This window comes from Silene latifolia, chromosome Y (genome assembly GCF_048544455.1).
Source record: "Silene latifolia isolate original U9 population chromosome Y, ASM4854445v1, whole genome shotgun sequence".
NCBI classification, from domain to species: domain Eukaryota; kingdom Viridiplantae; phylum Streptophyta; class Magnoliopsida; order Caryophyllales; family Caryophyllaceae; genus Silene; species Silene latifolia.
The window spans coordinates 387,701,410-387,756,324 of record NC_133538.1 but is presented as its reverse complement, the minus strand read 5'-3'; the positions used below and the strand labels follow the sequence as shown (position 1 = coordinate 387,756,324).

At 36.3% G+C, this 54,915-nt stretch overlaps 3 protein-coding genes and 2 long non-coding RNA genes across 5 annotated transcripts; 3 read left to right on the top strand and 2 right to left on the bottom strand.

The window, feature by feature from the left end:
* Positions 1–12,662: 12,662 nt before the first annotated feature.
* Positions 12,663–13,829, bottom strand: LOC141632038 (protein FAR1-RELATED SEQUENCE 5-like). Its single transcript, XM_074444627.1, has one exon. The coding sequence runs from the start codon at positions 13,827–13,829 to the stop codon at positions 12,663–12,665; it is 1,167 nt and encodes a 388-aa protein (XP_074300728.1).
* A 1,107-nt stretch (positions 13,830–14,936) lies between these two features.
* LOC141627330 (uncharacterized) lies at positions 14,937–16,066 on the bottom strand. The gene is made up of 3 exons (XR_012536898.1): positions 15,937–16,066; positions 15,662–15,707; positions 14,937–15,014 (listed from the first exon to the last, which is right to left on the bottom strand). It is a non-coding gene; the product is annotated as an uncharacterized LOC141627330 (long non-coding RNA).
* Positions 16,067–29,862: 13,796 nt separating this feature from the next.
* On the top strand, positions 29,863–30,867 carry LOC141632036 (protein FAR1-RELATED SEQUENCE 5-like). The gene is made up of 3 exons (XM_074444626.1): positions 29,863–29,881; positions 30,018–30,103; positions 30,427–30,867. The coding sequence occupies exons 1-3, from the start codon at positions 29,863–29,865 to the stop codon at positions 30,865–30,867; spliced, it is 546 nt and encodes a 181-aa protein (XP_074300727.1).
* A 3-nt stretch (positions 30,868–30,870) lies between these two features.
* LOC141632035 (protein FAR-RED IMPAIRED RESPONSE 1-like) lies at positions 30,871–35,565 on the top strand. Its single transcript, XM_074444625.1, has 3 exons — positions 30,871–31,576; positions 32,309–32,555; positions 35,406–35,565. Exons 1-3 carry the CDS (start codon positions 30,871–30,873, stop codon positions 35,563–35,565), a joined length of 1,113 nt encoding a protein of 370 aa, XP_074300726.1.
* A 114-nt stretch (positions 35,566–35,679) lies between these two features.
* On the top strand, positions 35,680–36,669 carry LOC141634310 (uncharacterized). The gene is made up of 4 exons (XR_012539036.1): positions 35,680–35,760; positions 35,886–35,958; positions 36,063–36,161; positions 36,374–36,669. It is a non-coding gene; the product is annotated as an uncharacterized LOC141634310 (long non-coding RNA).
* Positions 36,670–54,915: the final 18,246 nt, after the last annotated feature.

The window sequence follows — 54,915 nt, the reverse complement described above, 5'->3', positions numbered from 1 at the left end:
GGTAGGTCCATTAGCCAGGATTAAGATTCCAAATTATCTATTTAGGTAAGATTTATATTAATGGGGCCCTCCACCATCAGCCAAAGCTTGTTCTTCAAATTCATCCGTAACTACCTCTTTAAGTGGCTCCCATTGCATCCGAATCTAGAGAAAACAACATTCCAGGCCGTCGAAGACGGTTAGACATAGACCAACTGGAGTATTGCCATCATATTGAGTCGATTCATGCAATCGAAACGCCACAATTCAAGCTCAAACTCCATAATCGACACATTGGGAACCGAGCTCGCGTCGATCAAACAACGAGTCTGGTTTGTTGTTAATGTTAGTAATTGGCGTGGATAGATACTCGTTCTCACCGTTCTCACCGAGTGGTCGTTCTCACCGGATCCTACCTATATATATATATATAGAAATAGGATCCTGTGCAAGTTCGGTGCGAACTAAAAATCCCAACCCCTTACTCAATCAGATTTAGACACTCCCGTCATTTTCCTTTCTCCCACTAAAACTCACTCTCACTCTCTCTCATAACTAACGACGACGACGACGACGGATCTTCGTCTTCTCTGCGACGGTGACGGCTCTACGTCTGCTCTGCGACGGTGACGACATATCTTTCTTCGATCCTTACTGTATGTTTCCCCCTTTTGCAACCCTAATTTTTCCCGATTTTAATGTTCAACTGCAGTTGTGATTATTTTTCCCTTTTTTATTACTATAATAATGTTAAATTTTCATTTTCACAAGCTATTAGTTGGTACAACTGTTCAATCCTTTATTGCTGTGCATTTGTCGATACAATTTTAGTTCCGATTATTTTTCGAAATCTGATTGTCTGGAACCTAGGTAGTGAAAGCCTGAGTTTATCTTGTCAAGCTACATAGAATCCTTTATGTTGTCATATACACTCATTCGTTATGCTAGATACATCCTATTAACTTGTATATTTCCTCAGATTTCATCTCATTCTCTGTATTTTTGTCTTGGGGTACGTAGATACAGTTTGAAATGCTTTTAGAAACACACCTTCAGCTGGCTATATACACTTTACTTTGTCATTGTTAGACATTTGTTTACAATGTTGATTTTTGCCTTACTTTTCTTTTTTCATTTGTTTTTTGTATTCCTATCTGTTGTGAGAAAATATTGGCCAACATGGACAATGTAATTTACCTTTGACTCAATGAACCAAAACCAAAAGCGTCGTCTATATACAAACCCTGCATTTTATTTGCTCAACCTAGATACAATCCTTCACATAGGTATATACACTCAATTCTCAAGCTAGATACACCCCTGTTAACTTTTGTTTGGGTAGCTAGATACAATTTGAAATGCTTCTAGAAACACACATTTAGGTGGCTATATACACTTTTTAGTCCTTTTTTTTATATTCGTCGCTTACACACATTTTCGTAATTTTTTGTGTCACTAATAGTTCTATTTTCAGTTGTCTCATATCCAAGTATGCCAACTTGGTGCAATGGTTGTGTTGTCAATCTTCTTGATGAGGATCAACAGTCGTTTCGTGTCCTTTATGTCAGTGAGAAACAATCAGCTATGGGTTTCTGTTTTTCTCCGTTAAAGGACGTTATAGTGACTGGCCGTCACTATCAAGCATATGATTCTGTGTTTAATAATCAAGATCTTATGCATAAAATCTTCTCTAAAATTGATCTTCATGAAGATAAAGCACATATGGCGCTCGTATGTCAAAATTGGGCTCAACTGTTTCTGATACACCCAAGTGCACCTGGTGTTTGCATGGCTTATTGGCTTACTGTAGACATAAATGATGTGAATGGTGTTCGCATTATTCGTAGGGGTCCTAGAATAGTCTTCCAAACATGCAAATGTTTCTTAACGGAGGATATGATTGCCAAATTCTTAGTGCATTTTCAACAAGCAAAAAATCCATCTCAGAGTACTCATCTTAATGTTCTTGATGATGTTGCACGCGCCAAAGTGAATGAGTCGTTGCATGATTTAGCTGCTTCTAGTGAGGAACGAGATAGAGCCATTGGCATTGCTGCGGACTTACTAGTCACTCGTGACAACATATCCTTTCTTGATTTACCTTTGATGTTGTATATATAGCTCATGTGTTCCCACTTTTTGTAATTAGGGTTTTGCATGTTAAGGTTTTAACGTGGCCCTTTAGGTAGCTGTCTAGTTGTTTATTAATTATAATCTGATGTACTGTCAACCTTCTTAGTTTAACATTTTGGATAATATTAAATTTCATGTAAACCCTGTACTTTATTTTCAATATGGAATGGTTCACTTTTTCTATGAATATGTTATGTATTTCCAAATGCAATGTTCTTTACTTATGAGTTTTCATTGACGTTTACATCTGTTATACTTCCTTCTGTTGTTACAATTTTATTTTGTTACTTTTTTTAGGATACCCTGCCCCCTACTTTTCTTTTTGTATTATGCCGCTCTTAACTAGATACACTTTTTTGATGTTGCTAGACACACACCTTCACCTAGCTAGATACACTTTCTCCCCTCTCCATTACTAACGAGTTCCGCTTTAGTTAATAACTAGGTACACATCTTTAATCGATTGCATTGCTTTGTTTTAGATCCGCGAGATACACACCCATAAGATAAAGTTGGCTAGATAACCTTTTATCTATTGATTTGTTTTAAGATACATACACTTTGTGAAGTCACTAGTTACACATCTTGGGCCGCTACATACACTTTGTTTTGCCACTAGATAGACTTACCTTAGTTCCGAGATACATGACTTTTGGCGGTACATACACTTTTCTAAACTGCTAGACACACATATTTAATCAGCTACATACACTGTTTGAATGTGCTAGCTACACAACTACAAGATAACGCAATATAATCTGGAGATAGAAGATAACCTTGGCTAGATAGCCTTTACTCTGTTTATTTTTTTCAAGATATATACACTGTTTTGAGCTGCTAGTTACACGACTTTGGGCATTTACATACACTGTTTTTTATCTAATAGATATAGACCTTCAAGACAAAGTTGGCTAGATATCCTTTACCCTGTTGATCTGTTTTAAGATACATACACTTTGTGGAGTCACTAGTTACACATCTTCAGTCTGCTACATACACTGTTCTTAGTTCTGAGATACACGACTTTTGGCAGTTACATACACTTTTCTAAACTGCTAGACACACATATTTGATCAGCTACATACATTGTCTTAATACAACTACAAGATAAAGCAATATAATATGGAGATAGAAGATAAACTTGGTTATTTAGCTTTTACCTTGTTTTATCTGTTTGAAGGTATATACATTGTTTTGAGCTGCTAGTTACACATCTTAGGGAAGCTACATACAAGGTAAAGAAAGTAGTTGTCGGGTTCACGACTTTGGGCATTCCCATACACTTTCCTACAACACTAATCTCTTGTTTTACATATACAGAAATGATGGATTTAACGATCAGCAATCATGGTGCGAGTACAAGCAAAGAACAAGCTATTACTGAGGTAAAACTATGTAAGAGAACTACTAAAAGGAAGAGAAATGATGATGATGGTGGTGGCCTTTGTTTTCTACGTACTCGTATGTCTCCTAAAATGCTGATGTCATTTATCAACAGTGATTTAAGTGAGAAACAAGTATCTGATATTAAAGACATGGGATTTGGTGGCCTTCTCACTCTCAAGACAGATATGGCGCCGGGTGCTCTTGGTCATTGGCTTGTTACCCGTTTTAATTCTGCGTCTTGCTCTTATATGAAAGGTCAGTTTCATATAACAGATGAAGATATTCATTTGACGACCGGTATTCCAATCAGTGGAAATGAAGTCCAAATAGCTTCATTAAATGATAAAGATAAGGATTTTCTTGAGTTGAAGAGTAGTTGGATGAAACAATTTGATAAAGAACCGGGCACAATGGAGACTAAGGACATCCTTAGTCTGCTTATCACGCAAAAGGAGGGCGGGGAGCAGTTTAAAAGAAACTTCATTGTATTTGTTGTTTCTACTTTTCTTATGGGTGTAAAGGGGACCCTTGCAAGTCTTCGAGTCCTGAAATGTCTTAAGGATGTTTCATCTGTTCAAACGTTAAACCGGGAGTGGGTTTACCGTAAAAACAGTTTATTGAAAGTGTTGACTCGTGGAGAAGTTCGAAGAATGATTGGTTTGGAGGTCCCATCATGGTTTTTGTCTTTTATTATTTAGATAGGGTGTGCTACAAGTTTTTCTCAGTTCCTCGTGTCTTCCCCACGCTAGCAAATTGGACAAAAGTTAAAATTTCAGAGAGGCTTAAGAATGAGATGCAAGATGGGTTTGGAACAGGAGCTGTTCTTCCTCGGATTGTCAAGGGTGTAGTTAAGGAGATAAGTTTCATTGTTCCATCAGCAGTGCCTGAGTATTCTAATCAAAGCAAAAACAGAGTCCGGTGATGAATCAAGGCTTCCTCAAAGGCTGGTCAGACTGATACTAAGCAGATAAATGCTATCAAGGTTCTGGCAGAATATGCAACTATTCTTGCAAATTCTTATGCAATGTTCACAAATTCTTTGGAAGCATCCAAAGTTGTTCACCCTGACTCTAAACTTTTACAACATCTAGCTTTAATGGATGAAGCTCTTGGTGCATGCTGTCCTTCATCACAACCAACAGATGACACTGAAAAAGATAAAGAAAAGGAAGCAGTTTCTAATTCAGATGAACATGACAGTCAGAAATCTAATCCATGGTCTAAGCTAAATGGCAAGTCATTTGAATCTGAAGATGAATTGTGGGCAGTTGTTGTAAAATTAGAAACTGCCTTGGGAAAACGGTCGGTTAATGTTCAAAGTAATGTTAACAAGAAAGGGAAATCTACTATCGGTTTCTGCCAGTCACAAGAGGAGTTGTGTGAACCGTTGAATATTGATAAAACAGCTAAAGCTTCAACTTTGTTCCGTCGATCACCAAGGTTTACACACCAGTCCCCTTCATGTAAACTTCAAAGTTCAGAACCACAACAAGTTGTTGAGAAAAAGTTACACGAGGATGGTTTACACATTGCAGACGAACATATGGAGACTAATGTTCTGAAGAAATCAAAATCAGTTAACCTTTTCGATTCCAAGACTCCAGCTCCAGACTTGCCAAAGTCAACTTCTCCTATCCTTCTGGACTCTCAGTCACAAAAGGACTTGTTTGAACCGCTGAATTTTGAGAAAAGAGCAGAAGCTTCAACCTCAATCCGTCGATCACCAAGGTTTACACACCACTCCCCATCAGCTTTTACACCACCTTCATTCAAACTACTAAGCTCAGAATCAGAAGAAGATGTTAAAAATATGTGTTATGGTTTACACGTTGGAGATGAAAACGTTGTAAAGAAAGCAAAATCTGATAACCTTGTGGATTCCATCATGGTGCGTCTGAAGAAAGCAGAATCTGTTCCATCCGAGAAATTGTCTAAGTCAACTTCTCTTATCCTTGTGGAATCTGAGTCACAAAAGGAGGAGTCTGAACCGTTGAATGTTGAGAAAACAGCACAAGCGGGAACCTCATTTCGTTGATCGCCAAGGCTTATACACGACTCCCCACCAGTGTTTACTCCTCCTGTGTGTCCATCACCTGATCCCTTGACCCCAACTGAATTCCCACTAGTTATTAGCTCAGAATCACAAGAAGATGTTTTGCAAAAGATCGTTGATGATGCTTTAAATATAAATGTAAATGTGGAGCCACTTGAAGTTGTACCACTTTTTCTTTGCCCCGGATGAACCAACAAGGGCTAAGAGGGTTAGAGTTCAGACAAGAGCTTTTCGATCTCCTTTTCTTCAAAGAAGTATCAGACTTGACGGCAAGGTGAATAAAAATGAGAGAGAAGCACTGGACTATGTATTTTCAGAATTTTATGATGACAGGTTTGTACGGTGTTCAAATTTCTTGCTAGATACATTCCAAACAATTCTTCATTTCATATTTATAGTTAGGTAGATACAGTCATTACTTTTCTTAATTTATTTTCTCATTTCATTTTGATTGAACAATTATGTATGCGGTGAGATCTGTTCAAAATTGGTACAGACATTTTGATTACTCGAGCAAATTTGAAGATGCTAGTATCAGGTGATATAGTGCCTAAACAAGTGATACATGCCTGGTGTTGCGTTTTGAATAAATGTGAAACAATTAGAGCACATACTTCACCTTCTAGGTTGTATCTCCCACTGTCTAGTGAAGTAAGTTGTCAAATTGATGACAATTTTACGGGGGCATCTTTGGTAAGTATTTACATTTGCTAACCTTCTTGTATGGTTTTATGATATAGACATTTTTTAAGAACAAATATTATACAATTGCAGATCTTTGTACCTATAGTTTCTGAGAAGCCATTTGCAATGTGTTTCAACTTCCTAACAAAGAAGTTGGAAATCTTGCATTTGATGAGGCCGGAGATGGTAAATTTTGCACCAAGTATTGAGCCTACGGTATCCACATTTCAGCCTACTTGTTTTGTTGATGCTATCATACGATATTAATATTATTTGCATTTTTGAGAAATGTTTGAATTTATATGTCCTATGCAGAAAGACTTTGTTATTAAATGCTTGCTCAAGAAAATGCCGTCTATAGTAGCTGTCCGTGACATGAAGCCAGAGGAGATTATTCTGAGGTCAAATCTTGGTAATGGAAGTGATTCAGGAATTTACCTCATGCGGTTGTTGGAGAAATACAAAGGAGAAAGAAGGACTTGTGTGTTGGGACTCCAAGATGTAAGCTGCTTTACAATGTTTTTCCCTATTTATTTACTTGTATGTATATGAGTAGTATAAATCAATGTTCCTTGTTTTGTAGAACAACCAAGTTAAGGTTTTTGGTACAAGGGCATGCTATGAGTTGTTGTCTTTTTTTGGTAATCAAGACTTCCAAAATCTAAGAAAGAGTCCCGAGGTGCCACCAAGGATACCCGTCAATGTCGGTTGTTAGACACGAAATATTGGCTCGGGTAATCAATGCCCGAGGATAAGGATGACAAGTAATTTCTAAACTTTTATTACATATTTGTTTGATTTTTGTTTTAGAAGTTGTGCTAATTGTATTGGTTTGTAGGTATTTGGATGAAATTATCGTGGCCCTTTGAATGGATGAATGTCTGAAAAGCAATGAAAAGTTTGCAAAATCGTCATCCTTTGGATAAGGGATACGGTTAGTATATAAACATTTTTCATTTAATCGACGGATAGGTGATCAAAATTTTGTAACAATATTTACATTTGTAGGTGATTGACATGTTTGGTGTGATGTGTACATATAATCGACGGATATTCGTACTTGCCTTCAATCGTGAGGGTATGTATCTAAGTAGTACATTTTGAATTTACTTTTTACTTTTCCCTTTTTTACTTCCTTTTTGTGAGGAATAATATGTCATCTCAACTATGTTCGAAAAGAAAAAACAGATGTCATATATTTGTTAGTATAGTTTATTAACTTATTTTTTTTAATTTGTCAGTATGCTAAGCCACAATTAAAGGTTAACGAGGTAAACTTTATTTGGTGCCCTCATCTTAAGATGCACTACACGCCAAAAGATGGAGCTACTATTGAGAAGGTAAAGTTACTAATGTCCAAACTGTGATAATATATGCATAAAATACTAATTACCATGCATATCCTAGTTACTTACCTATGTAAGTCATTTTGCTTTTATGTAGGTTTTTTTCACAATCGGCAAAGATGATAACCATTGGTTAGCTTGTGTGTCTGATCTCAAGGAGGAGAAGAACTACATTTTGGACTCTCTCAAGAAATATAAGAAAAATGATAAGAAAGCTGTGGAGGAATATAATACTTATGTGGAGGATATTGTATGGTCGCCATTTTTTATTTTGATTGATCTAGAAGTCATAATCTAAGATATTCATACAAGTATTTTTGTTGATTGTTTGTTGTTCACAGATAGTCAATGTTGCAAATCGGATCCGAGCACCAATGGTTACAAGCGCGTCCAAGGCCATCAGTTTGTTTCCTCTTTGAAGTGAAGGATGTCCCTCAAAGCAAACAAACACGTTAGTTTGTTATATATTTTTGTGTTATTTTTTGCTTAATGTTAATTATTTTAATATCATTTTCAATATCATATGTTGCTTGAATAGTTTTGACTGCGGAGTATATGTCATGAAGTTTCTGGAAGGTGCAATGTTCAATACAGATTTGTGGACGGACAAGAAACATTACAAAGTGAGTTTAATGGACTTGATAATTCATATATGTTTTATCTTAAATTTTCTGCCATTTTATCTTAAATTTCTGTCATTTCTGTCCCATGTTTTAAGAGATTCGACCAGCTTTACATTACCTGTTGTAGACCAATTTGTAATGATACCCTAAATGCACCCATGCTAAACCGTTATGTGGGAAATGCACCCTGTCTTTAAGAAAAGCACATTAGCGTTAATACACTCGGGGAAGAATTATGGGAACAACTTGAATATCCCTAGTCCGTCAAACAGAATCACTAACAATGAAGACTGCTTGGACCCTGGTGGAGGATATGTACTTCTTTCGGGCTGCCATTTTATCTTAATTTTCTGCCTTTTTTTTGTTTTGCAGGACTTGATTGCTTATCGTCGACAAATTATGTTGCGGTGATAAAATGGGAGAAAAACACTTCTCAGGTATCCTTTTTCTGTATTTTTATATGTTTGATTTGTCATCTTAGGAGTCGTTCAGGTTGGTACAGTTTTTTTAATTGCTAGATACACTCCTTCAGGTTGCTACATACACTTTTTTAAATTGTTAGATACACTTTTTAAACTAAAAAAAAGTCAAAAACTTGAACAAGGGGTAGTTTAGTCATATTAGGTGCGATGAGAGAATTAGGATTTCGTAGTCAATATTTTTCATTGTTCAGGGAGATGATCTCCCATGATAGTCTCTCGTTTCGCGTTATGCTGCTTGTAAGTTATAAGTCTTAATTCCATTAGTCTACTAAAGACGTATCACGTTTGAATTATTGTGTCGGAATGCTGTAATTAATTTAATGGTCAACTGAAAGGAAGAAACAGTAGGAAGGAAAAGACTAAAACTTCAATCATGAGGTGATGAGAAAAAGAGGGAAGAGTGTGAACCTTGCGGTTTTCTGAGATGCCTACTGTCAGCCAGCAATTGCGATTACGTTTTTTGAGTTGTAATCTTTATAAATTAAATATGAAGTTCCGTTAGTCTACTGAAAGACGTATCACTTTTTTCAGGTTGGCTACATTATTTTTTTTGAACCGCTAGATACACTCGTTAAGATGGCTACATACACTATAGTCTGTCACTACATACACCTTAAACTTCCATATGTTGCTTTAAAATAATTCAACCTCATGTCATTCTTTTTTAAATCTCCAGGCGATTTTTCACAATGGTTGATGATGAAGATTATTGGATCATTTTTTTTAATCAAGCCTCATTTCAAAGGATTCGGCATCAGTTCACATTTTTATTTTTCTTGCAAGAGTGGTTGTACTTTGAAGAGGTTGATTAAGTCGGGGTGACTTTTGTCTAGTATTTCACATTTTTTAGTTTCCTTGTCTTTGTTTGTATCCTTTCAAAGGAAATAACTTGGAACATCGTGGGCAACTAGATACACTTGTTTGACCGCTAGCTACACTTGTTAAATCTTGCTAGATACACTCCTTCATTATTTTTAGAAAAGGATGTTCGATACAAACGCCATCTTTGTAGGAGAATTCAGAACTTTTTGTCCATTTTTTCATCTAAGAATATGAAAAATTTAAGACTAAATTTATATAAAAGAGATGATGTGTTTTCCTAGTTTATATAAATAAGTATACAATGACGCATTGTGACCATACACTTTTCCGGACTGATAGTTACATTCCACGAGTCCATAATAAAGAAAAAAAATGATCCCATGGCTGTGTGGATACACACCTGCATCTGTGTAGATACGCATTGTCGGCTGTCTGCATACACATCCCTGGCGAATACTTAACCAACCGGCAAGGTACATTGCCTCGCACTATTCATTACTGCAATTAACAGAAAATGGTAACACCTTAGAGAAACTATGATTCTGTATGTATGGACACCGTGACTCAAGTGTTTAATGGTTACGTCTACTGAGTCGTTGAGTAGAGAACAGCAACGCGTATGATCTGAAGGCTTGTTATAAACTACGAACAGTCAATAATCCATACTGAACGGAGAACAATTCAAGACCAGGAAAACACCACAAGAGATCATTTAGTACGATTTCAGGCCTATAATTCTGTTAGTAGCAGTGTAGGACAATCATTTCCGAACTAATATTCAAAATTAAGACGGAATAAAGTCAGTACGATTGCTGTACTAATATAGATAAATCACAGTAACACACGCACCACTGCTAGGCCGATATTAGATTCAACAATCTAAGCAATCAAACTACTAAAATCATATAAATCTCTGTGTGTGTTTTTATATCAAAAATTCTGAAAGTAATTGCGGAAAGGACTAAAATGAAGCATATCGTGACAAATAAGGGCAAATAAACGTGATATGACACATCTTGCATCTAGTCAAAGGATCTAATACAGAAATTAATAATATATGATTAAACTCCATATCACTGAAAACAAACAGTCTTTTGATCATTTGTTCTTCAGTAAAGGACTAAAATGAAGCATATCAACAGTACAAATTAATAATCCGGAAAGTAATTGCGGATTTCAAAACGAATATCACTGAAAACATCATTATCACCTTCAACCCAATCCACCGGGTCGTTTTCCCATGCAACCGGAATTGTCCCGAACTCAAAGGAAGGCCCCCGAGCATACAAATATGCGACCAGTCCCAAATCATCTCTATTAGCAACCCATAAATATGGTTCTGACGGAGGTTTAACATTTTCAAACCACCACCTCGAAGCTTCATTATTATAAAAAGCGCGCTCCAGTTTGCGAGCTTGACGGAATCATTCGCGCCCATCTCCCGCTCCAAACTCAATCATTGCATGTCCCTTGAACGACCCATTGGAAGAAATAGCCGGGTGGATAGCTTGAACTAAATTTAATCCAGAACCCCGAATAAGTTCTACTAATCTGTCAAGATCATATGAGAGAGTTTCCTTTCCAAACCCATCTCGTGTGCTTGGCAAATTATAAAGAATACACATCACAGGTTTGACGTACAATATTTCGGAATGGCGTCCGAAACTTTCTACTGAATCAAAGGATGCATCAGATTCATAGGATGCATCAGATTCATCATATGCATCAGACATAATTAGTTTATAGTATAAGAATGGTTGAGAGGGAATTCAGTATAGATTAAGTTTGAAGTTTTTTGAAACAAACACATGAAAACCTATTTATTTAGAAATAATTAAGGGAGATGCAATGCATCCGATGAATTTGATGCATAGAAACGTTTGGTGCATCCTATGAATCTGATGCACAGAAATAATCTGATGCATAGAAACAATTAAGTTTGAATTTTTTTGAACGAATGAATGTTTGGTTTGAAACCAAGAGGAATGTGTAAATGTGTGGTAAATAGAAACGTTGTAAATAGTCAATGTTTTTATAAAGATCAACCAAAAAGAATCCAAAAAGAATTGACACAAATTCTTACTTAAGACGGGCACTATCCGTCTTAAGTTGTAGAAGGAAACCATTTTGTGAGACAAAATGCCCAAATAGACGATAGTGGGAGGCACATGGGGGTGCCCCCACTTGTCCCCCATATTCGTTTTGTGAGTGTAACTACCCGTCTTAAGATTCGACTCGTCTTAAGCAAGACCTACTCAAGAATTGAAACTACACCAATTCACTATTCCCATGGTTTCATCAATTGTTAGATACACTTTTTAAACTAAAAAAAAAAGTCAAAAACTTGAACAAGGGGTATTTTAGTCATATTAGGTGCAGTAGCAGAATTAGGATTTCGTAGTCAATATTTTTTCATTGTTCAGGGAGATGATCTCCCATGATAGTCTCTCGTTTCGCGTTATGCTGCTTGTAAGTTATAAGTCTTAATTCCGTTAGTCTACTGAAAGACGTATCACGTTTGAATTATTGTGTCGGAATGCTGTAATTAATTTAATGGTCAACTGAAAGGAAGAAACAGTAGGAAGGAAAAGACTAAAACTTCAATCATGATGTGATGAGAAAAAGAGGGAAGAGTGTGAACCTTGCGGTTTTCTGAGATGCCTACTGTCAGCCAGCAATATGAAGTTCCATAATAAAGAAAAAAATGATTTGGTTGGAGTAATTTGATGTTCAAGAGTTCATTGAAATGATGTTGCATCTTAAATTTTGGTCGGAATCCTATTTTTTTTAACTGCTAGTTTCACTTGTTCAGTTGGCTACATACACTTTGTTTGCCTCCTAGTTACACTCCTTCCGCAGCTACATACACTCTAGTCAGGCCACCTCCCTATTCGAATACAATGTATACACTAACCCCGTCTATACTCCGTCAATCCATAGTCAGTATAAAAACACTAAAAAAACAACATCGTAAAAACGTAAATAAAAAAAAAGTTGGAAGTTTATACAAAACCAGTCTTTCCAAAAACTACATAAACCAAAAACCCATTGAAATTGGTTTTTTAAGTGAGTACATAACATTACAAAACATAACAGACTTTTTTGAGTGACATCTACAAATGCCACATAAACCAAAAACCCACTGAATTCAGTTTCAAGGGAGTCGACTCGGGCAATTTCTACTATCATGGTTACTCATTTCACCGCAAGCACGACATTTTCTCAGAGGCTTTGCATTTTCCAAGACTGCCTTTTCCTTGTTTGATGTTATCCTCTTTCCCGATCCCTTATTCTTGCACTTCTCTGGTGGTAAAACAGTAACTTCAGTTGGAATTTTTGACCCAAGAAGCATCTCAATCTCAGCTTTCTTATCTTTTGACTTTCCTGACTTAATTGAAATAATCAACTTTTCATTGAAACTCCGGAGCAATTGAAATAGCGCATCAGAATGTTCCTCACTATCCTCAACAAGTGAGACTGCACTAAATACCTCCGACCATAATTCACTTATATTGTTCTGGCGACTTTCGATTGACACACAATCAGCTAGTACAGGTTTTCCAACAACAGTAGAAAGAGGGTGGGAGGTTGCAGATTTGCTCCATCTCAGTGCTAAATACTCTTTAGGTATATGATCAAACCCCCTATCTTTCAACACCCATAAAATGTGCCTACAGAGTATCCCAATTCTTTCAAACATCTTACAAGAACAAGAGAACTTATTATCACTTAAATCAACTTTGTATTCCTTGTCTTTCTCACGATCAATTATTGAAATATTATCATTCGCACCACTTGCATTTGGTGATGGTAAATGGCCACAAGTATAACATGCTGCTTGGACTTCTACTTGGAAAATATAAAATATAATGATTGTGTAAAACTCAGAAGCTTGCTTTTCTAAAAGGAGAGGTGTTGTCAATTTTGGATAACAATTCTTATCATCAGCCATTACCTTAGAATATTTCCATCTCTGAGCATCCATTGCTGTTTGGAAACGCATCCAAAACTTGACAAGTGTGACATGTGGGTTGGTAAAGTTTCCAAAGAAGCTATTTTCAGACTCTGATCTTGATGTTGTGCGCAAAATCCCACCCAAATATGTGTCTCTAATGTAAGCATGAATCCAAAGAGCACGGTGCTTAAACATTTTCTTCAACCACTTGTTATCACAAAGCTCATATGAGGAAATTATCGAATTCCATTTCGATTCAAAATCTTCTGGAGTGATTTCTGCATCCCAAACAACTGAGTTAATTTCCTTCAAAAAAGTTGTGTCTTGGGAAATCGATGGACCAACCTTGTCGTGCAACTTCTTCATTATATGCCACATACACAATCGGTGGCGTGTTTTGTCACCAAACACACCCTTAATGACTTTTTTTGATGCCTCTACATTGATCAGTTATTATAGTAATAGGATAGCGATCACCCATAGCCGTTACAAAATTTTGAAACAACCACGAAAATGATTCTGCATTTTCGTTTCGTATCAAACCCGCATTTGCAAAAAAGTAACGCAACCCTTATGGTTATCAACACCCGTGAAAGGGACAAACACCATTTTATATTGGTTGAAGTTATAAGTGGCATCAACAGAAACAACATCACCAAAAAGGGCATAATTTTTAAGTGATATTGGATCCCGAGAAAAGCTTAGTTATTCTCGCTTTGATTGTCCACATCAAAGTCAAAATAGAAAGATGGAGACATAGCCTTTTTCTGCATGAAGTTCTCTATTAACATCTGGGCATCATATTCTTTGATGTATTTCTTTACATCCCTTGAAAAAATTTTGAAATCTTGTAAAGAAGCACCCACATTTTTGTATCCCTTCACATACTGTTTGAACATCCTAAATGTTTGCACAGGACCATGGTTTACATGAGCATTATCCATTATCATTTTTTTGTGAACCAAGTTTAAATCCCTACATGGTTTCAAATGTATCATAGTTGTTGGCGTATTCATAGCATGTGAGTGAACCTCAACGAAATCATAAATCTCGTATTCACCCGTTTGAATTCTTCTAAAACTAACCTTAGCCTGACAACCAATTCGCGTAAGGGTCCTCTTCCTTTTTGTACCCCTGTGATTACTTTTGCCTTGTTTATTACACACGCACCACTTGTGTGTAACTATCCCGTCAACTAATTTTGTTGAGTCTAATCTAGTAAGGAACCCACAAACCTTGGCATATTCCTCATAAAAATGTATGCCTTCTTCCAAAGTTGCAAATTTCATCCACAATCTTTGGTTTTAATTCACTTTGAGCATCTTGGCAATCCCACTATTTGATTATCGAAATCAAACGGGGTGGCTACAACATCAAAAAAAAACAAAAGGAAATGATTTTAATTTTATCTGTTACCACCTACACAAGCTTCTTAGACAATACATTACTTAATTAGAAGCTACAATTTAATACCTGGTACATTAGTGACAAGCAATTGATTTTCTTTTGAATTACTTGAAGACGCTTGCACATTAGTAACTTCTACAATGTCTGCACAGAAAATCAAAGAAAAGAACTGAATTCTGGAATCAAACATAATCCCAAAATCCTAGGTAGTGGAACACGTAATTTTAATTTGTCAAGTTACATACAATCGTCTACGTAGTTATATACACTCATTTGTGAAGCTATATACACTTTGCTACCTTTTGTTTATTGCACTATTTTTATCCCATTCCCTCTATGCTATCTAAGGGTAGCTAGATACAGTTTTAAGTGCTTCTACAAACACACCTTCAGGTGGCTGTATACACTTTTTAGACCATAATTGATAGCCGTTGCTTACCAACAGAAACCCAGGATCCTGAAATCATCAACTACGACAGTTTATCCAAACAGAATCTCAAAATCCAAACAGGGCCTTAATATCTAAGTCGATCAAAGTAATACTCCCTGCAAATTTACAATCATACATTTTTTAATATTGACAGAAACACATCCTCAACTACCTAGATACACACAGCCAATGAAAGCAACTTATTTTGGGTCACAATTAGCAGCAATAATAAAATAATGTATCACGATAATTCCCTTCTTTAAATTATATGTAAACAACAAGATTTGAAGACACATTCATACATCTACATACATACACATCTTTAACTTGCTGGATACAAAGAACATGCAACAGTAGTTACCTATGACTTCTGCCATTACCGAATCTTCTTCTTCAATTATTACCATCTGAAATAAAAATTCGTTCTTGTTAGATTATTACCCAAATTAGATGGTTCTATCATCAAAGAAACTCTAATTTTTCGATCACAATAATTTTAATCAACTAATGAACCAACAAATCTAGAATCAAAACCACAAAATACCATCTTAAACCAAAAAACTAATCAAGTTAAATTTTTAAGCAAACCCTAAGTTTTTAAATTGGATTTGTTTCAAAATCTGAATTAAAACTTACCTTGAATTTGTATTCCGAGGTGCAATAATGGAGTTTGTTTGATGCGCAGCAATGGTGTCGGAAAGAGAAACGAAGAAATAAAGATGAGAATTTGTTATCGCATTAATGGTGTTCGAAAGAGGAACGAAGAACTGAGAATTTCGTCAGTTATATAGGGGGGTCAGTTCGTACGGTTCGCACCGAACTTTAGTTCGTACCTGACCCCGACCCTATATATATATATATATAGAAGAAGGATTAAGTGAGTCCACCAAAAATCCTTGAGTCCATAAGTCCTCTTAGGACCCTTAAAAAGATAGGATGGAGGGCTGAGATTGAAAGGGAAAAGGGAGGGATTAGTGCTAAAATCAGGGAATCAATCCTAATTAATCACTTTCTCTCACTACTATCACTAATCAAGCCCTAATTTCACTATAAAACCCTTCTTTTTCCACTCACTTCTCTCTCATCTCACAATTATCCCCCCCTCATCTCTCTAAAAACCAAAAAAATTCAATTCCTCTCAAAAATCCAACAAAATTCAAAAACCAAATAATTCAAAAAATATTCCCCCCCACTTCCTCACCTACCCGACCCCACGACCACCTCCACCGCCACATAACCCCAGCCGCAACAACAACCCATCCCCCAAAAAAACACCCTTCTCTTCCTCACTCACCCACCACCGCCCAAACCCGACTACTGCCGCCACCATCAACTCGCAGCCCCACCAACACCCGACCACCTCGGCCACCACTCAACCACCAGCCACACCCCACGTCTTCTCCAACACCGTCGTCAACAAGAACCACCAGATCCGCCTGCCGCCATCCGTTGCTCACCTGCCACCACCCGAAAACAACATCACCACCACCCGACAACCCTTCTCACCACCACAAACCACCCAAAAACACCACACGCGACCTACTCCCAAAAAAAACTCTCATCTCACGCACCTCCGGCCACCCTCACACACCTCCGACATCCACCACGCAGATCTGAGCCACACACTCCCACCGCCACCCTCACACACCTCCGACACTACCCCACCAGAACCAACCCGACACCACGCACAACCATCACCTTCCCCTGCTTTTCCAACACACCACCACCGCCTCCTTCAACCACCACCCACAACAACACCAACAGCCGCACATTCCAGATCGGAATTTAGAAAATTCATGGTGGTGTTGTCAATCTGAATTTAGAAAGATGGGTTTTGTTTGGTTATGCCTATGCTGTTGGTTGAGTGGTGTGCTTTTGTGTTTGGTTTTTGTGTTTGGTTAGAAGAAAATACGGGTGTTTTGTTCTTTTTTTTTTCTTTTCTATTTCTTTTTTTTTTCTTTTCTAAAATAGTTTGGTCTTGTTGTTGTTGTTCTTACTTTTTTTTTTTCTTATTTTCATTTGTTATTGTGGGTGATTTCAGATCTATTTTTTTTTTTGAGTTATTTTACAGTTACACTAGTTTTTCTTTAAATTTACACTTATTTCTTTACATTTACACTCATATTTTTTAACATTTACATGCATTTTTCATATTTACACTTACAATTCTTTACATTTACACTCATATTTCTTCACATTTACATGCATTATTCAGATTTACACTGAATTCATGGTGGTGTTGTCAATCTGAATTTAGAAAGATGGGTTTTGTTTGGTTATGCCTATGCTGTTGGTTGAGTGGTGTGCTTTTGTGTTTGGTTTTTGTGTTTGGTTAGAAGAAAATACGGGTGTTTTGTTCTTGTTTTTCTTTTCCAAAATAGTTTGGTCTTGTTGTTGTTATTCTTACTTTTTTTTTTCTTATTTTCATTTGTTATTGTGGGTGATTTCAGATCTATTTTTTTTTTTAGTTATTTTACAGTTACATTAGTTTTTCTTTAAATTTACACTTATTTCTTTACATTTACACTCATATTTTTTAACATTTACATGCATTTTTCAGATTTACACTTACAATTCTTTACATTTACACTCATATTTCTTCACATTTACACTCATATTTCTTCACATTTACATGCATTATTCAGATTTACACTCGTATTTCTTTACATTTACACTCATAATTTTTTACATTTACACTCATATTTTTTACATTTACACTCATATTTCTTTACATTTACACTTGTATATCTGTACATTTACACTTGTTAAAATTATATAGATTTGCACTCATATTTTGTGTGGATATTAGTTGGTGGTGGAGGACGACGGTGGTGGTGTTTTTTGGTAGTCGGACTAAAGTTTTACTCGTAAAGGACAAAAGTTACACTTATAAAGGACCAAAGCCACAATTAAAAGACCAAAGTTACACTCTTAAACCTTCAAATTTACACTTAAAATACAACATTTACACTCGTAAAATATCACATTTACACTTGGTAACATGTTAAGATTATATAAATTCAAATTTGGATATAGAAAATTGCCTAAAAAATTAAATGTACACTCTTAAAATATTAACATTTACACTCGTAAAACATCAAATTTACACTTGTAAAATGTTAAAATTATATAAATTCAAAATTTCCGTCACAAAAAATCAAATTTACACTCTTAAAATGTTACATTTACACTCGTAAAACATCACATTTACACTTGTAAAATGTTAAAATTATATAAATTCAAAATTTCCGTCACAAAAAATCAAATTTACACTCTTAAAATGTTACATTTACACTCGTAAAACATCACATTTACACTTGTAAAATGCTAAAATTATATAAATTCAAAATTTCCGTCACAAAAAAATCAAATTTACACTCTTAAAATGTTACATTTACACTCGTAAAACATCACATTTACACTTGTATAATGCTAAAATTATATAAATTCAAAATTTCCGTCACAAAAAATCAAATTTACACTCTTAAAATGTTACATTTATACTTGTAAAACATCACATTTACACTTGTAAAATGTTAAAATTATATAAATTCAAAATTTACGTCATAAAAAATCAAATTTACACTCTTAAAATGTTACATTTACACTCGTAAAACATCACATTTACACTTGTAAAACTCATACAACATTACATTTACACTTCTGAAATCTTAAACTCAAAACTGATTAATTAGGGGCTAGAGAGAGAAAGAAAAATTAATTAGTGTATAGAAATTTGATTAGTGGTAATTTTTTTTGGTAATTTTCAATCTCAACCATCCATCTCAATCCAACCATCCACATTATTTTCCTTTTCTTTTTAATAGCACTTAATCAAATGCATCTCAACCATTCATTGAGTCCATCCAAAGGCCCTTAGAGGGACTTATGGACTCAATGGGAGAGGAGGACTCATTAGAACTCCCCTCTCTCTCTCTCTCTCTCTCTCTATATATATATATATATATATATATATATATATATATATATATATATATATATATATATATATATAGGAGATCTAATGAGTTATTTACCTCATTTGATTCCTTAAGTTCTTATAAGGACCTTTAGATGGACAACATCTAAGGTGGAGATTATTTACAAAATATAGGCCAAAAAAAGGGAAAAGCTTGGGTAGGAAAGAGGAGAACAAAACCCTGCAAGTTGTCCTTCCCAATGATCAAAACTGACGGACAAAAGGATATATCCTTTGTACTATGTTTACACTCCCACATTCTTCCTTCCTTAACACACTTATTTCCAACTGGGTTCTTTCTTTCTTCACTCTAAAACTGGGGTTTTCCTTTTGAAAATGAACTTTTCAGCTAAAATTCTCTCTAAATCTTGCAAATCAGCGTAAACATTGATGAGGAGTGTCGTTGGGGCTCTCAATCAAACACAATTTATAATACTCAACAAACAACTAGTTAGCGGTAAGTCGAGGTCGATCCATGGGACGGTGTGCTTTGGGTTCTAAGTCTATCTATCTCAATTTATGCTAGTGTCACAATTTGGTTGGGTTTGTAGTTGTGTCTAAACTAATGAAAGTAACAACGTAGAGCAAACAATGAACTAAGAAATGTAAACAATTGATTAAAAGTGCTAGGATGTCATGGGTTCATAGGGGATTCATGGTATTGATCATACAAACATGTTTACAATTATATGCAAGCAATTAGTGTTGTGGAGGAACCTAGTTGGGTTATGTCTTACGGTTCATAGGAAGGGTTGGGTCCCGGAGCCGAATCGATTAGATTGTACAACACCTACAAGTCGACTTACTTTCCTCCTATTCAACTTCTATGCATGATCTAACAAGACTCGAGTTGGGTTATATCTTACAAGTCAAGTTGAGTAGATAAGAGATGGTTGTAAATGCAAGGATTCATAGGCTTAGCATTTCATCAAACATAACATGTGCATAAAGTTGGCATCACAACAAGCAAGCAATTTAATCATGTGAACATATTAGATTAAGCATGAACCAATCCCATGTTGGTTTCCCCTAATTACCCACTAATCCTAGCTAAGTAACTACTCACTCATCATCATGGGAAACATGTCATTAATGGTGTCAATCATCACAACAAGTATAAACATGATAATAGAATGAAGAAATGAACAATAAAGAGTAAAGAGTAAAGGAATTATACCAACTTGAGATGATCCAAATAATAATGCAAAGAATAATAGAAGAAACTTGATTGATTGATGGAAGGTTGTCAATCTCCCAATAATAACCCAATAATCTTCAATTACCCAATAATAAACTTGAATAATAAACTTGAACAATAATTAAAGAGAGATTAATGTGTAATTTGTGGAAAGATTAAAGAGTAATCCATTCTAATCTACTCCTAATATAATCTAAAGGAGGATTTTCTAGCTAAAAAAAACATGCTTGATTAATTACAAAGATGGGGTATTTATAGTGCAATTTAGGTGGATGCAATTAGGGTTAACTAAGGGCTAAACTAGTAATTACACTTTTGAGATTTGAGCAGGGAGACTCCGGTATTTCTTGAAGGAAGGGAGTCTTTCTTTGAAGCTTGGAGAAGACGAAATCATGCTGTGAAGGAATCCGTGCGTATTGGGGTCGGGACGGGCGAAATCTGGTAGTGGAATCCGAGCGGATTTAGGAGAATCTGGACGGATTCTAGTGGGGCAATCCGAGCGGATTAGAGAGCAGGACGCTCGGATTGTTTAGTGGAGACGGGCGGATTTGAGACAATCCGCTCGGATTGTTCTTCAGCCGTGGTTCTTCTTCTTTTCTTCCCTTTTTGCTCATTTCCATTTTATTCTTGCGGGATTGGTCTTTAGTCCTTGCTTCCTCTTCATACTAGTCCATCCATTATCGTCAATAAGCTTCCAAATATGCACGAAAAGACAGGAATTTCCGCCTTATTATCTCCTTTTCTACAAAACATATGAAATGCGATAGAAAAGCAAATAGGAAGGTTTTGACGGATAAAATGGCCAAAGAATGCTATAATAGTATGCAAAATAGGCTCAATTAGGGGACTAAATGTGCGCAAATAATGTTCACATCAAATATCCCCAAACCGAACCTTTACTCGTCCCGAGTAAAGAGGTGACTAAAACTAGACCTTTATTTAAACTAACCTAATAACATAACCGATATGAGACAATTAGCGGGTCTCACTCCGCCCCTTCAACTCACAACAAGACAACCATGAGGTAGGATGCCTTCTTGCAAGGCAAGGTGGGGCTTGCCAAAATGGCGACACATCCAAGCATTAAGCACACAAAATCAAGTAATGGATGCATCTACAAAAGGAATAGCCACTTTCCTCATCTAAGTGGCGGAAATTATCTACAAGGGAAGCAATTCAAGGGTACACAATCCTTCATAGATGCAATTTGTTTAAACTACTAAGCCTAGAAGGATACCAATAAATCACCTCCAAGTTGTGTCAAGCTAGGGTACCTTTGTCCTCAATCGTTAAATGCTTTTGTCAAGAGTAGACTCCCTATGGTGTTAGAAACACTGGAGGATCGCGGAATTCCCCTTCTTGCCTAAACAAGAAGAAGGGTCGTCCCCTCTCTACCATGCACAAAAATGGATAAGATGGAAAAGGGATCAATAGTATTTGAGTTTCATTTTGGGAGTTTGCTTTCATTTTTGTTTTTCCCCCCAATTTCATTGGCTTTTGACATTTGAGAACACTTTTCTTGCCATTTCTTTTTGATTTTTGGCATTTCAACACTTGACAACTTTTTGTATTTCTTTTTGAACATTTTCAAAGTCACCCCAATTAGTAACGAGGGTGCCTTGTATTTGAAGCTTTAGGAGTCTATTTTTTCTTTTGATGCATTTTTGCAAACTTTCTTTTATTTTTCATTTCATTGAACTCAAATTGATTTCTTTTTGTGCCCATTCCCTTTTTATGACAAAAATGTGGTAGAACATGGATGAATGATAGAAGTATGCATGGTTTCAAGGGTCACCTTGGAATAAACGGTAGCCAAGGAGTTATCACACCACAAGGTACTCTCGACTAGGCCTTAAACCATGGGTCAAAGGATACTAGCATGACACATCCTAGGGTGTTTTACAAGCATTCTAACAAGCAAAGTCTTAAGAATAAAAAGCATCTACTAGGGCCTATATACACTTGTCAAGCTTCCGAAGTAGACGGTTTCGCAAAATTTTTCTAACCATGCAAACTACATGCCATGATGCAACTAACATTTAAACATCCTAATGCATATGATTCTACCAACTAGTATGACATATAAACTAAATGCAATCCTAAGTTCACATTGTTATACCGCATCAATCAAAATAAAGCCACATAGTTATTAACATAAAGAGGAAAAAGGAGATTGGAAAGATCATACCATGCGGTCTTCAATATCCTCATGTCTCGGATGTGGCGTAGTCAATCAATGTGAAAAAGGATGAACAAACACAATATATACAAAACAATATAAACAAGTTTACACTACAAAGGAAATGAACTTATTTTTGGATTTTTCAATTTTTCAATTTTTATGCATTTTTGGAATATAAATTCCCATCCCCCACTTTATTTTGGACATTGTCCTCAATGTACATGTAGGAGTAGGAATAAAAAGAAAAACATGTTTTTGGATTTTTGATTTTTTTGAAATAAAGTACAAATGCAATGATATGATATGAATTAATGCATGCTCTAACTAAATGCAATTCTATATGCCATATATAACAAATGAATGCAATATAAACTATACTATATGATGCATGTTTAATGCTTAAGTCACTTATGATCAAACCTCCCCAAACCGATTTAAACACTATTTCTAGTGTAGAAAAGAAATAGGTTTGGTCATTAGTAACTATGCATGAATTCTAATCTATATGCAACTATCTATATGAATCATGTGATATATATTATAATGCAAACTAATGTAAATGGACTAACTAATGCAAATGCAATATGAAATATAATACAAATGCAAGCTAAATGCTATACTAAATGCAATGTAAATATAAAAGAGAGAGGGAGAGATGGATATCATACAAGTGGAAGTGGTGAAGTAGGCCTCTTTCACTCGTCATCCTCATCTTGGTCATAGCCATAACCATAAGAGCTTCCGGCTTGATCATGTCCGGGTGCTTGGCCCCAATATCCTCCTTGGTCAAAAGCTCCTTCTTGACCCGAGTACCCTCCACCTTGGCTAGAATGCCCTCCATCGCCGCGACCCCAAGCTTGGTTCCCATAATTTGGGAACAAGAGCTCCGGTTGTGCCCAAGAGGGTTTAGGACCATCGGGGTCAATATACCCTTGTTGAGCCATGTTATAGTATTGGGGGTAGAGGGCTAGGTAGTTGTCTTCCCTCCCTTTGTGCACCCCAAGGTCCACTCTATTCATGAGTGCCATCAAATCATTAATACCCGGGGTATTGGGGATTTATGGTTGAAATGGGGTATGCGGAAAGGGGTAAGGTGGGATAGGGTCATAGGAAGGTGGGCGCATTTGTACCCCCGGCCCTCCACGAGGTGGTTAACGGCGTGGCTCTTCCCTTTGAGGGGGATTATCAAGAATTTGGATATCAAGGAGGTAGCTTGGTGGAGGTGAGTATGGACTCAAACGTGGTTCGATGCCCGGTATCTTCCATCCTTCAAGGATCATCGAAGTGCAACCCTTGGTGTACCATTCCACACTCTCATCTTGAGTGTAGTTGCACCATCGGTGACTATAGAAGATGGTGTGCTCATCAATCAAAGTCCTCCCTTCAAGAGGAACATAGGTTCCTCGGGCATTGAACCCGGGGCAAAGGTGTTTAGCCAACATTGTAATTAGACCTCCCATCACGAAGGTTTTAAGTTGAGATGTCCCTTGAGCAAAGTCATTGAACCTATTGAGTATCTCAAGTGGCGTATTGAAGTTATAACGCCTCACCGCTCGAACATTCAAATGAGACTCAAGAAAAGTTAAGTCGATGAGAGTACACCGATCTTGCTCGTACCTCCCATTGATGCATCCGGCTACAAAGCGTTCGGTGAATCGAATCACCGGGTGTTGAATAGCAAATGTATAGCAACGCTTTATATGGGTAAAGTTCCTCCCGGAGATAGCTTTCCAAAGAAAATCCACACTAAAATTATCGGGCTTGTCGGTATAGGCGGTGGGTATTTCAAGACCGAAAACATAGGCAAATTCCTCAAGAGAAAGAACATGGTCTCGGTTGCATAACCTAAACTCCATGCCTAAATTGTTGCGGGCATCCGCCACAATGCGAAGGCTACTCAAGAACTCAAGGGTGAGACTAAGGTAAGTCTCTTCATGAGCATGGAAAAGGTCCCCAATGCCAAGGCCATTGAAGAACGCCTCGGTAGGGTACCTTATCTTAAGGATTTCCAACACCCTAGTGTCAACAAATTGAGTAGGTTCGTATTTCTTACCTAGAAGCTCGACGAAATTTTCGCGGTGGTCGTCGGATATGAAGATCACTTCTTGGAAGTTGTTGAGTTGTTCAATACCTCCCCTCATTATCACATCTCGTGGTGTTGAAGAGGATGATCCCTTGCGCTTCTTTCCGATCGAATCAAACAATTTCTTGGCCTTTCCCTTGGAACTCATGTTGGTGATGGGGGTGATGTGGGTGATATGGGTGATTTTGAGGATTGAAGAGAGTGTTTTAGGGTTTGACAAGATGAGGAAATGAGGGAGAAGGGGGTTGTTTATATAGAAGAAGAAGGGAATCCGAACGGATAGGGTTGGACCTGACCCGTTTTTCTCGTGAAATGCATAATCCGAGCGGATTGCGCACGACGGACGGACGGATTCTCGATGGGCAAGACGGGCGTCTTCCGTAGAATCCGCGCGGATTCTAGAACAGAGAAATCGTCGGTTGAGAAGCAGGACAAGACGGGCGGATTTTTTGTACGGGACGGACGTCTTGATCAGGACGGGCGGATTCTTGATAATCCGCACGGATTCTAGCGCAGGATAAAATCTTGCTTCTGGACGTCATTTGGGACGGGCGTCCCGTGAAGAGGACGGACGGATTGTAGGGGACGGGCGGATTTCTTCGAATCCGCACGGATTCTTCAAGCGATTTCAGCTTTTTCTCTTCCGTGGGCCCCGGACGGGCGGATTTGCTTGGATCCGAGCGTCTCTGCTTCTTTCTCTTTCTTCTTTCTTCTTTCGTGAAATGATAAACCCCTTTTCACTGATTTTCTCCTTTTTCCTTATCTTTTTCTGAAATTTGCTCATAAATCATGTAAGATGACTCTCTCTCTCTTCTCTCTCATGCAAGAAATTAAATGCAAAAATAAAATGTACAATATTAAAATAAAAAAGGTTCAAGAAATATCTTACAAATGGTGGTTTGAGGTAGGACTCCACCAAACTAGTTCAATTTGTAGAAGTTCTTATCCGTAGAGCTTAAGGCTCTTAGTAGAAGATCGAAAGCTTGTGAACAAGCTCCAAACAAGCATAAGTATGGGTTGCTCCACTTGAAAATGAAATTTGGCCAAGGAAGTTTGTCATACATCCTTTCTTTCACCTTGTTCTTGGCACTAGAGCTTTCCCGATACTTCAAGTAAATACATCCATGATTCTTGTTAAGATTAAGCATGAAGTGTGGTCCATTTCCATCCGGGGACTTCCACTTACCAACTTCTTCTTCAATTTTGGTGATGACGATAGCATTTTGATTTTTCAATCCTTCCAAGGTGGAAGGAGAATTTTCATGACTTTGATGATCGGATACCATGGGAGTTGAGATTATGGGTGCCAAATCTTCACAAGTAGCCTCACGAGCAATTTTCTCTTTGAGCTTTTTCACCAAATAACTCTTGTAAGACACTTTGGCTTTTTGAAGAAGATCTAACATATCCTCTTCAATGATCATTGGCTCCATGATAGGTGCCAAGTGGTCTTCATGAAGGATAAAGGAAGGACGTTCTTCTTCATGATAGGGTATCTCAAATGTCTCAAGGATAGGCTCCTCAAGCAAGGTGATTTTGTGAATCCCTCCTCTAGGTTCATCATCATTGTTGCTATCTTCACGTAAATCATGAATGGGGGCTTCTTTTAGCTCTTTTTCCAACACCTCAATGTTCACATCAAAGGACACACCCTCATACTCACAAAGGCTAAGAACATTTGGTTTGCTCAACCTCATGTCTTCCTCATCAAACACAACACTCTCATAGTCACAAGAGCTCAAGGAACTTGGCTCCTCCCACTTTTCATCTTCCATGTCAAATGTCACTACTTCAAACTCGCATTTATGCTCAATATCCAAAGAGTGGTGGTGAGGTGTTGCTTGGAATTCTTTTAATTGGGCAATTTGAATCCCCAATTCCTTTCTTTGGATAGCGATGTTTTTAAGAACATCTTCTTCTTTTCGGCTCTCTTCTAGCATTTGTTTGAAGAAGTTTTGTTGGTCTCCCATCATTTGGAGGATCATGTTTTGAATGGGTTCATTTCTTTGTTGTGGGTGGGTGTGAAAGTGGTTGTATTGTGGCAATTGAAGTTCATTATGAAGTGGGTATTGGGTGGGTGTTTGTTGTTGATATTGGGTGTAGTTATTTTGGTGGGAAAAGTTGGGGTAGTGGTTAGGATTTTCGTTGTACAAATAATAAGGTAGGTTTGTGTTGACTTGCTCCTCAAACTCCCCATACCCATAGTCATACTCAAAAGATCCACCACATACTCCACAACACATGTCTTGAGTCATCATTACTTAAGACAAAGAGATAACTACAAGCATGGAAACTACACAAAAACGGTAAGAACAATCCTTGAGGAATGAGTTCCTCAAGGCGAAAGCACAATTAAAATAGACAAACAAGTAAGAACTTAATCACATAGCACCATCCCCGGCAACGGCGCCATTTTGATGAGGAGTGTCGTTGGGGCTCTCAATCAAACACAATTTATAATACTCAACAAACAACTAGTTAGCGGTAAGTCGAGGTCGATCCATGGGACGGTGTGCTTTGGGTTCTAAGTCTATCTATCTCAATTTATGCTAGTGTCACAATTTGGTTGGGTTTGTAGTTGTGTCTAAACTAATGAAAGTAACAACGTAGAGCAAACAATGAACTAAGAAATGTAAACAATTGATTAAAAGTGCTAGGATGTCATGGGTTCATAGAGGATTCATGGTATTGATCATACAAACATGTTTACAATTATATGCAAGCAATTAGTGTTGTGGAGGAACCGAGTTGGGTTATGTCTTACGGTTCATAGGAAGGGTTGGGTCCCGGAGCCGAATCGATTAGATTGTACAACACCTACAAGTCGACTTACTTTCCTCCTATTCAACTTCTATGCATGATCTAACAAGACTCGAGTTGGGTTATATCTTACAAGTCAAGTTGAGTAGATAAGAGATGGTTGTAAATGCAAGGATTCATAGGCTTAGCATTTCATCAAACATAACATGTGCATAAAGTTGGCATCACAACAAGCAAGCAATTTAATCATGTGAACATATTAGATTAAGCATGAACCAATCCCATGTTGGTTTCCCCTAATTACCCACTAATCCTAGCTAAGTAACTACTCACTCATCATCATGGGAAACATGTCATTAATGGTGTCAATCATCACAACAAGTATAAACATGATAATAGAATGAAGAAATGAACAATAAAGAGTAAAGAGTAAAGGAATTATACCAACTTGAGATGATCCAAATAATAATGCAAAGAATAATAGAAGAAACTTGATTGATTGATGGAAGGTTGTCAATCTCCCAATAATAACCCAATAATCTTCAATTACCCAATAATAAACTTGAATAATAAACTTGAACAATAATTAAAGAGAGATTAATGTGTAATTTGTGGAAAGATTAAAGAGTAATCCATTCTAATCTACTCCTAATCTAATCTAAAGGAGGATTTTCTATCTAAAAAAAACATGCTTGATTAATTACAAAGATGGGGTATTTATAGTGCAATTTAGGTGGATGCAATTAGGGTTAACTAAGGGCTAAACTAGTAATTACACTTTTGAGATTTGAGCAGGGAGACTCCGGTATTTCTTGAAGGAAGGGAGTCTTTCTTTGAAGCTTGGAGAAGACGAAATCATGCTGTGAAGGAATCCGTGCGTATTGGGGTCGGGACGGGCGAAATCTGGTAGTGGAATCCGAGCGGATTCAGGAGAATCCGGACGGATTCTAGTGGGGCAATCCGAGCGGATTAGAGAGCAGGACGCTCGGATTGTTTAGTGGAGACGGGCGGATTTGAGACAATCCGCTCGGATTGTTCTTCAGCCGTGGTTCTTCTTCTTTTCTTCCCTTTTTGCTCATTTCCATTTTATTCTTGCGGGATTGGTCTTTAGTCCTTGCTTCCTCTTCATACTAGTCCATCCATTATCGTCAATAAGCTTCCAAATATGCACGAAAAGACAGGAATTTCCGCCTTATTATCTCCTTTTCTACAAAACATATGAAATGCGATAGAAAAACAAATAAGAAGGTTTTGACGGATAAAATGGCTAAAGAATGCTATAATAGTATGCAAAATAGGCTCAATTAGGGGACTAAATGTGCGCAAATAATGTTCACATCAAACATGCAAATAATAGACGGCATCAATGGCATTTCTTCATTTTATTCATTGTTTTCAGTTACGTTTTAATATTTTCAGTTGAATAGGATGGATGAAGGTCATGATAAAATTTTCATGTCATCGTATTTGTTTATTCTTGTTATTGTTATTTGTTACTGGGTTTGAAATGAAGATTGTTAGAAGTAAATCTGCATGCTGTGTTTTCATTAATTTGAGTTTTGAGTAGTATCAACGCATTCTGACAACATTTACATGAACACTTTTGCTATAGTTTTACATTTACACTTTTTAATTGTTATAGTCACCTTTTAATAGTTATTATTATAGTTTTAATTTGAGTTAGCATTCTGACAACATTTACACTTTTGCTGACATTTACACTTTTGCTGACATTTACACTTTTACACCATCACATTTACACTGCATTTCTGCTGACATTTACACTTACACTTTTGGATGTTTACATTTACACTTACACTTTTGGCACATCATAATTTGGATGTTTACATTTACACTTACACTTTTGGGACATCATAATTTGGACATTTACACTTTTGGAACATTTACATTTATTATGGGACATTTATATTAACACTTTTGGTGTAGTTTTACATTTACACTTTTTAATTGTTATAGTCACCTTTTAATTGTTATTGTTATAGTTTTAATTTGAGTTAGCATTCTGACAACATTTACACTTTTGCTGACATTTACACTTTCAGAACAGCACATTTACACTTCGTTTCTGCTGACATTTACATTTACACTTTTGGATGTTTACATTTACACTTACACTTTTGGGACATCATAATTTGGACATTTATACTTTTGGAATATTTACATTTATGAAACATTCCCTTTACATTTACACTTTACTTCGACTTACGTTTACACTTACACTTCATATCTGATGACATTTACACTTAAACTCTGTGGACATTTACACTTAGACTTCATATCTGATGACATTTACATTTACACTTACACTCTGTGCACATTTACAGACTCACTAAAATAGAATGGAGTTCAACCTGACAGGTAGGAGTTGTGTAGGGAGGTTGAGAAGAGGTTTACACCGTACATCGGGTAGGAGTTTGGAGGGGGGGGGGGGGGTTGAGGATGCGGTGACTTTTTATAAGATATACGCCATTGCTTGTGGGTTTGATGTGCGTAGGTACACAACAAAAAAATGGCGTGGCGGTGAGATCAAGTCAAAGCTCGTCGTCTGCAATCGAGAAAGTTTCGCTCACAGGACGCCAAGTAAAGATCGGGATGACGGACTGGTTGGGGAGAACTCACAGAGGATATTCAGGGTCACTAGAGTGGGGTGTAAAGCGAGGATACGACTATATATGAAGAATGGTCTTTTATTAATTAACCGGTTTCACGAGGGTCACAATCACGAGCTTATCTCACTTAAGGACAGAGAGTTTCAGAAATTGTCGCGTAACATAACAGAATATCACAAGATGATAATCGGTTCGAACTCAAGAGTTTGTAATATATAATCACTGTCTATACTAAATAAATAATTTCATTCATGTTATATTTATATGACGTATCTGTTATTGATTTATTGGCAGCTGAAGATAGGAGCAACAAAGACATACAGAATCTGCAAAGAACAAGTTAATGGATTCGAGAACATTGGAGCAAGCTTAAATGATTTTAAGAACTTCCATAGGGATGTTAAATGTTTCATTCACGAACGGGATGGTCAGTTGTTTGTTGACCATTTCAAGGAAATGACTGAAATAAGAATAGGTTTCTACTTTGACTATGATCTTGACGATGATGGCAGCCTACATAGGGCCATATGGGCGGACGGTACTGCCCGAGATAATTACAAAATTTTTGGTGATGCGATGTCATTCGACCCAACTTACTCCACCAATAAGTATTCTATGGTATTCACACCATTCATAGGTGTTGACCACCACAAACGATCTGTGACGTTCTGTGGGGCTCTAATTGCAAGGGAAGATTATGAGTCATTTAATTTGGTTTTCAGTTGGTTTTTATAAGCAATGGAGGGTAAGAAACCCGAGTACATAATTACAGATCAGGACCCAGGTATTATCAAATCTGTCCCTCTTATTTTCAAGACAGCGCGCCATCGGTTCTGTATGTGGCATATAATGAACAAAATGCCCAGTAAGTTTGGTGTCTCTAGGAGTGATTATAATGACTTCATGTGTAAAATTAATGACATTATATGGGACGATGAGCTTGAAGTAGCAGAATTTAATGGTATCTGGGAGCAAATAATTGAAGATCATGGTGCTGGCGTAAACGATTGGTTTGCGGATACGTATGCTATAAGGGGACAGTGGGTGATGGCGCATTGTAGAGACTTGAGGATGACGTCGATTATGAGGACGACTCAAAGATCAGAGAGCGAAAATAGCTTTTTCAAGAGGTTTGAGCATAAGTCAGTAACATTGGTTGAGTTTTGGATGCGTTTTGAGAGCGCTATGGACCAACAAAGACATACACAGAAGCAGCTTGACAATATGGATAAGCACTCGTCCGCAACGGCGTCAACACATCTGGCATTAGAGATTCATACTGCAAAGGTGTACACCTATTCAGCTTTCCAAAAATTCAAAGAAGAAGCCATCTTCTCAATTGATTCATGTAGAACAGGAGGTTTCACTGAGAGAGGCGAGCTAGAGGTAACTACTGTCAAAGATTCATCCACGAAGAAGAATTTTGAAGTTACATACAGTCCAGGTAGTTTACACTTCCTATACCTTAACATTTACACTTTTCCAGTTCATAACATTTACACTTTCTAGTTCATGACATTTACACTTTCAATGATATTACACTTACACTTTAAAATGATATGACATTTACACTTCCTATAACATAACATTTACACTTCTTATAACTTAACATTTACACTTTACAGTTCATGACATTTACACTTTACATTATATGACATTTACACTTTCCATGATATTACATTTACACTTGCAATGATATGACATTTACACTTCCTATAACTTAACATTTACACTTCCTATAACATAACATTTACACTTCTTATAACTTAACATTTACACTTTACAGTTCATGACATTTACACTTTACATTATATGACATTTACACTTTACATTATATGACATTTACACTTCCTATACCTTAACATTTACACTTTTCCAGTTCATGGCATTTACACTTTCAATGATATTACATTTACACTTTCAATGATATGACATTTACACTTCCTATAACTTAACATTTACACTTTTGTAGTTCATGACATTTACACTTCCTATAACTTAACAATTACACTTCTAATAACTTAACATTTACACTTTACAATTCATGACATTTACACTTTACATCATATGACATTTACACTTTCCATGATATGTCATTTACAGTTTTTGTTTTTATCTCATTTAAATTTCTATATAATCAGTTACACTATTTTTAACATTTACACTTACATGCTAGCTTTAACTGATAACACAGGTACACGTAAAGCAAGCTGCAGTTGTACGATGTTTGAAAGAACCGGAATCCTATGCCGCCATATAATATGGATTTTTTCAGCAAGTGGGATAAAGACTATACCAGAAGATTATGTTGTCAATAAATGGATGAAAGAGTATCTCCGATTAAGGATTTTCAATAGTAATGGTGAAGGGACAGAAAACATGCAAGTCATCGATGAAAAACAAATTGCAATGTCAATAATGTGGTCAGAAGTTCATGAAACTGTACACTACTACAGAATTCATTAAGGACATCAGTGGATGGACATCGGATTTTTGAAAAAACAGATGTAATAAGTTTGCACATCGGATTTTTATAAAAGTCTGATGTAATTATATTATATGGACATCGGTTGTTATTTTCAACCCATGTCCATTATAATGGACATCGGATTAAATTACAACCCATGTCCATATAATCCTCAATTTGGGCACAAAATGAAAACAATTCCCCCGCCCCAAATTATTTTCACTAGCATACTGAGTCAATCTATTATACTTACTCCATATCATTCTTTTTTCTAGACAAACCCAAACCCAAACCCTTAGCTTACTCATCCCTTTCTTCTCTATCACTAGTAGAAAAATGACATTAGGCAAGTACATAAGGCAACGGTCGTTGAAAATAACCATAGCCGTTTATGAATGGCTACGGTTATGTACCAACAACCATAGCCATAAATGCCCATTAGAGAAAAATACTACGGTTCTAGCCTTTAACCGAAGCCAAATGACAAGAAAAAGCAACGGTTATAATTCTAAAGTTCTAAACCGAGGCCATTAGTAACCCACTCATCAGAATATATGTGACCTTACCAACTAAACCCTCTCACTACCCCTTTTTAATTGATTCCCATCCGCCTCACTCCCTCAACACCCAACTTCCTCATTATTGCTCACCTCCACGCAGAACGTCGGTAGCCATATCATCACCAACAACATCTCGCCATTTCCGACACCAACCTCGTGACCCACCGAATTACTTAGGCAAAGACTTGTTTTCAATTTATACCTCTCGCCATTCTCAATCGGGTTGGTATTCTATCAATTTTTTCTTAAATCCTTTGTTTTTCCTTATTTGTTTTCAATTTATAACTTAATTTAGGTTTTTTTATCATCTAGGGTTTATGGATTCAATTATTTTATCTACTAGGGTACAAGTAAGTATTAGGATTAGGCCTTTCAATTAAACTTCAATTCAATTGGGATATGGGTCTTTTTAATCAATTTGAGTAAAAGGGAGGTATTGTTTTCATCCAATTAAGCGGGACTTGCAATTTATGAATACAATAAAACTCTTGCGGTTGTGTATTATATTTCAGTTCGTATTATACTCGTATTGTTGTTTTTGACCCTCGTTCTAGCTCTATGAAGGTTCATTCGGCTAAACCATTAGCGAATTTCATGGTTAATCGTTATTTCATAATTTAGTTACTGCCGTTTTGATGGGTCGTTCCATGAAATTTGCAGTTTTGAATACAATAAAGTAGGACTTTCAAATTTGAGGAATGTATATTAGTACAATACCAGTCCAATCTAACATGTATATATGTACAAGTCAAGACAATCTAAAGACGGCGACCTTAAATAATCTTATGGATAAGTACTCTTCTTCCTGATGCTGCTGTTGCATCATGTCTGATATGATTGCATTTGCCATAATTTTGTAGCTGAAGATGAAAAGAACAAGCCAAATGATAGGGGCATAAGTTTGAATTACGAGCTGTGATTGATATCATTAAGTGACATAATTTATCGCTCATAAGGAAATAGTGATGCTTCACAAGGTTCGTAGAAGTTTATTAATATTGTTAATCCTGTAATATTGAAAATCGTGCACTTGTGCAAGGCATCTTTGTTCTCTTGGTCTTGTTAGGTTGATCACATCTTATGATTCTTATCTCCTTGATAGGTTGATTATGTCTCGATTATCATTTTAATAACTGTCTATTCATCTCGACTTATCCTTGATTAAAAGAATTATGTTGTTCTGAGCCGAAACGATAATTGATATAAAGCGGTGATATATTGGCCCTTTGTAATATTGGAACGGACATAAAACAAGCTAGCTTTTTAGGCCGGATGGTATTTTTTTTTCTGTCAATGCCATTTTAAAAGCTTTGATTAAATTTTGTTCGGATGTGGAACTCAACATCGGTGTTCCAATACTTTACTTGATAGCCGCTTTGATTTTGTTTGCTCTGAATTGTAAGTAACTATGTGGCTACTGGAAGTGATGATGGTAGATGGTTCATTTGGGAAAAGAAAACGGGTAGATTGATAAAGATGCCAATGAGTGATGAAGCTGGTAAGGCTCTCAAAACCTTTTCTCGCCAACTTATTCTTATTTATTTTGTAGTTATATTGAATAGATGACACCATCACAAAGTAAAAAAAAAATTAAGTCTAAGATGTCTTATCCGATTTACTTATTTATATCTTTGGTATTCTTCGCCTTGTTTTCGGTGGTTCATTGTGTCCATTCCCATCCATGTGACTCTGTTCTAGCTACTAGTGGAATAGATAACACTATTAAGGTATTCTTGCCAGTTCTCAGTTGAGGGATTTTATTTATTTTTATCTAAAACTTTCGCGGTTTTCATTGTTCAGCAGGGACGAGCGCCCTTGCTAACTCCCCATTATCCACCACTGTTGAGGAGTGAATGTAAGATGTAGAAATAATACTTTTGTGAAATTATGCATCTTCAATAGAGATGAACAAGTGCAGTTTTTTTGTGTTTGTTATCAGTTTCTCTGAGTTCTACGTGTCGTGCTATAGTGTCTAAGAGGACCGATTTATATTGCACATTGCTTGTATTTGAGGCGCACAACCATCTAAAAAGTCTTTATGGTGTATAAATAGTGGCAAGTGCTTTTTAGGCGGATAATTTAGGCTCTAGAAATGTGTTGTTTGCAATTAGTGTTTATGATTGGTTTCTTTAATTGAATTGGCTTATTGGCTTATTTCTGCTTGATAGTTCAGAAATACAGATCGCGCTTTTGTGCCCCTTTATTTACCGTAAATGTTGATTATACTTATACGTATATTGTTATAGGTACTTGGATAGCATCTGTGATCAGCAAATGTACGGGTTCTTATGTCCAGAAATTATTTCACAAATAGGCTATGCCTCAGATGAAGCAGTAACCATACTTTCTAAAAGGATGAAAGACTTGAAAAGGAAATTTTACATCGCTCCATATTACGATGAGTAAGTGCTGATCAACCTTGCCTTTTAAATAAACAAAACTGTCACCATTTATTATTGATTATCATGTAAATAAGTTACAAATTATTTACAGTGATCATTGGATGCTCGCCAGACCGAGCGTTGCTAATCATAATCAAGTGCATTGGTTCGACTCACTAGGAAAGTCAGTGCCGTCAAAGTTGAGATCTTTAATTAATGCGTAAGTTCATCTTAATAGTTCATTTATTGATATGCACATAAATAAATGTTAAACTTATTAGAACATTAAAAATGGCAACTATTATTGGCTGACAATCATTTATTTGAAACCATGTTTATATTTAGATCGGTAAGAGTATACGGCTACAATGGTGGGGAAAGAATGTGTTCTCAAGCACCGCAATGGCTGCAACATAATGTAAGTTGTTGCTTATTATGACGAAAAATTCAATGTCTGATCATCAATCACTTTATTGACAAAGTTATGTTATTGGTTTAATTCTTGTCGAGCTGTTGTTTTAGTGTGCTCGTCAACAAGGTGTTGTAGAATGCGGGTACTACGTCATGAGGTACATGCTGGAAATCGTCACGCGTTCTAATCCAACAAAAGCTATCAATGAGGTCAGTTTCGACATTATAGCAAAACTCGGTATTTTTTCAAGTAATTATCCTACTTTGACTGACTTTGCTATACGCATTGTGGGCGAACCTGCTGCCAATTCAATGAGCTAGCTGCTGCACCCTCTTCCCTTAATTATTAGCTTATATGAAGCTGCCCTTGTGAGTTGTGAGGCCATGTCTGACTGCCCCATTGTCATTAATATGCATTACAGGTTTTTCAAGACACCACGCCATATTCACAAGAAGAATTAGATGAGGTTCGGGACTTGTGGGCGAACTATTTTCTCAATATCTAGCCGTAGATAGCTAGCTAGCGTAGTAATGTATTAGGTAGTTGCATTTTGAAAAACTGATTACATGATCTGCAAGACCATATGTTATGTTGGCTGGGATTTGTTATGCCCTTTGTTGTTGTTCGTTAGTTGTTGAATTCGGATGACGGAGACGGTTGCGTTGTATGTTGATTGGGATCGGTTTTTATTAATTGAAATCGATCATTTTGGTTGAATGGCAGTTGGCATGTTTTGTATTAATGTTTTGGCATTCAAATTGGTGTAATGCAATATGAATTGGCCTGCTCTTTTCAAATTTAAAAAAAAAGAAAAACAATATAAAGGACAGCGGATTTATAAAAGTTCGATGTAATTCTAGCTTCAAAGGACATGGGCTTTCTATAAAAATCTGATGTACATTACACATATGGACATCGGATTAATGTTAAAATCTGATGTTCATTACTCATATGGACATCGGATATATTTAAAAATCCGATGTGCATATATTAATGGACATCGGTTTAAAGTCCCATGTCCATTACACCCCATATGGACGGGACTGAACTCTACATCGGCCTATAATCCGATGTCCATGTGTCTAGAAGTCCGATGTCCTTCATGATTTATGTAGTAGTGGTAGGGCTCCTTCGAGACAAAGGAGTAGCTGATGTTGACAACTTTTCCGCTGTAATTAGGGCATTTAAAGAGTCGCTGTCACCATTAGGGGAAGTGTTGAATAAAAATCAACAAATGGAGAAATTTCTGAATTGTACGACATGTGAGGTAGTGAAGATATTGCCACCAAAGAATTCGAAAAACAAGGGTACCGGAAAAAGATTGTTGTCAGCCAAAACAAAAGCAATTGTGTTGGCTAGGAAACCCAAACGTAAGTGTAAGAATTGCAAGAGAATGACAAATCACGACAAGAGGAACTGCCCTAACCCCTTCTCAGCACACACGCCATTGTGCGAAGGGTCGTCTGAACCAGAAGAGGATGAAGGAGAGGAGGAGGAAGAGCTGGAATCAGAACAAGAATAGACGTCAGAGCAGTGACAAATGTTGCTCTATATATTTTGAGTGTGTAACTTTAAACTTTGATGTGCTATAACTGGAGCGAGCGATTAGGAATTGGTCTCAAGGCAGCGTAACTTTGAACTGCAGTTGGTGTAACTTTTAGTAACACCAACGTTAGAGTTACACTGTCATAAGACCAAAATCTCTCTGTTTTATTAGATAGCCAAACATTGTGTTACTTGAACTTATTTTGGATTACTTATGTTATTTCAAGTAACATTTACACTTATTTTCAAGTAACTTGTGTTAACATTTACACTTCCCATGTCACCACATTTACCCTTTACCTTTCATTTACATTTACCTTCCATCTGAATGAAACTGAAATTCAATTTCAGTGTGTTACATTCACACTTTCAGTATGATAACGTTTACACTTTCAATAATAGTTTTATCTGAATGAAACTTTCAGTGTTAACATTTACACTTTAAGTGTGTTAACAGTTACACTTGCAATTTAGTCACATTTATACTTTGAAAAAACTATGATTATAACTGCCAAAAACTATACCATTACACACATTAGTGTAAACATTGCCAACCAAAATACAAATAGTCAAGATTCTTTTCTAACTTCAACATTGCCAAACAAAATACATTTCAATCAAAAATATGTCTACAAATTGTTTACTTTTTCGATAACACAGCCTTAATTTTGCGCTTCTTTTGTAACTTGCCCCATAAATCTTCTTTTCCAGCGATAAACCCATTCAACTTTGCTTCAAAAATGTCTCTGTTGACATTTATGTCAGCTAGTACAAGAGTCGCCACCAACTCGACTACTAAGTACCGTCGATTCCACTTCCTCTCCAAGTCTGGATGCTCAAAAGGTTGACCCTCGTACATCAGCATATACATCATACAGAAAATCCCTGATTCTGTTATGTTAGGAAGGGGTGTTTGGCGCCTGAACGGGATTTGCCGATGGTCAAAGCTAGTAATCTCGTACCCCCTGTCTGTTCTGACATCCAAATAATCGCTAACAGCTGATGCCTGCCATTAAAGCACTAATAATTAAATAAACCATATATTGTTCATCTCTTCAAAAATGATTTATTGGCATCAGACTTACCACTTGGCGAGTAACATTGCACATTTCAGACTGCTCCCAGTTGGCATGCTGTTGGTAGTCAAGGAGATCAACAGTTTGCGCTCCAAAATTTATACATACGCATGCAAAGTGCCCACCAATGTTGACAGGTACGAAGATAAACTCGGCATTCAGGTTGAAAGTTTTATCACAGTCCTGGATGAAGGTATCCCAAATTAGATACAGCCGATCAGTGATGGCATTAGACTGTGAGCCTGCTTCACGTATATCCAAAAGCTGCATGATACATTCCTGTTCAGAGAAGTGAGTGAGCCTACATAAAAAATTTTAGGCTTTGTGCCCGTGGGGGGGGGGGGGGTACCATATGACGTATCCCAAAGAAGGCCATCCTATGAAGTAAGTATTCAGCAGACTCCAAATGGTTCAGCAAAACAGTCCAGGACCCAATGACAACAGGCGACATTACAACCTCAGGAAGCATGGACATGATGTCGGACTGGCGTAGCGCAGTATGCCTACTGTACCAAGAGATTAATTCGCTGAAATGAAACACACGTATAGTAGTAAGAAAATGAAAATTAGTTACAAATTAAATATCGTAACTAATTGACCCTGTTATAAGAGTCTGAGAGATACTAACGAATTTTCAAAGTTGTAGTCGTCTAACAAGCAATAGTCCACCGCATGCTTTTGACGTGATCGAACACCCATGACCAAAGTTTGATTGTTCCATAAGAAGGTCGAGACAACAAGAGTCTGCTTACCAGCAGCCCCACAGTCGATTGAGCATCCCAAGCCATCCCCCCCGCCCCGGGGACGGTTCCTTACGGCTAACAAAGGTTGGCTTCCTGAAGACTGCACTGACGATTGAATAACGACGGGGCTGCTTTCCGCCAGTATGGCTACAGGTTTGACCACAAGGCTTCCTTCTACACGTTTAGGGGGTGGGTCTGCATTACGGGACCGTTTACTGTACGTAATCTCTTCCTCATCCTCCAGAGTCCGCTTCTGTGCAGCATTGGAGACCGAATTCAGACCTTGACCATACTTTTCCCTGAATTGAGTTATCCTTGCGCGAACGCTTTCCCTCACTTTGTTATGGTCACTCAGGATAAGGATCGACACCACTTCAGCCCGGATGAGGTTGATAACGTCCATCTCACCTAAGGCGCAGTCAAAAAGCTTCCCATTGAAAAGCACATGTGTATCATCATGTACACCCCCTTGCCATTTAAATTCGACATTGAAAAATTTAAACCCGGCGACCTTTGAACCTATGGCAATCCCTTTAGACTCCAGATACTCGCCCATTAAATCACACTGTAAAAGGTATTTCAAAACAATAGTCAATTTAAAAACAGTGTTTACAATTCCAGAATACATATACACTAAAGAACAAATTAAGGTATGCTATTTATAATTATTACCGCAATACGCGGAATTCCAAAATATGGAAGCTTTTCAAAATCATCGTCGTAGCGACGATTGTCCAAATACTCTATCCGCTCAGATACGAAGTTTATGCATGCACAGCTGTAATGATTATTATTGCCAGATAAGACCGGGATGAAGACCTGGCGGATGTGACAACAAAGACATAACAGTTACACTCAGTAAAATTTCACATTTACGCTTTTTAATAATTCGTCACATTTACACTCCCTATGTCATGACATTTACACTTTCCATATAGTCACATTTACACTTTATATGTCATGACATTTACACTTCCTATTTGGTCACCTTTACACTCCCTATGTCATCACATTTACACTTTCTATATAATCACATTTACACTATACATCATAACATTTACACTTCACTATGTCTCATATTTACACTTCATATGTCATGACATTTACATTTTCTTCTTAATCACATCTACACTTTATATGTCATCACATTTACACTTCCTATTTAGTCACCTTTACACTCCCTATGTTATCACATTTACACTTTCTATATAATCACATTTACACTATACATCATGACATTTACACTTCACTATGTCTCACATTTACACTTCATATGTCATGACATTTACACTTTCTTCTTAATCACATCTACACTTTATATGTCATGACATTTACACTTCACAATATCTTACATTTACACTTCGTATTTACACTTATCCCTATCAGAATCAAGTTCAAAAGGGAGACACATTTACACTCCCTATGTCATGACATTTACACTTTCTATATAATAACATATACACTTTCTGTGTGATGACATTTACACTTTCCATCTAATCACATTTACACTTTCTATATAATCACATTTACACTATACATCATGACATTTACAGTTCACTATGTCTCACGTTTACACTTCATATGTCATGACATTTACACTTTCTTCTTAATCACATCCAAACTTTAAATGTCAAGACATTTACACTTTCTATATAATCACATATACACTTTCTGTGTGATGACATTTACACTTTCTGTGTGATGACATTTACACTTCATAATAGGTCACATTTACACTTACCATATCAGATCCAAGTTGAAATGGAGACAAACAGGATTGAATCCAAGCATCCCACCCAGCCCAGATTTCGTCCTTTTTGTCAAGAACAATTCCTTTCTTCTTGGCTTTCCAAATATCCAGTAAAGACTGTTCAAACGAAGGCGGCGCTATTAAATTTAGACACTTACGTTACAATTAAATTGAAACTATACAAATTGCATTGAGTGAGGATAGGACAAATACGGTGTGACTAAGCCCGAAGAAACAACGAGAGGATGCAACTGGTGCAGTTTGGTCATACATCATCTTATTGATTAGAGGCACCAACAATCGATTACAGAAGAAATAACTTCCTGTCCAGGTTCAAGGGTTAACATGTCTTCCCGTGACACGAAGAAAAAGTCGGAAAATACTGCCAATTCTTCCCTACAAAAAAAGAAAAAATTATATAAGGCGAACATGATTATGACAACTTATAAGTATTAATATGTTTGACATAGAAATTAATCGACTCACCCTTTAAACCAAGCTTCTGATTTGTTAAATACGTAGTCCAGGACGTATTTCCTTTCCTTAAAAATATTCCTAAATAATTTCTTATTCAGCTGCAGGTCTACAGTAATAAAGCCCTCCTCGGGCATAGGTTCCCCACAATCCATGGTGCAAGTCAGATTCTCAGGGACCACTTCCATGCACTGTAAGGGCTCAGTTGAATGAAATAGGAAAGGGTGGTGATCCAGGTAACTCCGGGGGACATAAATTTCCCGACCAGCCGCAGGAACGGCTGGTTCAGAGGGGCCTTCCGCATCAGTCGTTCCAAACTCCTCACCTGGAACCCCCTTAAATGCCTCAGCTAGCTCTGCAGTAGATATAAACGTACACTGAAATTCCGGCAACTTAAACTCGGAGGAGGGTGCTTCAACAACCACCTTATCTGCTCCCTCTACAACATCCATGGGCTTGTCATCATTCTGAAATGAACCAGGACAAGCGGTTTGTGCAGTAGGGCGTTCACCTTGCTCGTTGACCATGCCACTACAACTCTCTGACCCTTATTGAGATGCATCTTCACGGTCTGTGGTCGAAACAACGCCCGGCTCAATATCCAGTACTTTCGTACCACTAAATTAGGGTCGGTCAACGGGCTGTTCCGCTCCCGGTGCACCGCTAACATCCACAGCCTCACCAGACACTAGTCCAACCACCAGTGATTCGGGCCCACGGCAGGGCCCCTAATCTTGAGGCGGCTCCATATCCATGCCCTACACAGCCTCGTCCTGGTCTCTCGGTGCACCGCTAACATCCACAGCCTCGCCAGGCACTAGTCCAACCACCAGTGATTCGGGCCCAAGACAGAGCCCCTGATCTCGAGGCGGCTTCATATCCATGCCCTGCACAGCCTCGTCCTGGTCTCTCGGTGCACCACCCTGTGCCACTTCACCGTCACCGCTATCTGACAACCTTCGCAGCGCGTTATCAATATCAGCTGTCGCTATAAATTTCAACTGAAATGAAGATGAACCATCTTCAATTGACGGGACTACCACATCCACATCCACCTTGTTCGCTACTTTTGAATAAGACACTTCCCCTTCACCGAATGAGGCCCCCTGTTCTTGAGCGACTCCATATCCATACCCCGCACAAACTCATCCCGACCTCTCTATGCGCGACCCCCGCCCCTTCACCATCACCAATATCTCACAAACCTTGCGGCGCGTTCTTAATATCAGCAGTCGAAATAAATGTTAGGTGAACTGAAGATGAACCATCTTCAGTTGACTGAACTACCACATCCACATCCACCTTATTCGTTGCTTCTGAATTACCCTTCTCAACAACATGTTCAACTTTCTCAGGGGCACCACTAGTAACAGGCACTTCCCCTCCCAAACTTTCCTGCTCCTCGTTCAATAAGGGCTTCGTGTAAGCTTCTTGAACTTCATCCGGGCTATAAATTCTCTCTAGAATCTGCCGATCCGTTAATTGAGTCAAGTCGTCAGTTAAATCTAGCCCGCATTCCTCTTCCTCTCGTCGACAGGCTTCGTTAGGTTCAGCGGTGTTGTAGAAATCAGCGGTCTCTATTACCTGTGACATCGCCGCATCACCTGCTTTATCACCCTAATCAGAATCTTCTGCAAGTGATACAACCTCTACAGTAGGCGTAAACTCGAACTTTGGAACCTTGGAACCTTGGTCTTTTTTTTCTTGCTTGTTTTTGTTTTTTTCTTGGCCACCTTCCCAACATCTGACAATGAGGGAGGGTTATCATTAGATTTCTTCATTTGAGAAGCTAAATTTCTAACTTCTTCAACATATTCCTTCACCTTTGCACCTTCAAAAAAAGCTTGCGTCGCTTGTGACGGAACAACACCAGTTGAAGAAGTAGCATCTGTTGTTAAATTCTTAATCATTGCAGTTGCATCCGCATACCAGGAATAGAAGGCCACAACGTTACTTTGAATCTTCAAGTACAGCTCGTGTACACCTTACCGTTGGTAACAAAAAAAGATTTAAGAGTCCAGATACACAAAATATACACTCAATATATATATATATATATATATATATATATATATATATATATATATATATATATATATATATATATATATATATAGAGGCAAGATCCGGTGAGTCCACCTATATATTTGAGTCCATGAGTCCATAAAACAATATCACGCACTATAAAAAACAATATCACGAAACTTTTTTTTTCGGATTTTTTTTTTTCAAAAATTTTTTTTTCGATTTTTTTTTTTTCGAAATTTTTTTTTTTCGAAAATTTTTTTTCGAAATTTTTTTTTTCAAAATTTTTTTTTCGAAAAAGTTTTTTTTTTTTTTTTTTTTTTTTTTTTTTTTTAATGCAAGCTGTGATATTGTTTAGTATAACGTGTGATATTGTATTACAAAATAATATCACGATTTTTTTTTCAAAAACTTTTTTTTTCAATGTAATATTGTTTAGTATAACGTGTGATCCGTAATTTTGTGATATTGTGTAGCATAACGGGTGATATTATAATACAAAACAATATCACGAATTTTTTTTTTTTGGAGTATAAGTTGTGATATTGTTTAATATAACGTGTGATATTGTATCATGGACTCACGGACTCAAAAAGATAGGGTGGACTCATGTGATCCTAATTCTATATATATATATATATATATATATATATATATATATATATATATATATATATATATATATATATATATATATATATATATATATATATATATAGTGCCAAGTTCTCCTAAGTCCCTTACATCTATTGAGTCCCTAAGTCTTCATATGGGCCTTTGGATGAAGGGGATGGAGGGAGGAGATTGCATCTCAATGGAGGGCTAAAAATGAATCCATCTAATCTCCCTTCCTAATCATTCCTAAACTCCTCCTAATTCTAATCCCATCTCTTTACCCACTCCCTCATCCCTCACTAATCATTTAGTTTCACACTTTCATTTCCTCTCATTCTCTCTCAATAACAAAACCAAAACAAAACCAAAACAAAAAATAAAACCCAAAAAAAAAACCCTCACTCACCCAAAACACCACGACCCACGGCCACCACCACCTCAGCCCGACGACCCACGACCCACGACCAACACCAACAACAACCCTCCTGACCAACCACCACCACGACTGCAACAGCCGACGGCCGACCACATCCACCACCGCACTTCCCTTCTCTTTTTTCTCCTTTTTCTTGTTTTTTCTTGTTTTTCTTCTTTCTTCTCTTCTTTTTATTGTTGTTGACAAGCCACCATCTTTTTCTTGTTTTTCTTCTTTCTTCTCTTCTTTCTCCAAACTCACCGTGTTTTGTGTTTTTTCGTTTTTTTTTTTTTTTTTTTTTTTTTTATCATTCCATTTTTTGAGATCTGATTTTTAAGATCCTGTTTTATATTTTCGTTTTTTTTAAACGTTTTTTGGTTGTTTCAATACTTGTGGGTTTTTTTTTTCATAGTTTCGGTTTCTTTTAGATCTCGGTTTTTCAATTTTAAAATTACATATTTTCGTTTTTATTTATTTATTTCAGATTCGTTCTTTTTTTTTTCTGTTTCGTTTTTTTTTTATATTTCAGTTTCGTTTTTTAATTTATTGTTGTTGATAATTTTTTTATCGTCTTTCTTTTATATAATTTCAGATTCGTTTATTGTTGTTGACAATTTTGTTGGTAATTTTTAATTTTGTTGGTAATTTATTTTGTTGGAGGAGGATGGTGAGGATAGTGTAATTTATTTTTAATTTTATTGGTAATTTTTAGATCCCATTTATTTTGTTTCTTGGTGATTGTTGGTTGTTGGAGGAGGATGGTGAGGATGTTGTTTTTTTTTTCTTTTTTTTTTTTTTAGTTTTGGTATTTAAAATCTCGTCTTATTATTATATTGTCATGTTTTATATTTTACAAATCTCGCCTGTTAATATCCGTTAAAATGACACTTTTTTTTTGTTAAAATTACACTTTTTCTGTTAAAATGACACTTTTTTTTTTGTTAAAATTACACTTTTTTCTGTTAAAATTCCTGATAAAATTACACTTTTTTCTAATAAAATTACACTTTTTCGTGTTAAAATTACACTTTTTTCTTTTACAATTACACTTTTTTCTGTTACAATTACACTTTTTTTTGTTACAATTACACTTTTTCTGTTAAACTGTTACAATTACACTTTTTCCTGTTAAAATTACACTTTTTTTGTTACAATTACACTTTTTCTTATTACAATTACACTTTTTCTGTCATAATTATACTTTTTCTTCTTACAATTACACTTTTTTTTGTTACAATTACACTTTTTATGTTAAAATTACACTCAATTCTGTTACAATTACACTTTTTTCTGTTAAAATTACACTTTTTCTTGTTGGAATTACACTTTTTTCCTTTAAAATTACACCTTTTTTACTTTAAAATTACACCTTTTTCGGTTAAAATTACACTTTTTCCTGTTAAAATTACACTTATCTTTATTAATGACTAAAGTTACACTCTTGAACTAAAGCTAGACAGACTAATTTGGACTATTTGGACTATTTGGACTAACTAATTTAGACAATTTGGACAATATGGACTAACTAATTTGGACTATTTGGACGAACTAATGGAGTTATTTACGACTAAATTGAATACAATATTACACAATTTGAGCTAAAATTACACATCTGTAAACCATTATAAGATCATTAGTAAAGTTTTAAGGGCACTCAGAAGTCAGAACTTGTGCAAAGATAATCAGAAATGGCTTCAATCTCGTCTTGTTGTTAGTATAGTTTGATGCTTTGACCAACTTTACTTAAGAGTTAAGACTCTTGATCTCCAGCCACAGAACAGCTAGCTGATTACATCCTCAAGATATTTTTCTAAAAAGCAGTGTCATGAGAATTTCGAGGAAAAAAGTGTTGACACAAAGGTACCTGTTGCTCAGTAGTAATGGTCACACATTTTTTGAAGCTAAAATACGTACTCCGTAGTATCTAACACATTTTTTTGAAGCTAAAATACGTACTCCGTAGTATCTAACCTTTTATTTGAACAATTTGGACAAACTAATTTGAACACTTTGGACTAATTAATTTAGACTATTGAATTATTTGGACAATTTGGACTAACTAATGGAGTTATTTCGACAAAATTTGGACTAAAAATATAATTTTGGACTGAAAATACACTATTTACGAATAAATTTGAACAAATATAACACTATTTACGACTAAATCATCAAGAGTAAAAATACACAATTTGGACTAAAGTTACACAATTTATTTATTTTGCCTCATTGATATTGTGCAATTTCAATCATTGTCGACTAAAGTGTAACTTTAGTACATTGATAGTTTATATCTTTTATCATTTTATGAGTGTAATTTTATTCCATAAAAGTGTAATTTTTGTCCAAAAAAGTGTAATTTTAGTCCACAAATATGTAACTTTAGTCTACAAAAGTGTAATTTTAGTCCACGGAAGTGTAATTTTAGTCCATAAAAGTGTAATTTTAGTCCAAATTGTATAACTATATTCCAAATTTGTGTATCTTTAGTCCAAATTGTGTAAATTACAAATAACTCCATTAGTTAGTCCAAATTGTGTAATTATAGTCCAAATTTGTGTAACTTCAGTCCAAATTGTTCTAGCTTTAATCCAAAAGCGTACTTTAGTCATTGAGCGGGTAACCTTAGTAGAGATAAGTGTAACTTTAATAATAGAGATAAATGTAACTTTAATGAAGACAAGTGTAATTTTAACAGCAAAAAAGTGTAATTTTAACGGGAAAAAGTATAATTTTAACCGGAAAAAAGTGTAATTTTAACGAAAAAAAGTGTAATTTTAACCGAAAAAAAGTGTAATTTTAACGTTAAAAACTGTAATTTTAACGGAAAAAAGTGTAATTTTAACGGACAAAAGTGTAATTTTAACCGAAAAAGTGAATGAAGACAAGTGTAATTTTAACAGAAAAAAGTGTAATTTTAACGGGAAAAAGTATAATTTTAACCGGAAAAAAAGTGTAATTTTAACGAAAAAAAGTGTAATTTTAACGTTAAAAAATGTAATTTTAACGAAAAAAAGTGTAATTTTAACGTTAAAAAATGTAATTTTAACAGGAAAAAAACTGTGATTTTAACCGAAAAAAGTGTAATTGTAATGGAAAAAATTGTAATTTTAACGGACAAAAGTGTAATTTTAACCGAAAAAGTGTAATTTTAACCGAACAAGTAAGTTTACTAGATCCTAAATCACACAATACCAAGACAAAATTTTAAATACGAAATTTGGCAAATATATATAACAAGACGAATATTAACAAAGTGATATCAACAAGAAAAAAAAGTAAAAAATGAGATTTCATAACTAATAGATTTAGTACTAAAATCACACTATAATTTGTAAGAATGTCAATAACCGAAAAAAAAAGACCAAAACATCAAAATTGAAAAAAAAAAACGGGTCAATGAAAATTGATCTATTTTAGTAGATCTAAGATTAAAATAAAAAAAAAACTTGTTTTAATTTTAAATAAAATAACAAAAATAAAATTAGAGGAAGATGGCAAAATGACGTCGGGGCGACGACGGCGGCGGTGGTGGTGGTGGCGGCGACGGTGGCAGTTGGCAACTGTGGTGGTTTCCGGTGGGTGGTGGTAGGTGGATGGTGAATGAGGAAAATATGAGTAAAATGATTTATTTGGATTTTTTGGGTTTTTTATTTGTTTGGTTTTTTGGGTTTTTTTTTTCTTGTTTTTTTGGAGAGAATATGAAAAAGTGAGATATAGAGAGAGAATGAGGAGATGTGATAATGAGTTGATGAATGAAAGATGAGGAGGATTAATGTAGTTAATGAGAAATTAGAGGAAGATGGCAAAATTAAAGCATTAACCTTAATTTTTTTGTTCTCATCTTAGCCCTCCATTTACAAGATCCAATGGCCCATAATGGGACTTATGGGCTCACATGTAAGAGGAGGACTCATTTGATCTTATTACTATATATATATATATATATATATATATATATATTAAAAAAATAGGCCATTAATTAAACATTCATAATATAATACTTACATCTACATCCCTAGCTTTCAACTCATCGTCATCTTCAACACCGGGAGGGAGTTCAATCTGAATAAACTTCTTATCGGGTGTTTTACTCGACGTTGAAATCAGAAGAGGCGTAGGGCTTGCCAATGGCGCCTTGGGCGCGCCAGCTATGGTCAACATCGTATTACCAGTGTCCTTCTCATCAGGGGTCTTGTTTTGACATTGGGGGTACTTCACCTTGGTCAAAGTTAGTCGACCCAATGGACCCACGTCCAGCTCATCCTTTAACCTCTTCGATAAAGTCTTCAGATCCCAATGCTGAATAAGTGGAAGGCCGTCTGGGCAACTCCTACCACGGTAATCATACCGCTGAAAATAAGTAATCATAAGGAAAGGGATACAACCAAGCAGATGTGACTGCACGCTGCGAGCCTCAACTGCAGCATTAGCTAAACATTCTAATACATACGAGCACCAGTCATACTCCGGTATGGCACTCGCATCTTCAACCACTTTCAAAAGTTTCATTTCAATGCCGTTGTTCAATGTCGGCGCAAGGAATGATGAAATGCTAAGCAGCACAAACAAGCGGCAGAATTCATCTCCACCATCTTTGAATTGCTCTGACTCAATATAATTGAAGACGTCTCCTAAAGGAATAGAATCAGAATTTGATTTCACTTTGAACTTTTTGCGCCACAGTTGTTTTATGCGCATATATTTTTCATCTTTAGCACCAGGCATATGTCCAGTAGGTACTATTTCCATCTCTCTCTCACCAACAGGTAACATGAAACAGTCATAGACATCATACTTAGTAACCATAAACTCCTTCAACTCCGACGCCCTGAAAACATAAGAACCATCATTTGAAAGCATCGAGAAATTCAGGAACATGTGAAAGCGGGAAAGTTCTGAGTTTAAGATGAAGCAGCCCCCCAAATCCAATCCTCTGTACAGCGGCTCGTTGAGCAATGTTAAGCTTACTAATAAGCTTGTGAAGCCTGTTGGGGCGACACTTAACCGAAACAGTAGGGGTAGCTTGTGGTTGTTCTTCCTTTTCAGGTAGTTCTCCATCAGATGCCATCTGAATCAGGAAAAAAAAGTACATAAGAAATGCACAATATCAGTCACCCTATAACAGTCTACACATTTACATTTACACTTACTCTATTCTCACATTTACACTTCCAGTATCTTCACATTTAGACATCCAATTTAGTCAAATTTACACTTTATTTGTTCACATTTACACTTCTCCTATCCTCACATTTACACTTCCAGTATCTTCACATTTACACTTCCAATTTAGTCAGATTTATACTTTAAGTGTTCACATTTACACTTACTCTATCCTCACATTTAAACTTCCAGTATCTTCACATTTACACTTCCAATTTAGTCAGATTTACACTTTAAGTGTTCACATTTACACTTACTCTATCCTCACATTTACACTTCCAGTATCTTCACATTTACACTTCCAATTTAGTCAGATTTACACTTTAAGTGTTCACATTTACACTTACTCTATCCTCACATTTACACTTCCAATTTAGTCAGATTTACACTTTTAAGTGTTCACATTTACACTTACTCTATCCTCACATTTACACTTACAATTTACTCAGATTTACACTTCCAATGTAGTCAGATTTACACTTTATTTGTTCACATTTACACTTTTTTTTGGTTCACATTTACACTTGGGCAGTCCTCACATTCACAGTCCCAATTACATCACATTTACAATCCCCAAAAACAGGCTCGATTGAAACCCTAACAAATACATTCATACTATCCATCAGTTCAGAGTTACACTATCAATTTAATTAGCAATTCAAAGACTATCATATTTACACTACCCACTTAGAATTAAATTCAAACATGCTAATGAATCAAAATGTTTATGGATAATCAAATATAATAAAAATCACATAAATTTAAGCATGCAATAAAATCATAAACTCATAAATAACAAAATACAAAAATGAAATAACCCCAATATAACAATTACGACTCAAGGATAATTTACAAATTTAAAAAATTACAACAAAGAAAATAATAAAGGATGATCAATGAATTACCTTCAAAGTGAGGTAAAGAAACAAAGATAGGAACTATGAGCAGTTGAATGGGATAAAATATAGAGAAGAAAATGGATTTGTTGTATTTGGTAAGGAAGGGGAAATGTAGAAAAGAAAATGGAAGAAATGTGAGATGAAAGACAGGAATTAGTAAGGACGGTTTTTTGAAATTATTAGAGGAGTTGTATGAGAGAGTGGAGGGAAGTTGAATAACGTGCGTATGACTGATGGAGGAACAAACATGCAGAAGTTGAACAGTAAGTCTATCACCCTAAGGAGAGAGGTAAATACTCTACATATTATTATAATGTTGTAAGTTGATTTTTGAGTAATCTTAGTCATTCATCCTCACAATCTAAGGGCTCTAAATGGGACTTATGGACTCAATGACTTAAGGTGGACTCATTAGATCTCATTTCTATATATATATATATATATATATATATATATATATATATATATATATATATATATAGAGAGAGAGAGAGAGAGAGAGAGAGAGAGAGAGAGAGAGAGAGAGAGAGAGAGTTAGGATCCAGTGAGAACGACAATTCGGTGAGAACGTTCCTTAATTAAATCACAAGTAGGATGCGACATGTTCATTCTCCTGTATCCCCAAATTCCCAACTCCAACCCCCATCATATTCTTATCAATAACTACCACCATCACGGCATCACCATTCACCGACAGTAACCATCACCTTACGCCGGCGATGAATCTCGACCATCCATTTCTCTCCGGCGACCTTAAGGTTGGCGTTATTCGTGGAGCTTATTTGTTTTCCCCTCTGTCAACCACCACCATCAGTCCATCACCAATCAATGGAAGGAGAACGCGGTGACCCAGCATCGTCGGCGAGCCGTCGACGAACTTCCCTAATGCTGACACAACTCCAACGACGCCATTTAACACCACCAACCACTAGCATTTCCCGATTATTGAACCCCAGATCCACATTCTCATTTCACTAACACCACCAATTATTAACAACACTGCCCAAAATCTATCATACTCATTTCCATCCCCAGATCCGCATTCTCATCTTACACCGACACAGTCGTTCCACTGTCGACCCTCCACACCACTGTTGAAATTAGTGTATCTGGTTGATAGATGTATCTCAATCCAATTTTTTGTACCTACTAACTAATTGTGTGTATATATGTTAAGATACATTAAAATAGTACATAGGTACACACAATTAGTGGCTGGATACATCAAATTTGTTGGTGAATTGCAGTTTATTAATTGACGAAGTAAGTAAATTCGCGCTTCAATTTCACTTCGAGACGGTAACTATTTACCTGAGATACGACGGTGATGTGGTGTAAATTTAAGGGAGATGGAGCGGTGGGCATTATATAACCCAGATAAATTAATCGAAATTATAAAAATTTGTCAGCTCGGTTATGCAGTGCGCGAGGTTGAAGACGAGGACCGACGAAGGAGAAGGGGAGATGAGGTGTTAGTGACAGGGATAAATTCACCGGCGCATTTGATTGTCGTCGTTTGTGCAGATCGGTGGTATGTCGGTGTTGCTGGAATTCATCGGCGGCGGTAGTCTCTAGTAAGAGTGTGGGGATGTTAGATGATGATGATGATAAAAGTTGGGGGAATGAGTAGTCAGTTAGGCCTGGGTATAACTACTATATAATGAAGGGAGTTTTTAGCCCGTTATTAATTAATTATAGGGATAGTTAGTATGTTCTCACCGAATGGCCGTTCTCACCGGATCTTAACACACACTCTCTCTCTCTCTCTCTCTCTATATATATATATATATATATATATATATATATATATATATATATATATATATATATATATTTATATATATACTCTTCGTATGATCAAACTAGTTATAGGATTATGGCACAAGAAAAATTCTTAATTGAAACTTTGATTTAAGTTTGGAAAAAACAATGATTGATTTGTAACATTTTTTCTCCTTTCCGTAAAAATCATCCTATTAGTGTTTTGAGTATTAAGAGTTTGTGAGGTCGTTATATATATATATATATATATATATATATATATATATATATATATATATATATATATATATATATATATATATATATATATATATATATATATATATATATATATATATAACAACATTATACAAAGTATAACCTCATTCCTTTAATGAAATTAGAGAAAATTAATGAAGAAAAAGAGAAATTTAATTAGAGACTATAACTAATACAATCATTAATACAAGCATAGAGTATGTAGGAAATTGTAATGGTCATTAATAATAGTTATAAAGAGAGTTCAGTAACTAATTTTTAGTGTAGCAAAAAGTTATTTCCTCACAATTTTTTTAGGTTTGGTGGAGCAAATGCTACACTATTGCTAGGCGTGGGTCCGCCCCTGGTAGCCAGTGTACTACTAAATTGTATACGGTATGAAATTACAAGTTGGTCCGTGCATCGTATGAGCACTAAATTTAGTATATATATAGAGGAGGGATCATTTTAGTTCTCCCCTTTCCTCTGAGTCCATGAGTCCTCATCCAAGCCATTGGATGAAGAGAATAGAGGGTTGAGATTAGATCTAAAAGAGGGAAGGAAGGACCAAGATGAGAGGAAATTATGTGGCCTAGAATAAAGCTTTAAAAGAAAAATAACACCTCTTTCTCTCATAATTCTCCCTGCCTACCTCTCTCTCTACATCTCAATCCCTCTCTTCCCACACAACCCTCTCATTTTATTAACAAAAAAAAAACAAAAAACAAAAAAAACCTCTCATCTCTTCCTCACTCTTCACCACCACCACCACCAACCACATCACCACCCCAACACAATGCCGCCGCAACCCACAACTCACCATGACTAACCACCCCAACCACCCCTTTCTTTCTTTTTTCTTCAGATATGCCGCCCATGCCGCCTTCCTCCTCCTCTGCCGCCTCCGTCGTCCTCTTCTCTGCCATCGGCCGCCACAACCTCTCTTTTCAACCGTAGCAACCCTCTCCACCACTACCACCTTCCACTCATTTTAAAAATAAAACAATAAAACTCAGATCTAAATGGAGGGATATGTTTGTTGTTGTTGTTGTTGTTGTTGTTGTCATTGTCGGCTGTGGTGGAGGGGAAAGGCGGCGACGGGGTGGGGTAAGGCGAGGTAGGTGGGTTTTTCTTAGATCTGTTTTTTTTCTTGGGTTTTGTTGCATGTGTACAGCGGATTTGTCGTGATTGTTGGATGGTTGTAGGACTGAGGTCAGCGGCGGTAAGATGGTGTATGCAGGGCGGCTGATGATGGGTATTGTTTTTTTTTTCAAATCTAAACCCTAGATCTGATTGTTGGTGGTGGGTGGTTGTGGTTGTTGGTAATGTTGATGTTATGGTGGTTGTGGGAAATAAAGTTACACTCGTAAATGACCAAAGTAACACTCGTAAAGGATCAAAGTTACACTAAAATACATAAACTTGACTAAAATTACATAAATTCAAATTTTTATATACAAAATGACCCAAAAGATCAAAGTTACACTAGTAAAGCACCAAAGTTACACTCGCAAAATGTTAAAATTATATAATTTCAAAATTTTATATACAAAATTCTCTTAAAAAATCAAAGTTATACTCGTAGAACATCAAAGCTACACTTATAAATATCTAAAAGTCAAGTCAAATCACTGAAAGTCAACAGTTACACTCATCAAACATCAAAGTTACATTCAGGAAGTATGTGGCTGAGAAGAGGACTCAAGGACTAAAAAAAAAGGAAGACTCAATTGAACCTCTCTCTCTCTCTCTCTCTCTCTCTCTCTTTCTCTCTCTCTCTCTTTTATATATATATATATATATATATATATATATATATATATATATATATATATATATATACATATCAATTAGTCTTCCTTTAGACCAACAGTACCCGTCTTAAGGGTAAGACGGGTCGGTTTAGTACCATATTGTATGAATATGGTAGAAACTTACCCACATGGTAAAACATAGCTATGCGGCAAAAAGAGCTGGGGTAGCGGTGTAACACCTCCATACACCAAGATGCTTTACCAAGACCACCCTAGCACATGGAGATGCTACCATCTCGGTCGCCCGAGTTATAGTAATCAAAAGTGACCATTCCAAAAACATACTTTAAGTTCAAAAGTTTAAATGTGCGTACAACTTAAAACCAAAAATGGAAATATAATACAACTATCTCAACCAAATATCCAAACTGAAATAAAAGACTGTCATAAACTGTAGCGGAAGACTAAGACTCATAAAGTGATGA

What these genes read in the sequence shown, in the direction of transcription:
- LOC141632038 (XM_074444627.1), bottom strand. Translation starts at nt 13,829, where the DNA reads ATGAAGAAGTTGCACGACAAGGTTGGTCCATCGATTTCCCAAGACACA.
- LOC141632036 (XM_074444626.1), top strand. An exon ending in TTTCGCTCACAGGACGCCAA is followed by an intron (nt 30,104 to 30,426) that starts GTAAAGATCGGG and finishes ATTTATTGGCAG; the next exon opens with CTGAAGATAGGAGCAACAAA.
- LOC141632035 (XM_074444625.1), top strand. Translation starts at nt 30,871, where the DNA reads ATGGAGGGTAAGAAACCCGAGTACATAATTACAGATCAGGACCCAGGT. An exon ending in TGAAGTTACATACAGTCCAG is followed by an intron (nt 31,577 to 32,308) that starts GTAGTTTACACT and finishes CTTACATGCTAG; the next exon opens with CTTTAACTGATAACACAGGT. An exon ending in ATTGCAATGTCAATAATGTG is followed by an intron (nt 32,556 to 35,405) that starts GTCAGAAGTTCA and finishes ATATTGTTATAG; the next exon opens with GTACTTGGATAGCATCTGTG.